General features: G+C 38.2%; 1 long non-coding RNA gene and 1 other non-coding gene across 2 annotated transcripts in view; both read left to right on the top strand.

The window, feature by feature from the left end:
• The first annotated feature begins 36,725 nt into the window (after nt 1-36,725).
• On the top strand, nt 36,726-36,829 carry LOC112699632 (small nucleolar RNA R71). The gene has a single exon (XR_003152575.1). It is a non-coding gene; the product is annotated as a small nucleolar RNA R71 (small nucleolar RNA).
• A 33,452-nt stretch (nt 36,830-70,281) lies between these two features.
• LOC112696552 (uncharacterized) overlaps nt 70,282-72,089 on the top strand; it is a 4,145-nt gene continuing 2,337 nt past the window's right edge. The window contains exons 1-2 of the long non-coding RNA XR_003150758.3: nt 70,282-70,951; nt 71,070-71,248. This is a non-coding gene — a long non-coding RNA (uncharacterized lncRNA). The remainder of the gene's footprint in view (nt 70,952-71,069; nt 71,249-72,089) is intronic.

The raw sequence follows: 72,089 nt of genomic DNA, 5'->3' as shown, positions 1-72,089 counted from the left end.
ACCATGGAATCTGAGGCTCATAATGAGACCATAGAGATTCCATTAGATTTACTTCTGCCATTCATGAGCTCTGATGAGTATTCTTCCTCTAAAGAGGATGAAGATGTTACTGAAGAGCAAGTTGCTAAGTACCTTGGAGCAATCATGAAGCTAAATGACAAGTTATTTGGTAATGAGACTTGGGAGAACGAACCTCCTTTGCTCACCAAAGCACTGGATGACTTGACTAGGCAGAGATTACCTCAAAAGAGACAGGATCCTGGGAAGTTTTTAATACTTTGTACCATAGGCACCATGACCTTTGAGAAGGCCCTGTGTGACCTTGGGTCAAGCATAAATGATGAGCGGATAATTTATACGCTTTTTGGCATTGTTTTTAGTATGTTTTAGTATATTTTAGTTAGTTTTTATTACATTTTCATTAGTTTTTAGTTAAAATTCACTTTTCTGGGCTTTACTATGAGTTTGTGTGTTTTTCTGTGATTTCAGGTATTTTCTGGCTGAAATTGAGGGACCTGAGCAAAAATCTGATTTAGAGGCTGAAAAGGACTGCAGATGCTGTTGGATTCTGACCTCCCTGCACTCGAAGTGGATTTTCTTGAGCTACAGAAGCCCAATTGGCGCGCTCTCAATTGCGTTGGAAAGTAGACATCCTGGGATTTCCAGCAATGTATAATAGTCCATACTTTGTCTGAGATTTGATGGCCCAAACTGGCATTGCAAATCAGCTTTAGAATTCCCGGCGTTTAACGCCGGAACTGGCACAAAAATTGGAGTTAAACGCCCAAACTGGCATAAAAGCTGGCGTTTAACTCCAGAAAAAGTCTCTACACATGAAAGCTTCAATGCTCAGCCCAAGCACACACCAAGTGGACCCCGGAAGTGGATTTTTACGTCATTTACTCATTTCTGTATACCCTAGGTTACTAGTTCACTATTAATAGGACCCTAAGATAGAGCATCTCCAAAACCTCAACCTGTTCTCCATTACTGCAAAACAAGTATTTATTTCATGTTCTTCTACTTTTCACAATTAAACTTGAGAATTATTGATATCCTGACTAAGAGTTACAAGATAACCATAGCTTGCTTCAAGCCGACAATCTCCGTGGGATCGACCCTTACTCACGTAAGGTATTACTTGGACGACCCAGTGCACTTGCTGGTTAGTTGTGCGGGATTGCAAAAGTGTGATTGCAATTTTGTGCACCAAGTTTTTGGCACCGTTGCCGAGGATTGTTGAGTTTGGACAACTGATGGTTTATCTTGTTGCTTAGATTATGACTGTTTTATTTTTGTTGGTTTAGAGTCTTTTATTTGAGTTTAGTTTCATATTTTAAGTTTGGTGTCAATTGCATGCTTTTGTTTTCTTTTATTTTTCGAATTTGCATGTCCTTAGTCCTTTCTTGATCCTTAAAAATTCTAAGTTTGGTGTCTTCTTTGTGTTTTCCTTTAAGTTTTTGAAAATTTGTGTCTGATTTTCTAAAAATTCTAAGTTTGGTGTCATTTTGTTGTTTTTCTCTTTCCTCATTTCAAAAAAATTAAATCTTTTTCAAGATAATTTTCAATTATATCTTTTCAATTGCTAATTCCAAAATCTTTTTTTATTAACTAATTGATTTAGTTTTCAATTTGTTTTGATCTTATTTTTTTAGTTTTCGAAATTTTATTTTATTTTATTTTAAATTTTTCGGTCACCTTTAATCAAAAAAAAAATATTACTTTACTTGTGAATCCATATCATATTCCCTTTCTCCATCATGGACCTAAGTGGAATTGAGCAGTCCAGAAGGACTCTGGGTCATATGCTAACCCCATTACAGTTGCATATGGGAGTAGCATCTGTATACCTCCCATTAAAGCAAGCAGCTTTGAGCTAAATCCTCAACTCATTATCATGGTGCAGCAAAATTGCCAGTATTTCGGTCTTCCACAGGAGGAACCTACTGAGTTTCTGGCACAATTCTTACAAATTGCTGACACAGTACGTGATAAAGAGGTGGATCAGGATGTCTACCGACTATTACTGTTTCCATTTGCTATAAAAGATCAAGCTAAAAGGTGGTTGAATAACCAACCTACAGCAAGCATAAAGACATGGAAACAGTTATCAGACAAATTCCTGAATCAATTTTACCCTCCAAAAAGGATGACACAGCTAAGGCTGGACATCCAAGGCTTTAAACAAGAGGATAATGAATCCCTTTATAATGCCTAGGAGAGGTACAGAGGTATGCTAAGAAAATGCCCCTCTGAAATATTTTCAGAGTGGGTACAGTTAGACATCTTCTACTATGGGCTTACAGAAAAAGCTCAGATATCTCTAGACCACTCAGCTGGTGGATCTATACATATGAGGAAGACGATTGAAGAGGCTCAAGAGCTTATAGATACTGTTGCTAGAAATCAACATTTGTACTCTAGCAATGAGTTCTCTACAAAAGAAGAAGTTATGGTAGTAGCCACTGATCCTAATCCTCAAGAATAGATGGTTGAGCTTAATCAGCAATTACACCTGATGACAAAACAGTTAGCAGAATTTAAAGAGATGCTCCAAGAAACTAAAATTGCTAACAAGAACATAGAATCACAGTTGAATCAGGCAAAACAGCAGTTATCTAAACAGATAACAGAAGAATGCCAAGCAGTTCAACTGAGGAGTGGGAAGACATTGAATAACACTGCTCAAAGTAGCAAAAAGCCAATAAAGGAACAATTGACAGAGGATAACCAAACCACTGTCCAAAATCCCTCTGAGGACAGTAAGAGCCCAGAGAGGAATACTCTTGGCGTTCAAACGCCAAAAAGGGGGGAAAGCTGGCGTTAAACGCCCATTCCCTGCCCAGTTCTGGCGTTCAAACGCCAGAAAAGGGGGAAAAGTTGACGTTAAACGCCCATTCTTCACCCAATCCTGGTGTTCAAACGCCAATGGGGAATCAGACACCTGAGAGTGCTGGTAGTAACCCCTCTAAAAAGGCTTCTCCAACCACCTCTATAAGGAATAAACCTGCAGCAACTAAGGTTGAAGAATATAAAGCCAAGATGCCTTATCCTCAGAAACTCTGCCAAGCGGAACAGGATAAGCAATTTGCCCGCTTTGCAGACTATCTAAGGACTCTTGAAATAAAGATTCCGTTTGCAGAGGCACTTGAGCAAATACCTTCTTATGCTAAGTTCATGAAAGAGATCTTAAGTCATAAGAAGGATTGGAGAGAAACTGAAAAAGTGTTTCTCACTGAAGAATGCAGTGCAGTTGGTGGACGAAATTGTGACCCTCTTTGTATTTGCATGAGATTTATTTAATGGCTATTGGCTATGTGTGGACACAACTCCGTTCAACTTAACCAGCAAGTGTACTGGGTCATCCAAGTAATACCTTATGTGAGTAAGGGTCGATCCCACAGAGATTGTTGATATGAAGCAAGCTATGGTCACCTTGTAAATCTCAGTTAGGCAGATTAAATGGTTTATAATAAGTTCAAAAATTAATAATAAACAGAAAATAAAATAGGATAGAAATACTTATGTAAATCAATAGTGGGAATTTCAGGTAGGCGTATGGAGATGCTATGCTCCTCTTGTATTTCTACTTTCTTATTACATTCATCCAATCCTTCTTACTCCTTTCCATGGCAAGCTGTATGTAGGGCATCACCGTCGTCAATGGCTACTTTTCATCCTCTCGGGAAAATGGTCCTATGCGCTGTCACTGCATGGCTAATCGTCTGGAGGCATCACCCTTGTCGATGGCTACATCCCATCCTCTCAGTGAAAATGGTCCAAATACTCTATCATAACACGGCTAATCATTTGTCGGTTCTCAATCAGGTTGGAATAGAATCCCTTGATTCTTTTGCGTCTGCCACTAACGCCCAGCCTTCAGGAGTTTGAAAGTCGTCACAGTCATTCAATACCGGAATCCTACTCGGAATACCACAGACAAGGTTAGACTTTCCGGATTCCCAGAATCCTACTTGGAATACCACAGACAAGGTTAGACTTTCCGGATCCCCATGAATGCCGCCATCTATCTAGCTTATACCACGAAGATTCTGTTGGGGAATCTAAGAGATATGCGCCCGGCCTAAAGTAGAACGGAAGTGGTTGTCAGTCACGCGCGTTCATAGGTGAGAATGATGATGAATGTCACGGATCATCACATTCATCAAGTTGAAGTGCAACGTATATCTTGGAATAAGAATAAAAGAGAATTGAATAGAAAATAATAGTAATTGTATTGAAACTTGAGGTACAGCAGAGCTCCACACCCTTAATCTATGGTGTGTAGAAACTCGACCGTTGAAAATACATAAGTGAAAGGTCCAGGCATGGCCGAATGGCCAGCCCCCATGATCTAAGAACTAATCATCCCAAGATGTTCCTCAGATCTAAAGTGATCCAAAGATGTCTAATACAATAGTAAATTATCCTATTTATACTAGACTAGCTACTAGGGTTTACATGAGTAAGTAATTGATGCATAAATCCTCTTTCGAGGCCCACTTGGTGTATGTTTGGGCTGAGCTTGATCTATCCACGAGCTGAGACTTTTATTGGAGTTGAACGCCGAGTTATAGCGTGTTTCTGGCGTTCAACTCCGGGTTGTGACGTGTTTCTGGCGTTTGACTCCAGACAGCAGCATGTACTTGGCGTTGAGCGCTACTTTACGTCGTCAATTCCCAAATAAAGTATGGATTATTATATATTTCTGGAAAGCTCTGGATGTCTAATTTCCAACGCCGTTGAGAGCGCGCCATTTGGAGTTCTGTAGCTCCAGAAAATCCATTTTGAGTGCAAGGAGGTCAGATTCCAACAGCATCAGCAGTCCTTTGTCAGCCTCCTTATCAGAAGTTTGCTCAAGTCCCTCAATTTCAGCCAGAAATTACCTGAAATTACACAAAAACACACAAACTCAGTAAAGTCCAGAAATGTGAATTTAACACAAAAACTAATGAAAATATCCCTAAAAGTAGCTTTGAACTTACTAAAAACTACCTAAAAACAATGCCAAAAAGCGTATAAATTATCCGCTCATCACAACACCAAACTTAAATTGTTGCTTGTCTCCAAGCAACTGAAAATCAAATAGGATAAAAAGAAGAGAATATACTATAAATTCAGAATATCAATGAATATTAGTTCTAATTAGATGAGCGGGACTTGTAGCTTTTTGCTTCTGAACAGTTTTGGCATCTCACTTTTTCCTTTGAAGTTTAGAATGATTGGCTTCTCTAGGAGCTTAGAATTTCGGATAGTGTTATTGACTTTCCTAGTTAAGTATGTTGATTCTTGAACACAGCTACTTATGAGTCTTGGCCGTGGCCCTAAGCACTTTGTTTTCCAGTATTACCACCGGATACATAAATGCCACAGACACATGACTGGGTGAACCTTTTCAGATTGTGACTCAGCTTTGCTAGAGTCCCCAGTTAGTGGTGTCCAGAGCTCTTAAGCACACTCTTTTTGCTTTGGATTACGACTTTAACCACTCAGTCTCAAGCTTTTTACTTGGACCTGCATGCCACAAGCACATGGTTAGGGACAGCTTGATTTAGCCGCTTAGGCCTGGATTTTAATTCCTTGGGCCCTCCTATCCATTGATGCTCAAAGCCTTGGATCCTTTTTACCCTTGCCTTTTGGTTTTAAGGGCTATTGGCTTTTTCTGCTTGCTTTTTCTTTTTCTTTCTATATATATATTTTTTTTCGTAAGCTTCTTCTTTTTTTCACTACTTTTTCTTGCTTCAAGAATCAATTTCATGATTTTTCAGATCATCAATAACATTTCTCTTTGTTCATCATTCTTTCAAGAACCAACAGTTTTAACATTCATAAACAACAAGATAAAAAATATGCACTGTTCAAGCATTCATTCAAAAAACAAAAAGTATTGTCACCACATCAATATAATTAAATTAAATTCAAGGATAAATTCGAAATTCATGTACTTCTTGTTCTTTTGAATTAAAACATTTTTCATTTAAGAGAGGTGAAGGATTAATGGAATTATTCATAACTTCAAGACATAGTTACTGAATACTAATGATCATGAAGTAGAGACACAAAACATAGATAAACATACAACATAAAAAAATGAAAAGCAGAAAGAAATAAGAACAAGGAATGAATCCACCTTAGTAGCGTCTTCTTCTTGAAGGACCAACAATGTCCTTAAGCTCTTCTATGTCCCTTCCTTGCCTTTGTTGCTCCTCCCTCATTGCTCTTTGATCTTCTCTTATTTCATGGAGAATGATGGAGTGCTCATGATGTTCTACCCTTAATTGTTCCACATTGTGGCTCAAATCTTCTAAGGAAGTGTTAAGTTGTTCCCAAGAGTTGTTGGGAGGAAAGTGCATCCCTTGAGGCATCTCAGGGATTTCTTGATGATGAGCTTCCTCATGCATCTCTTGCTTGCTCCATCCTCTTCTTGGTGATGGGCTTATCCTCTTCAATGGGGATGTCTCCTTCTATGATAACTCCAGCTGAGTAACATAGATGGCAAATAAGGTGAGGAAAAGCTAGCCCTGCCATGGTGGAGGGCTTTTCGGCTATTTTGTAGATTTCATTGGAGATGACTTCATGAACTTCTACTTCCTCTCCAACCATGATGCTATGAATCATGATGGCCCGATCCATAGTAACTTCAGATCGGTTGCTAGTGGGAATGATGGAGCGTTGAATGAACTCCAACCATCCTCTAGCCACAGGCTTGAGGTCCAGTCTTCTTAGTTGAACTAGCTTGCCTTTGGAGTCTCTTTTCCATTGAGCTCCTTCCACACATATGTCCATAAGGACTTGGTCCAACCTTTGATTAAAGTTGACCCTTCTAGTGTAGGGGCGTACATCTTCTTGCATCATGGGCAAGTGGAACGCCAACCTTACATTTTTCGGACTAAAATCTAAGTATTTCCCCCGAACCATTGTGAGATAATTCTTTGGACTCGGGTTCATACTTTGATCATGGTTCCTAGTGATCCATGCATTGGCATAGAACTCTTGAACCATTAAGATTCCGACTTGTTGCATGGGGTTGGTTAGGACTTCCCAACCTCTTCTTCGGATCTCATGTCGGATCTCTGGATACTCATTTTTCTTGAGCTTGAAAGGGACCTCAGGGATCACCTTCTTCTTTGCCACAACATCATAGAAATGGTCTTGATGGCTTTTGGAAATGAATCTTTCCATCTCCCATGACTCGGAGGTGGAAGTTTTTGTCTTCCCTTTTCCTTTTCTAGAGGATTCTCCAGCCTTAGGTGCCATTTGATGGTAATGGAAAAACAAAAAGCTTATGCTTTTACCACACCAAACTTAGAATATTGCTCGCCCTCGAGCAAGAGAAGAAAGAAGAGAAGAAGAAGAAGAAGAAAATATTGAGGGGAAGGGGAAGTGTGGGTTTCGGCCAAGGTATGGAAGAGGGGGTTGTGTTGTGTGAAAATGAAGTAGAATGGAGGGGTTTATATAGGAAAAGGGGAGAGGGTAGGTTCGGCCATTTTAGGGTGGGAAAGTGTTTTTGAATTTTGAAGGTAGGTGGGGTTTATAGGGAAGAGTGGATGGATGTGAGTGGTGAAGAGGTGATGGGGAAGGGAGATTGAAGTGATTGGTGAAGGGTTTTGGGAAAGAGTGTTTATTGGGAGGAGAGATTCAGAGATTGAAGTTGTTGGGAAGTGTGATATGGGAAGAGTGTTATAGGATTAGGAGGTAAGGTGGGAATATGTTAGGTGGGGATCCTGTGGGGTCCACAGATCCTGAGGTGATCCTGTGGGGTCCACAGATCCTGAGGTGTCAAGAAATTCCATCCCTACACCAAATAGGCATGTAAAATGCCTTTGCATACCATTCTGGTGTTTTAACGCCGAGGTGATGCACGTACTGGGCGTTCAACGCCCATGTGAAGCATGTTCTGGGTGTTCAACGCCCATGTGTAGCATGTTTCTGGCGTTGAATGCCAGTTCCATGCTTGTTACTGGCGTTCAGCGCCAGCTTTTCTCAAGGCACATTCCTGGCGTTCAAACGCCAGAATGTTGCTTGTTTCTGGTGTTCAGCGCCAGATTCATGCTCTGTTCTGGCGTTGAACGCTAGCCAGATGCTCCTTACTGGCGTTGAACGCCAGTCTATCCTTCCTCCAGGGTGTGATTTTTCTTCTGCTGTTTTTGATTCTGTTTTTAATTTTTATATTTTTTTTGTGACTCCACATGATCATGAACCTAATAAAACACAAAATAACAATAAAATAAAATAAAAATTAGATAAATAAAAATTGGGTTGCCTCCCAATAAACGCTTCTTTAATGTCACTAGCTTGACAGTGGGCTCCCACGGAGCCACAAAGGTGATCAGGTCAATGTTGTATAGTCCCAACACCAAACTTAGAGTTTGGATATGGGGTCTTAACACCAAACTTAGAGTTTGGTTGTGGCCTCCCAACACCAAACTTAGAGTTTGACTGTAGGGGCTCTTCTTGACTCTGAACTGAGAGAAGCTCTTTATGCTTACTCTCTTTTGTCACAGAGGGATGGCCATGTGCCTTAAACACAAGGTAGTCCCCATTCAATTGAAAGACTAATTCACCTCTGTTGACGTCTATCACAGCTCCTGCTGTAGCTAGGAAAGGTCTTCCAAGGATGATGCATTCATCCTCTTCCTTCCTAGTGTCTAAGATTATGAAATCAGCAGGGATGTAAAGGCCTTCAACCTTTACTAACACGTCGTCTACTATTCCATAAGCTTGTCTCAATGACTTGTCTGCCAATTGTAATGAGAACAAGGCAAGTTGTACCTCAATGATCCCCAGCTTTTCCATTACAGAGAGTGGCATAAGATTTATTCCTGACCCCAGATCACATAGAGCTCTTTCAAAGGTCATGGTGCCTATGGTACAGGGTATTAAGAATTTGCCAGGATCTTGTCTCTTTTGAGGTAAAATTTGCTGAATCTAGGTATCTAGTTCATTAATGAGCAAGGGAGGTTCACTTTCCCAAGTCTCATTACCAAACAACTTGGCATTCAACTTCATGATAGCTCCTAAATATTGAGCAACTTGCTCTCCAGTCACATCTTCATCCTCTTCAGAGGAAGAATAGTCTTCAAAGCTCATGAATGGCAAAAGGAGATTTAATGGAATCTCTATGGTCTCTATATGAGTCTCAGATTCCTTTGGATCCTTAATAGGAAACTCCCTCTTGCTTGAGAGACGTCCCAGGAGGTCTTCCTCACTAGGATTTTCGTCCTCCTCCTCCCTTGTGCATTCGGCCATATTGATTACATCAATGGCCTTGCACTCTCCTTTTGGATCCTCTTCTGTATTGCTTGGGAGAAAACTGGGAGGAGTTTCAATGACTTTCTTACTCAGCTGGCCTACTTGTGCCTCCAGATTTCTGATGGAGGATCTTGTTTCACTCGTGAAACTGAAAGTGGCTTTTGATAGATCAGAGACTAGATTGGCTAAATTGGAAGTGCTTTGTTCAGAATTCTCTGTCTATTGCTGAGAAGATGATGGAAAAGGCTTGCTATTGCTCAGCCTATTGCGTCCACCATTGTTAAAGCCTTGTTGAGGCTTTTGTTGATCCTTCCATGAGAAATTGGGATGATTTCTCCATGATGAATTATAGGTGTTTCCATAAGGTTCACCCATGTAATTAACCTCTGCCATTGCAGGGTTCTCAGGATCATAAGCTTCTTCAGAAGCTGCCTCTTTAGTACTGTTGGATGCATTTTGCCATCCATTCAGACTTTGAGAAATCATGTTGACTTGCTGAGTCAACACTTTGTTCTGAGCCAATATGGCATTCAGAGCATCAATTTCAAGAACTCCCTTCCTCTGAGGCGTCCCATTATTCACGGAATTCCTCTCAGAAGTGTACATGAACTGGTTATTTGCAACCATGTCAATGAGTTCTTGAGCTTCTGCATGTGTTTTCTTTAGGTGAATAGATCCACCTGCAGAATGTGTAGAACCTATGCACAATTACTCAAGAGGGGGGTGAATTGAGTAATGCAACAACAATGAATCTTTTTGCGAAATTTAAAGACAATATACAAAAGTGTTATTGTACTAGTATTTTTCCAAGAGCTTAACTCAATTGCTAAGCATTTATAAGGAGCTTTTACTTTCCAATAGACACCAACTCAAATAAATTGATCAAGATTTTCACCAATCGGACTTAAGCCACTCCTTAAGTACTTACGAAGCTACTTTTCGATCACAATTTATTTGCTCAAAAGTAAAAGACAATATTATTGAAGAGATGAGTTTGGAGAGAAGCAAACGCTATTTAGAGTGGTTCGGCACAATCCTTGTCCTACGTCCACTTTCTTTCTCAATCGCAATTGAGAAGTTCCACTATTGCCAAGCTTCAAGGTGCTCGCGCAAAACCTTTTACAATCCGAGTCCTTAGTTTCTAACACCTCACGGTATATGATCACCACTCGTATACTAACCCACTCCACTTAGAGATACCTTCTCTAAGATTTGCCTTGAGTACTTAGTATACCTCTTTGGTATCCTCACCGACTATAGTGTTTATAACTCTTGACTCAACCTTGGAGATCACACTCCAATTTACAAGGTGTACAAGAAAACAATTCTCAAAGAATTGTTGAGATGAAATGAGTGCTCTCTAGAAGAGTGTGTGATTACAAGTTTAGCACTATTGAACCAATTGATATTACTCTCTCAAATTGTGTATTATATCACTTAAAAATGTGTAGAATGAAAGAATATGAACAAGATAGTTTTCTAAAATCAAAACTTATGAAATAAGGCTTCAATCCATCCATTTATAGATTCCCCAAACCTTAGAAACGTTGGGAAATTAATGGGATGGAGCATTTATGTCAAAACTAGCCGTTTTTTATGTTTTTGAATTATTTGCATCGATGCATAACACTTTGCATCGATGCAAATGTGTCTTTGATGCTGAAATTTGAATTTTCAGCTAGGTTGCATCGATGCAAACATCTTTGCATCGATGCAACAAGTCGTTGCATGCTTTGCATCGATGCAAGATGAGTGTGCATCGATGCAAACCTCAAAGAATGGCTTAAAATCACTTCAAAATGCTTAGGATTGATCTCAAGCTTGTTGGAGTCAATTCCTATGCTTTTGTACCTTTGAAAGCAAGTTTTTAAACCTTTTGGCTAGCATCGAATTGCAAGATGTGCATCAAAACATTTTGTGAGTGTGTGTTGAGAGATTTAGCAATTGGTTCTTAACAAGAAGTTACCTAAGTCCTAAGACTCTATACTTGTCTTCAAATGTTGTGGACTTGAGTTTCTTGTTGTTGTTGTGTTTGCTTTCAATTCTTCATGCTTGTTTATTCAAGTTGTTTGTTGGTTTGTCTTTTCATGTCGTTTGTTGGTTTGTCATTCATCAAAACCTACGAATACAAACTTCGCATACAAGCAACATGATTTACAATTTACCCCTTTTTGATAATGACAAACCAATTTTGAGGATATGTATTTATAAATGATTTTGAAAGCAACAATAATGCACTTTGTTTTATAGAAAGCTTTGGAGAAGACTTAAAAAAAAACTTTTGCAAGAGTTCCCCCTAAATATGTGCATTTGTTCCTTTAAAAGGGCGTTTATCAAAGAAAACGATTTTGATATCAAAGTTTTTGCTTAGCGGAAGTCTTTTTGAAATCATTGTTTTGCAAACTTATTTCTTCTTTTCAAATCCTCAAACTTTTCTTCCCCCTTTTGACATTATCAAAAAGAAGAGAGTTTGATTTCCTCTTTTTATATATGATAAGCATGCATAATTCCCCCTAAAAAAATATCAAGGCATGCATATTAACTTAAAATAGGGGTACCAAGCCTATTTTGAGTTATTCACCAAATAAGCATACAAGCATTAATCATTAAAAAAATATGAAGGAAATATCAAAGTATTTAAACCATAATAGAAATTCTTAGCTTACTAGGAGTTAGTTTAACAATTCATATAATCAAATAAAGCAATAAAAAGTGACTTGATGAAGAGGAGACAATCAATCTTGGTCTTCATCATTATCAGTATCCTCTTCATATGGTAGGTGGATGCCAAAATGCTCATATAAGTCATCAATACGACGATCCAAGCGACCCGTGCAATGATCTACACTAGACACACGATGATTAATTGCTTCAAGTTGCCTACCATGCTCTACTTCAATCCTTTGGATGTTTTGGTTGATGGATTGTAATTCTCTCATTACATCAACCAAGGAGGGTGGTTCTTGAGCTTGAGGTGCTTGTGGAGGAGCTTGCTCTTGAGGATCTTGCTCATCAACATTTCTTCTTCCCATTTTATTGAGAAGATGAGTGTTGATACAAGATTGGGGTGGTACTTCCTTGGCAATCTCATTTGATACATCAATACCAACATAATCAAAGACTTTAGACCATAGGCAAAGGAATCCTAATCCACCATTCCTATCCTTCATCTTGAGCCTAATCATATGTTGTAATATAAAGTATGGCCAATTAATCTTAATCCCATTTATCATAGCCCACATGACAATCAAATCTTCATCAGTGACATTCGCATGCCCGGATATTCTAGGTTGCAATACATAGGTGACTAGATATAACAAAGTTCTATGTTCCGCACTCATGGAATTGCAACTAATTTTAGAGTGAGCTCCTTGTACAAGGTTGAACAGATGCATGGCATTTTCCTTTGAATAACCCCATTCATCAATTGGGGTTTTACCACCTTGAAACATGTCACCTTGATTTGGTAACTCCCAAATGGTGGCTAACTCATCACCATCTAGCCTATAATCCTTTCTTCCTATCTTGAAGAATAATGTGAAATTTGTTTCATCTTCCTCAACAATCTCAATCATGAGTGTACTGTAGGCTATGGCAACTAAATCCGGATAATATTTACTCTTAATTTGAACAAAATCCATGAGGCCTTGTTGAACTAGAATAGCCTTAAGAGTATCAAATTTATGAATGACAAGAAGGGTCGGATCCAAATACCTCGGAGGAATTTCCTTTCTTCCGGCGAGCCTTGCCTCATAGAATTGAAGATCTTCATTAGAAGCAAAGTACCTTGCCAAAGGATGATTACTTGGAGGTGGAACCACACTTGAAGAGCCTTTTGACTTCTTCATGGTTCTCTTGATTCTAGGCATTGTTGATGATTTTGTTTTATGGGTTTTGTAGAGGAGAATGTGGGGACTTCAAATATGTAGTTTGTTTGTAGTGGGTATCAAAGTTTTGTGAGTTGTATGAAGGTATGTGTGAGCTTGTTTTGGAGGTTATGGAGGTTTGAATGTGGGGATATGAGTTGTGAGGTTGAAGATGATGAAAAAGTGGGGTTTTGTTGCTCAAAAAATGCCAAATTCACGTGTTTTTGTGCAATTTGGTCGAGTTTGCATCGATGCAATAGGCTTTGCATCGATGCACATAGCACGTCGTGTGCTTTGCATCGATGCAGAGCTTGGTTGCATCGATGCAACATGCATCATTTGCCCAAAATCACCAAATTTTCATCCTTTGGGGGTTCTTTCTTCAAACCTTTGAGTTCCATCATGTATATACTCACTTAAACCATTATAAACTTCAATTTGTTGATCCTCCATTGTTTATAATCTTCAAATTCTTCAATCTACTCAAGATTGATCACTCATTCATCAACTCATAAACCTACAAAACAAAGGCTAATTGGATATCTCCAATGCTTAAGTTAGTAAGAGATACAAAAAATAGCAATATGAATACAATGAATTCAAACAAATCATATTAGATTAGAATCCAAGATACCAAGTTCATTTCGGATGTTAAAAAAACTTTCTTTACATAAAGGTTTAGTGAAGATGTCCGCTAGTTGTTTACTAGTTTCGACAAATTCAATAACCACATCACCCTTTTCAACATGGTCTCTTATGAAGTGATGTCTAATCTCAATATGCTTGGTTCTTGAATGTTGAACCGGATTCTTGGTTAAATTTATTGCACTAGTATTATCACATTTGATAGGAATGTGGTCAAGCATGAGTCCATAATCCATAAGTTGTTGTTTCATCCATAAAATTTGGGCGCAACAACTACCGGCGGCTACATACTCGGCTTCGGCGGTAGACAAGGCTACACTTACTTGTTTCTTACTATACCATGAAACAAGAGAGTTTCCTAGCAAGTGACAAGTGCCGCTAGTGCTTTTCCTATCCAATTTGCAACCGGCAAAATCGGAATCGGAGTAACCAATCAAATCACAAGTGGATCCTTTCGGATACCACAATCCAACATTTAATGTTCCTATGAGATACTTCATAATCCTTTTTACCGCACTTAAGTGAGATTCCTTAGGATTAGCTTGGTATCTCGCACACATGCATACACTAAACATGATATCTGGCCTACTTGCCGTTAGATAAAGTAATGATCCTATCATGCCTCTATACTTCTTTACATCTATGCTTTTACCTTGTTCATCTTTGTCAAGGTAGCAAGTAGTGCTCATTGGTGTGTCCATTGCCTTAGCATTGTCCATTCCAAATCTTTTGAGCAATTCCTTGCAATATTTGGTTTGGCTAACGAAAGTTCCTTCTTTTCCTTGTTTGATTTGAAGACCAAGGAAGAAGTTGAGTTCACCCATCATGGACATTTCAAATTCACTTTGCATGAGGTTTGAGAAAAACTTGCAAAGTGATTCGTTAGTTGAACCAAATATTATGTCATCGACGTAAACTTGTATCAAAAGAATATTTTTGTTTTCAATCAAGATAAATAAAGTTGTATCAACCTTCCCTCTTCTAAAACCCTTTTCTATTAGAAATTTGCTCAAACGTTCATACTAAGCTCTTGGAGCTTGTTTAAGACCATAAAGAGCTTTCTTAAGTTTAAAAACATGATTAGGATTTTCATGATCCTCAAAACCGGGAGGTTGTTCAACATATACTTCTTCTTTAATGAAACCATTAAGAAAGGCACTCTTAACATCCATTTGATAAAGTTCGAAGTTATAAGAGGATGCAAAAGCAAGTAACATCCTAATTGCTTCTAATCTAGCTATGGGAGCATAAGTTTCGTCATAATCAATGCCTTCCTCTTGATTATAACCTTTAGCTACTAATCTAGCTTTGTTTCTAACAATTGTACCATTTTCATCGAGTTTATTTCTAAAAACCCATTTTGTTCCTACAATTGTTTGATTACTTGGTCTAGGCACCAATTCCCAAACGTCATTTCGTTTGAATTGGTTAAGCTCCTCTTGCATTGCCATAGCCCAATGTTCATCATCAATTGCGGACTCAATGGTAGATGGTTCAATTTGAGAAACAAAAGCACTATATGCAAATAAATTTCTAAAAGTGGATCGAGTTGTTACCCCTTTCGAAACACCACCAATGACGTTGTCTAGAGGATGATCCTTTGAAGTACGCCAATCCTTTGGAAGTGCATTTATTTGTTCTTGTGATGGTTCAATTTCTTCAACTTGAACACTATCCTTTGTTGAGCTTGTAGAGGCTTCATTTAAATCTTTTTCTTTGTCTTCACCATTCAAATTTAGTGAATCAAGGTTTTCTACATTTTCATTAAAATCTTTTCTAGCACAACAATGGTTAGTTTCATCAAAAGCGACATGAATACTTTCTTCTATAGTCATGATGCGTTTATTATATACTCTAAAAGCATTGCTAGTTAAAGAGTAGCCTAAGAAGATTCCTTCATCAGCCTTAGCATCAAATTTGCCTAAGTTATCTTTTCCATTATTTAGAATAAAGCATTTACAACCAAAGACGTGAAGGTGGAAAATATTTGGCTTTCTTCCTTTGTACAATTCGTACGGTGTTTTCTTAAGAATAGGTCGAATGATAATCCTATTCATAACATAACACGCGGTACTAACCGCATCCGCCCAAAAGTACTTAGGAATATTAGCCTCATTGAGCATAATTCTCGCCATTTCTTCTAAATGACGATTTTTCCTTTCAACCACACCATTTTGTTGTGGTGTTCTAGGAGAGGAAAAATTATGCTCAATGCCATTTTCTTCACAAAAAGTTTCAAAAAGATTGTTTTCAAATTCTCCACCATGATCACTTCTAATAGATGATATATGCAAATTCTTTTCATTTTGAATAACTTTGGCTAATCTTTTGAATGCTCGAAATGCATCACTCTTGTTTGCTAGGAACAAGGTCCATGTAAATCGAGAGTAATCATCAACAATAACTAAAGCATAGTAATTGCCACCAAAGCTCATAGTTCTAGAAGGACCAAATAAATCCATGTGCAAAAGTTGTAATGGCCTTGTTGTTGAAACAATGTTTTTGGATTTAAAAGAGGCCTTTACTTGTTTTCCCTTTTGACATGCGTCGCAAAGGACGTCTTTTTCAAAACGTAGCTTTGGTAAGCCAATTACTAACTCTTTAGAGACCAACTTGTTAAGATGATCCATGTTAGCATGAGCTACTCTACGATGCCATAACCAAGTTTCATCATTTTTACTAACAAGGCATTTCACATCATTTGAGGAAACTTCATTTAGATTAATCATGTATACATTGTCAACACGGTGCCCAATTAGCACAATTTCATTAGTGTCTTGCCTTTTTATCAAACAACATTTTGAATCAAAGGTGACTAAGTTTCCTTTATCACAAAGTTGGCTAACACTAATGAGATTATGTTTGAGACCTTTGACAAGTATAACATTATCTATGGAAGTGGAAGGATTTTTACCAACTTTTCCAACGCCGATTACTTTGCCGGTGTTGTTGTCTCCATAGATCACGTTTTCTCCGTTTGTAGGCTCTATTGCGGTGAACTTTGATTCATCGCCGGTCATGTGTTTGGAGCATCCACTATCAACATACCAATTTGTATCCTTAGCTCCAACACGTACCTACAAAATAATTAAAATTGGGATTTAGGTACCCAAGTGAATTTGGGTCCTTGATGGTTAGTATGAGCGTAATGCCCATATGGTGCCCATCTCATATCTTGACTACGAAAGTTTATATGTTTAATTCTAGTAAAGCATACGGGTGCTATATGACCTACTTTATTACAATAATGACATATGACATTTGGATTATGCATCTTATGCATGTTTCTAAATGGTTGCCTAGGTTGTTCCCTAAATGCAACATCTTTTGATCTATATACATTGTGATTATAATTTCTAAATGAAGCATGTTGAAGAGGATGTTTAAAGGCTTCATTCCTTTTAGGCATGCTTACCTTTTGGGCTTGCGGTTGCCTAATAGGAGTTTTAACATTTTTAAATTTTCCTTTTTCAAAACCCAAACCTTCCTTATTATGAACATGCTTTTGGTTTTTCAACATTTTATCTAAGTTCTTTGAAGATTCATTGAACTTAGCTAAAGTGTTCTTAAGATTTGTAATTTCATTTTCATGCATTTTACAAGATTTGTATGGATCACTACTTGTGCTACACTTATCTTTTCCAAGATTGATATTCTCGTTTTTCAACATCTCATTTTGTTTTAAAAGTTCCATATTCTTTTTCTTTAGGAGAGAATAATCTTGGGTAAGTTTTGTGTACACTTCAAGTAAGGCATCATATTCATCTTGTAAATTAAAAGAAGTGGGGTTGTCATTACTAACCTTTTCTTCGCTTGCCATTAAGCAAAGATTTGCAACCTCGTTGTCATCGGAGTCGGATTCATCCTCGTTCTCCCATGATATGTATGCTTTCTCCTTCTTCTTAAATTTCTTGTTTTTGTCCTCCTTTTGAAGTTTTGGACAATTGGGTTTGATGTGTCCAACTTCTCCACACTCATAGCATTTTGGTACCTTTGTTTTGCTCTTGAAGTTTTTCTTCATTGCAAACTTATTGAATCTTTTTAATAAGAGTGCAAATTCTTCATCTCCTTCTTCTTCATTATCATCACTCTCTTCTTGCAGTGATGTTGTTTTAAGGGCGAGACTTTTCTTCTTGCTTTCTTAACCTTTTTGTCTATTTAGCATAGTCATTTCATAGGTGAGAAGATTTCCTCGCAGTTGATCAAATGTAAGTTGATCATAGAGCCTTCTTTCCACAATGGCGTTCACTTTGGAGTTCCATTTTGGTGTAAGGCTTGTAAGCACCTTGGTCACAATTTGTTTATCATTGTATTTTGTACCAAGCATGCTTAGATTGTTGAAGATCTTGGAGAGTCTTTCAAGAGCTTCTTCAATGCTCTCTTCATCTTTCATTTTAAAATTTTCCCATTCATGAACCAACATAAATACCTTTGATTCTTTAACGTGGTCGGTTCCTTCGTAAGTGATTTGGAGTTTATCCCAAATCTCTTTAGCGGTTTCACATGTAGAGATCTTCATATAATCATGCTCGTTAAGTGCACAATGAATGAAGTTGATGGCTTTATCATTCATTGCCACTTTCTTCCAATCATCGTCACTATATTCATCTTCTCCTTTCGGTACTTGCTTTAAGACGGAGACTCCTTCTTCTTTAGCGCTTGTTGTCTTTGTTGGAATGTGATTTCCATTCTCGATTACTTTCCAAATTCTCACATCTTGAGAACGGATCCAAATTCTCATCTTATTTTTCCAATAAGAGTAATTTGTTCCGCTAAAAAGAGGAGGTCTAGCGGTTGAGTTACCTTCGCTAGTGTTGTTGTGGTTAAAGCCTGTGCTTGCCATGACCTTTTCCCTTAAACGGTTAAGTCTTTCAAAGGGTTAAGCTCTGATGCCACTTGTAGAACCTATGCACAATTACTCAAGAGGGGGGGTGAATTGAGTAATGCAACAACAATGAATCTTTTTGCGAAATTTAAAGACAATATACAAAAGTGTTATTGTACTAGTATTTTTCCAAGAGCTTAACTCAATTGCTAAGCATTTATAAGGAGCTTTTACTTTCCAATAGACACCAACTCAAATAAATTGATCAAGATTTTCACCAATCGGACTTAAGCCATTCCTTAAGTACTTACGAAGCTACTTTTTTATCACAATTTATTTGCTCAAAAGTAAAAGACAATATTATTGAAGAGATGAGTTTGGAGAGAAGCAAACGCTATTTAGAGTGGTTCGGCACAATCCTTGTCCTACGTCCACTTTCTTTCTCAATCGCAATTGAGAAGTTCCACTATTGCCAAGCTTCAAGGTGCTCGCGCAAAACCTTTTACAATCCGAGTCCTTAGTTTCTAACACCTCACGGTATATGATCACCACTCGTATACTAACCCACTCCACTTAGAGATACCTTCTCTAAGATTTGCCTTGAGTACTTAGTATACCTCTTTGGTATCCTCACCGACTATAGTGTTTATAACTCTTGACTCAACCTTGGAGATCACACTCCAATTTACAAGGTGTACAAGAAAACAATTCTCAAAGAATTGTTGAGATGAAATGAGTGCTCTCTAGAAGAGTGTGTGATTACAAGTTTAGCACTATTGAACCAATTGATATTACTCTCTCAAATTGTGTATTATATCACTTAAAAATGTGTAGAATGAAAGAATATGAACAAGATAGTTTTCTAAAATCAAAACTTATGAAATAAGGCTTCAATCCATCCATTTATAGATTCCCCAAACCTTAGAAACGTTGGGAAATTAATGGGATGGAGCATTTATGTCAAAACTAGCCGTTTTTTATGTTTTTGAATTATTTGCATCGATGCATAACACTTTGCATCGATGCAAATGTGTCTTTGATGCTGAAATTTGAATTTTCAGCTAGGTTGCATCGATGCAAACATCTTTGCATCGATGCAACAAGTCGTTGCATGCTTTGCATCGATGCAAGATGAGTGTGCATCGATGCAAACCTCAAAGAATGGCTTAAAATCACTTCAAAATGCTTAGGATTGATCTCAAGCTTGTTGGAGTCAATTCCTATGCTTTTGTACCTTTGAAAGCAAGTTTTTAAACCTTTTGGCTAGCATCGAATTGCAAGATGTGCATCAAAACATTTTGTGAGTGTGTGTTGAGAGATTTAGCAATTGGTTCTTAACAAGAAGTTACCTAAGTCCTAAGACTCTATACTTGTCTTCAAATGTTGTGGACTTGAGTTTCTTGTTGTTGTTGTGTTTGCTTTCAACTCTTCATGCTTGTTTATTCAAGTTGTTTGTTGGTTTGTCTTTTCATGTCGTTTGTTGGTTTGTCATTCATCAAAACCTATGAATACAAACTTCGCATACAAGCAACATGATTTACAGAATGGTCCAATGACATTTTCGAAAATTCAAATAGACCATAATAGAATATATCTAATATGGTCCATTCTGAAAACATGTCAGATGGACACCTTTTGGTCAGCTGGTTGTATCTTTCCCAAGCTTCATAGAGGGATTCACCATCTTTTTGCTTGAAGGTTTGAACATCCACTCTAAGCTTGCTCAGCTTTTGAGGAGGAAAGAATTTATCCAAGAAAGCCGTGACCAGCTTATCCCAGGAGTCCAGGCTATCTTTAGGTTGTGAGTCCAACCATATTCTAGCTCTGTCTCTTACAGCAAAAGGAAAAAGCATGAGCCTGTAGACTTCAGGATCTACTCCATTCGTCTTTACAGTCTCACGAATCTGTAAGAACTCAGTTAAAAACTGGCAAGGATCTTCAGATGGAAGTCCATAAAACTTGCAGTTCTGTTGCATTAAAGCAACTAGTTGAGGCTTAAGCTCAAAATTGTTTGCTCTAATGGCAGGAATAGAGATGCTTCTTCCATCAAATTTGGACGTTGGTTTTGTAAAGTCTCCAAGCATCCTTCTTGCATTATCATTATTGGGTTCGGCTGCCATCTCCTTCTCTTGTTCGAAAATTTCTGAAAGGTTATTTCTGGATTGTTGTAGTTTAGCTTCTCTTAGTTTCCTCTTCAGAGTCCTTTCAGGTTCGGGATCAATTTTAACAAGAGTGTCTTTTTCCTTGTTCCTGTTCATATGAAAGAGAAGAAAACAAGAAAAGAAGAGGAATCCTCTATGTCACAGTATAGAGATTCCTTTATGTTAGTAGAAGAAGAAAGGGGGAAAGAGTGAAGAAGAATGTGTTCGGATTTTCAGATGAAGAGAGGTGAAGAGAAGTGTTAGTAAATAAATAATTAAATAGAATAAGAAAAGAGAGGGAGAATTTCAAAAATAATTTTGAAAAGGGGTTAGTAATTTTCGAAAATTAGAGATAAGATAAAATTAAAATTAAAATTTAAAACAAAAAGGAATTTTTGAAAAAGAGATGAGATATTTTCGAAAATTAGAGAGGGAAAAGTAGTTAGGTGGTTTTGAAAAAGATAAGAAACAAACAAAATGTCAAAGAGTTAGTTGAAAAAGATATTAAAATCAAATTTGAAAAGATAAGAAGATAAGAAGTTAGATAAGATATTTTGAAATCAAATTTTTGAAAAAGATAATAATTTTGAAAAAGATAAAATTTTGAAAAAGATATGATAAAAAGATAAGATAAGATATGGTTGAAAAAGATTTAATTTTTTAAAATTTAAAATTAATTACTTCACTAACAAGAAACTTCAAGATAAGATTCTAGAACTTAAAGATTGAACCTTTCTTAACAAGAAAGTAACAAACTTCAAATTTTTGAATCAATCACATTAATTATTAGTGTAATTTCGAAAATTTGATATAAAGATAAGAAAAAGATTTTGAAAATATTTTGAAAAGGATTTTTGAAATTTTTCGAAAATAATAAAAAATGAAAAAGATATGATTTTTGAAAAAATTTTAAAAAGATAAGATTTTTAAAATTGAAAATTTGACTTGACTTGTAAGAAACAACTAATTTTGAAAATTTTTTGACTAAGTCAACTTCAAATTTTCGAAATTTTGAGAGAAAAAAGGAAAATATATTTTTTTGATTTTTGAATTTTTGATGATAAGAGAGAAAAACATAAAAATGACCCAAAACATGAAAATTTTGGATCAAAACATAAGATGCATGCAAGAACACTATGAATGTCAAGATGAACACCAAGAATACTTTGAAGATCATGATGAACATCAAGAACATATTTTTGAAAAATTTTTGATGCAAAGAAAACATGCAAGACACCAAACTTAGAAATCTTTAATGCATGGACTCTAACAAACGAAAAATGCACATGAAAAACAACAAACAACACAAAACAAGAAAACATCAAGATCAAACAAGAAGACTTACCAAGAACAACTTGAAGATCATAAAGAACACTATGAATGCATGGAATTTTCGAAAAATGCAAGAAAAATTTTTAAATCATGTAATTGACACCAAACTTAAAAATTGACTCAAGACTCAAACAAGAAACACAAAATATTTTTTTTATTTTTATGATTTTATGAATTTTTTTGGATTTTTATTAATTTTTTTCGAAAATATTTTTGGAAAAACGAAAAATAAAAGAAAAATTTTTGAAAAAGATTTTTGAAAAATTTTTGAAAAGAAAATTACCTAATCTGAGCAACAAGATGAACCGTCAGTTGTCCATACTCGAACAATCCCCGGCAACGGCGCCAAAAACTTGGTGGACGAAATTGTGACCCTCTTTGTATTTGCATGAGATTTATTTAATGGCTATTGGCTATGTGTGGACACAACTCCATTCAACTTAACCAGCAAGTGTACTGGGTCATCCAAGTAATACCTTACATGAGTAAGGGTCAATCCCACAGAGATTGTTGATATGAAGCAAGTTATGGTCACCTTGTAAATCTCAGTTAGGTAGATTAAATGTTTTATAATAAGTTCGAAAATTAATAATAAACAGAAAATAAAATAGGATAGAAATACTTATGTAAATCAATAGTGGGAATTTCAGGTAGGCTTATGGAGATGTTGTGCTCCTCTTGTATTTCTACTTTCTTATTACATTCATCCAATCCTTCTTACTCCTTTCCATGGCAAGCTGTATGTAGGGCATCACCGTCGTCAATGGCTACTTTTCATCCTCTCGGGAAAATGGTCCTATGCGCTGTCACTGCATGGCTAATTGTCTGGAGGCATCACCCTTGTCGATGGCTACATCCCATCCTCTCAGTGAAAATGGTCCAAATGCTCTGTCACAGCACGGCTAATCATCTGTCGGTTCTCAATCAGGTTGGAATAGAATCCCTTTATTCTTTTGCGTTTGTCACTAACGCCCAGCCTTCAGGAGTTTGAAGGTCGTCACAGTCATTCAATACCGGAATCCTACTCGGAATACCACAGACAAGGTTAGACTTTCCGGATTCCCGGAATCCTACTTGGAATACCACAGACAAGGTTAGACTTTCCGGATCGCCATGAATGCCGCCATCTATCTAGCTTATACCACGAAGATTATGTTGGGGAATCTAAGAGATATGCGCCCGGCCTAAAGTAGAACGGAAGTGGTTGTCAGTCACGCGCGTTCCTAGGTGAGAATAATGATGAGTGTCACGGATCATCACATTCATCAAGTTGAAGCGCAACGTATATCTTGGAATAAGAATAAAAGAGAATTGAATAGAAAATAATAGTAATTGTATTGAAACTTGAGGTACAGCAGAGCTCCACATCCTTAATCTATGGTGTGTAGAAACTCCACCGTTGAAAATACATAAGTGAAAGGTCCAGGCATGGCCGAATGGCCAGCCCCTATGATCTAAGAACTAATCGTCCCAAGATGTTCCTCAGATCTAAAGTGATCCAAAGATGTCTAATACAATAGTAAATTATCCTATTTATACTAGACTAGCTACTAGGGTTTACATGAGTAAGTAATTGATGCATAAATCTACTTCCGGGGCCCACTTGGTGTATGTTTGGGCTGAGCTTGATCTATCCACGAGTTGAGGCTTTTATTGGAGTTGAACGCCGAGTTATAGCGTGTTTCTGGCGTTCAACTCCGGGTTGTGACGTGTTTCTGGCATTTGACTCCAGACAGCAGCATGTTCTTGGCGTTGAGTGCCACTTTACGTCGTCAATTCCCGAATAAAAATGGACTATTATATATTTCTGGAAAGCTCTGGATGTCTACTTTCCAACGCCGTTGAGAACGCGCCATTTGGAGTTCTGTAGCTCCAGAAAATCCATTTTGAGTGTAGGGAGGTCAGATTCCAACAGCATCAGCAATCCTTTGTCAGCCTCCTTATCAGAGTTTTGCTCAAGTCCCTCAATTTCAGCCAGAAATTACTTGAAATCACAGAAAAACACACAAACTCATAGTAAAGTCCAGAAATGTGAATTTAACATAAAAACTAATGAAAATATCCCTAAAAGTAGCTTTGAACTTACTAAAAACTACCTAAAAACAATGCCAAAAAGCGTATAAATTATCCGCTCATCAGCAGTCACTCTGAAAAGCTTACCAGAAAAGCTTCAAGATCCAGGAAGCTTTGTGATACCATGCACATTAGAAGGTGCTTGCACCAAGACAGTCCTGTGTGACTTTGGAGGAAGTATCAATCTAATACCTGCATCCACTATCAGAAAGCTTGGGTTGACTGAAGAAGTCAAACCAACCCGGATATGTCTCCAACTTGCTGATGGCTCCATTAAATATCCATCAGGCATAATTGAGGACATGATTGTCAAGGTTGGGCCATTCGCCTTTCCAACTGACTTTGTAGTGCTGGAAATGGAGGAGCACAAGAGTGCAACTCTCATTCTAGGAAGACCTTTCCTAGCAACTCGATGAACTCTTATTGACATACAAAAAGGGGAAGTAACCCTGAGAGTCAATGAGGATGAGTTCAAGTTGAATGCTGTAAAAGCTATGCAGCATCCAGACACACCAAATGACTGCATGAGCGCTGACATTATTGACTCTTTGGTGGAAGAGATCAATATGACTGAAAGTCTAGAATCAGAGCTAGAGGACATCTTCAAGGATGTTCAGCTTGATCAGGAAGAACCAGAAGAAACAAAAGAATTTTTGAAAATTCCTCAGGAAGAGGATAAGCCTCCCAAACCTGAGCTCAAACCACTACCACCATCCCTGAAGTATGCATTTCTGGGAGAAGGTGACACTTTTCCAGTGATCATAAGCTCTGCTTTAAATCCATAGGAAGAGGAAGCACTGATTCAAGTGCTAAGGACACACAAGACAACTCTTGGGTGGTCCATAAGTGATCTTAAGGGCATTAGCCTAGCAAGATGCATGCACAAGATCCTATTGGAGGATAATGCCAAACAAGTGGTTCAACCACAAAAGCGGCTAAATCCGGCCATGAAGGAGGTGGTGCAGAAAGAGGTCACTAAATTACTAGAGGCTGGGATTATTTATCCTATTTCTGATAGCCCCTGGGTGAGCCCTGTCCAAGTTGTCCCCAAGAAGGGAGGCATGACAGTGGTTCATAATGAAAAAAATGAACTGGTTCCTACAAGAACAGTTACAGGGTGGCGTATGTGTATTGACTACAGAAGGCTCAATACAGCCACCAGAAAGGATCATTTTCCTTTACCATTCATAGACCAAATGCTAGAAAGACTAGCTGGTCATGATTATTACTGCTTTTTGGATGGCTATTCAGGTTACAACCAAATTGCAGTAGATCCTCAAGACCAAGAGAAAACAGCATTCACTTGCCCTTCTGGCGTGTTTGCCTACAGGAGAATGCCTTTTGGCCTGTGTAATGCTCCTGCAACTTTTCAGAGATGCATGCTATCCATCTTCTCTGATATGGTGGAGAAATTTCTGAAAGTCTTCATGGATGACTTCTCAGTATATGGAGACTCATTCAGCTCCTGTCTTAACCACCTAGCACTTGTCCTGAAAAGGTGCCAAGAGACTAACCTGGTTTTAAACTGGGAGAAATGTCACTTTATGGTGACTGAAGAAATTGTCCTTGGGCATAAAATTTTAAGCAAGGGAATAGAGGTGGATAAGGCAAAGGTAGAGGTAATTGAAAATTACCACCACCTGCCAATGTTAAGGCAATCAGAAGCTTTCTGGGGCATGCAGGATTCTACAAAAGGTTTATAAAGGATTTTTTGAAAATTGCAAAACCTCTGAGCAACCTGCTAGCTGCTGACACACCATTTGTGTTTGACACACAGTGTCTGCAGGCATTTGAGACCCTGAAAGCTAAGCTGGTCATAGCACCAGTCATCTCTGCACCAGACTGGACATTGCCATTCGAACTAATGTGTGATGCCAGTGACCATGCAATTAGTGCAGTGTTGGGACAGAGGCATAACAAGCTTCTGCATGTCATTTATTATGCCAGCCGTGTTCTAAATGATGCACAGAAGAATTACACAACCACAGAAAAAGAGTTACTTGCAGTGGTCTATGCCATTGACAAGTTTAGATCCTATCTAGCAGGATCAGAGGTGATTGTGTACACTGACCATGCTGTTCTTAAGTACTTACTCACAAAGCAGGATTCAAAACCCAGGCTCATAAGATGGGTGTTGCTTCTGCAAGAGTTTGATATAGAAATAAGAGGCAGAAATGGGACAGAGAACCAAGTAGCTGATCATCTGTCCCGAATAGAACCAGTAGTTGGGGCGTCCCTCCCTTCTACTGAGATCTCTGAGACTTTCCCAGATGAGCAACTCTTTGCCATTCAGGAAGCTCCATGGTTTGCAGATATTGCAAATTATAAAGCTGTGAGGTTCATACCCTAGGAGTACAGCAGGGTGCAAAGAAAGAAATTAATTTCAGATGCCAAGTACTACCTATGGGATGAGCCATATCTCTTTAAGAGATGTGCAGACGGAATGATCCACAGATGTGTACCCAGAGAGGAAGCACAAAGGATCCTATGGCACTGCCATGGATCATAGTATGGGGGACATTTTGGAAGTGAGCAAACAGCCACTAAGGTCCTCCAATGTGGCTTCTACTGGCCTACTCTCTATAGAGATGCCCGAGAGTTTGTGCGTAACTGTGACAGTTGCCAAAGAGCTGGTAACTTGCCTCATGGATATGCCATGCCTCAACAAGGGATCTTAGAGATTGAATTGTTTGATGTATGGGGGATTGACTTCATGGGTCCGTTCCCACCATCATACTCAAACACTTACATTCTGGTGGCAGTGGACTATGTATCTAAGTGGGTAGAAGCAATTGATACACCCACTAATGATACTAAGACCGTGCTAAAATTCCTCCAGAAACACATCTTCAGTAGATTTGGTGTTCCCAGAGTCCTAATCAGTGATGGGGGTACTCATTTCTGCAATAAACAGCTGTACTCTGCTATGGTCCGATATGGAATTAGCCACAAAGTGGCAACCCTATATCATCCACAGACAAATGGGCAAGCTGAGGTCTCTAACAGAGAGCTAAAAAGAATCCTAGAACGGACTGTAATTGTCCGTAGAAAGGATTGGGCAAAGAGCTTGGATGATGCTCTGTGGACATACAGAACAGCATTCAAGACTCCAATAGGAACCTCTCCATACCAACTTGTGTATGGCAAGGCCTGTCATCTGCCCGTGGAACTGGAACATAAAGCCTACTGGGCAACCAGATTTCTAAACTTGGATGCTAAGTTAGCTGGTGAAAAAAGATTACTCCAGCTAAATGAGCTAGATGAATTTAGACTCAGTGCCTTTGAAAATGCAAAAATTTATAAGAAAAAAGCAAAGAAATGGCATGACAAGAAGTTGTCATCCAGAGTCTTTGAGCCAGGACAAAAAGTTATGCTCTTCAACTCTAGGCTCAGACTGTTCCCAGGAAAACTTAAATCCCGGTGGAGGGTTCCGTATGTGATTACAGGAGTGTCACCATATGGATATGTTGAGCTTCAGGATACTGATTCTGACAAAAAGTTCATTGTTAATGGATAGAGGATCAAGCATTATCTTGAAAGCAACTTTGAGCAAGAATGCTCAAAACTGAGGCTTGAATGATTCTCAGTGAAGGTCCAGCTAAAGACAATAAAGAAGCGCTTGCTGGGAGGCAACCCAGTCATTAGCAGGTTATCTGTTTTGTTTAATCAAAGTTTGATACATATTCTCAAAGGGCAATCATCCAAGTTGAAGGAATTCACAGTGTTAGAGAAGGATTCAGTGAAAAAAGCAGAGAAAAAGAGCTTGCTGGCGAAAAAACGCCAGTAAGGGGTACTTTGGGCGTTAAACGCCAGAATGGGCACCATTCTGGGCGTTTAACGCCAGGTGTGCAGCATCTTGGGCGTTTAGCAAAACACCCAGTGATAAAGGGGTTTCTGGCATTTAACGCCAGCCAGGGTACCTGGCTGGGCGTTAAACGCCCAAATTGGCCAACATTTGGGCGTTAAACGCCAGAATGGATACCATTCTGGGCGTTTAACGCCAGAAAGGTGGGAGACAGAGATTTTGCTTTCCACTTCAAATTTTTTCAAACTTTCCTGTTTTGATCCATAATTTTCTACATAAACACATTTCAAACTTTCATCATTCACCTTCAAATTTTCAAAATTACAATCATTCTTCAAATCTCTTTCAAATCCTTTCCAAATCTTCTTCAAAAAACTCAAATATCTCTCAATTTCTTTCCATATCTTCTCAAATCTCCTTCAAAATTTTCGAACTCTCTCTCCCTTCCTTATAAATATATGTTCGGCCACACCCCTCTTCCCCACCATTCGAATTTGCTCTCTTCCTCTCTCTCCTCTATCCTTTCTTTTGCTTGAGGACAAGCAAACCTCTAAGTTTGGTGTGTTTTTCCGTGATCACTAAGTTAAGGCTCATCAAGATCATGGCCCCCAAAGGAAAACAAACCAATTCAAGAGGCAAGAAAGAGAATGCTCCAAAAGACCTTTGGAGTCAAGAGAAGTTCTTAACCAAAGAACATGCAGACCATTACCACAAAATAATGGGTCTAAGGTCAGTGATCCCGGAAGTTAAATTTGATCTGAAAGAAGATGAATATCCGGAGATCCAAGAGAAAATTTGAAACAAAGGATGGGAAGTTCTAACCAACCCTGAGACAAAGGTTGGGAGAAATATGGTTCAGGAATTCTACTCAAATCTGTGGCTGACAGATAAGTAGAGAATGACTGGAACCACTTTTCATACCTACAGAACCATGGTCAGAGGGAGAATTATTTACTTCCCTCTGGACAAAATAAGAGAGGTCTTTAAATTACCTCAACTACAGGATGATCCTGAATCCTTTAATAGGAGAATGGTGAGAGTAGATAAGGGGTTGGATCAAGTTCTAGAGGACATATGCCTCCCTGGAACCAAGTGGATGACCAATGGGGAGATCTCAAACCAGTTGCAAGAGGCTGGTTGGACTTCATAGGGCGTTCTATCTTGCCCACTAGTAACCGTTCTGAGGTTACTATCAAGAGAGCAGTGATGATTCATTGTATTATACTGGAAAAAGAAGTGGAGATCCATCATCTGATTGCTTGTGAGATTTACACAATTGCAAACAAGAACTCCACTGAAGCCAAACTGGCTTACCCAAGCTTAATCTCTTTGCTATGTAAAGATGCTGGGGTGAGGATGGGAGTAGATGAATTCATTCCAATTGAGCACCCAATAACCAAGAGGTCAATGGAAGGACAAATGCAAGATAACTCTATCAAAAGGAGGGCGTAGGAGTTCCTCCCTGAACTTCCTGAAATTGACTACTGGACTCGTCTAGAAGCATCTGTTGCCAAGCTGCAAGAAGCTATGGAACAAATTAAGGAAGAACAGCAGAATCAAAACTGCATGCTCTACAAATTGCTGAAGGAACAAGAGAAGCAGGGGCGTGAGCTACAGGAGTTGAAGTGCCAAAAGCTCTCCCTTGAAGGGTCAAATACCCCACAAGTTGAGGGAGCATCCACTTCTCAAAATCAAGGTTGTTGAGTCCTAACTCTGTGATAACCTCTATCATTAGGAGTCTATTTAAATTTTTGTTTTCTATTAATAATAGTCTTATCTTATATCTATTTTTGAGTCTTGTTCTTAATTCATGTTTAATAAAAATTTAAGGTTCATGTCTGAAAGCTATGAATGTCCTATGAATCCATCACCTCTCTTAAATGAAAAATGCTTTAATCACAAAAGAACAAGAAGTACAGGATTTCGAATTCATCTTTGAAACTAGTTGAATTAGTTTGATGTGGTGACAATACTTTTTCTTTTTTGAATGAATGCTTGAACAGTGCATATGTCTTTTGAATTTGTTGTTTTAAGAATGTTAAAATTGTTGGCTCTTGAAAGAATGATGGAAAAGGAGAAATGTTATTGAGGATCTGAAAAATCATCAAATTGATTCTTGAAGCAAGAAAAAGCAATGAATACAAAAAAAAAATGAAAAAAAGAGAGAAGAGAAAAAAAATGAAAATAATAATAATAATAATAATAATAATAATAATAATAATAATAATAATAATAATAATAATAATAATAATAATAAAGTTATGATCCAAGGCAAAAAGAGTGTGCTTAAGAACCCTGGACACCTCTAATTGGGGACTTTAGCAAAGCTGAGTCACAATTTGAAAAGGTTCACCCAAGTATGTGTCTGTGGCATATATGTATCCGGTGGTAATACTGGAAGACAGAGTGCTTTGGGCCACAGCCAAGACTCATAAAGTAGCTATGTTCAAGAATCATCATACTTAACTAGGAGAATCAATAACACTTAATCAAAACCACTCAAAGTTTCATGACTGAAACAAGGTCCTCCATTAGAAACATGGAGGCACAAGTGGGTCAGCTGAGTAAGAAAGTTACTGAACTCCCTCCTAGTACTCTTCCAAGCAATACAGAAGAGAATCCAAAAGGGGAATGCAAGGCCATTAACATGACCCACATGGCCGAACTTGGAGAGGAGGAAGAGGCAGTGCTCGCCACTGAGGAAGACCTCAATGGACGTCCACTGGCCTCCAATGAGTTCCCTAATGAGGAACCATGGGAATCTGAGGCTCATAATGAGACCATAGAGATTACATTAGATTTACTTCTGCCATTCATGAGCTCTGATGAGTATTCTTCCTCTAAAGAGGATGAAGATGTTACTAAAGAGCAAGTTGCTAAGTACCTTGTGATAACTACGATTTTAGGAAATTGCACGATCGGCAAAAATTCCTTCCGGCAAGTGCACCGGTTATCGTCAAGTAAAAACTCACAATAGAGTGAGGTCGAATCCCACAAGGATTGGTTGAATGAGCAATTCGGATTAGAAGTGTGTTCTAGTTGAGCGGAATCAAGATTTAGATGAGAATTGCAGAATGTTAAATTGCATGAATTAAAGAGCGAGAAGCTAAATTGCTGAAACTAAAAAGGGATGGGGGTGATTGCATGAATTTAATTGCAGAATATAAAGAGAAAGTGGTAGATCAGAAATGGGGAATTCATTGGGTTTTAGGAGATATTGAGATCTCCGAATCAAAACATTTTTATCCCTTCCTCAACCAATGCATTCATTGAATTTTGCTTGGCAATCTTATATGATTGGATCCCAATCCCTTGGCTCACCAATTCTCTCTAAAAACAAACAAATTCCCAATCCCTTGGTTTAAATGTTCATAAGAAGAGATGATGCTCGATCACTGATTATACCACACAGTTTCATGAACCACAATTTGGTAGGATTACATGTCACAATATCCATCCAAACCACAATCCAATTCACTGTGAGAAAGCTTCTCTAGCAAGAATCCTCCATTCCTTTCCCAAGGTTCCGAAGGATTCCAATTATGGATAGTTTCTTTCCCAAGACAACTAACCAATGGAATTAGATCGAGAAGCTTTCTAGCAAAATTCAAGAGAAAAGGTTGAAGAAGAAGATAAAAACTATTATTGATTCATTGAATTACAATAGAGCTCCCTAACCCAATGAAAGGGGTTTAGTGAGTCATAGCTCTGAATTCAATTACAAAAAGTATCCAAACTAGCAAAAAAAAATGATCAAAAGTAAAAGTCCTTTCTAACTTAAATTCTATCCTATTTATACACTTTCTAAATTGAGCTTCTGTTGTGTTTCTTGGGCTTTGAGGCCTTTCCTTGATTTCCTTTTGCTTTGGGTTTATGATCCATAATCCTGATGAGGCTGCTGATCCAATTCTGTAACATTCATTGAGCAAACTTAGTGATAAACAAGTAATGACACATGACTCAACAAATTGAAATTCCAGACTCATCAATTCTTCAGGCCCAATCCCATAAACCATGATATTCAATTGGGTTTCATACCAGATTATGTTTAAGTCAATGTTTGTGCTCAAATGCTAACTTAAACTGCAATATCTTTGGCCCAGAAACCCTTTCAAAAAGTGGCGTTTAAGTTGCAGTTTAAGCTTCAGTTTAAGGTTAAACTGAAGCTTAAACGTGGAAATGGAAGAAAGCAAACATGGAGTGTGAAATGTCGAACACGTTTAAGCTTCAGTTTAAGGTTAAACTGAAGCTTAAACGTGGAAATGAAGAAAGCAACCCTGGAGGAGAAATTGGGTCGAACACGTTTAAGCTCCAGTTTAAGGTTAAACTGGAGCTTAAACGTGGAAATGCTTCCTAGAGGGTGAAATGTCGAACACGTTTAAGCTCCAGTTTAACCTTAAACTGGAGCTTAAACGTGGAAATGAGAAAGCAAACCCTGGAGTAGAAAAATAGTCGAACACGTTTAAGCTCCAGTTTAAGGTTAAACTGGAGCTTAAACGTGGGAATGCTCCCTGGTGCATTTCTCATTTCTGGCGTTTAACTTCCAGTTTAAGGTTAAATTGGAGGTTAAACGCCAGTTTCAGCTCTTCTCAGCCTTCATGATTTTGGCGTTTAAGCTCCAGTTTAAGCTTAAACTAGAGCTTAAACGCCACTTCCCAGCATTATATGGCTTGGTAGTTTAAGTTCTAGTTTAAGCTTAAACTGGAACTTAAACTCCACATGTGATATTCAAGCTTCCTTTATTGATTTTGTTGCTTCCTTGCCTAGACTCTTCTTCCCTGAAATCATCCAAACAACTGCATCAAAGTCTTGCAAAATTTCATGAGAATTCTTCCATGCATAGCATTCAAGTAATATAACTAAAAACTCATGGAATTTGCATCAAAATCATACTGTTTGGATGGTTCATTGCTTTGTTGTTTATTTAACCATTCTTGGTTACTTTAAGCTCAAGAAAATGCATAAAACAACTAAAACTAACAGAAAAATGCTAGTGAAACTAGCCTAAGATGCCTTGGCATCACAACACCAAACTTAATACTTGCTTGTCCCTAAGCAAGTCCTGAGTTATTTGAGAAGAAAGTATGAAACAGAAAGCAATTACATTGGCTATATTAGCAAGCATTTGAAGTTCATCAGAAGGGTTTTTATGCAGAAAGTTGCAGCATCACTTTTTCATTCTTATCAGGTAAGATTATCACTTTTTCATTGCATCCATCAAACACTGCTATGGCCTCTTGTTATTCTTATGTCCTTGGCACTTTTCCCTTCTTTGTTTTTCTTTTTCTTAGAGCTCCTTTGCTCCTTGTTTGCTTCAGTGTCATGTGTTGCACAAGCCTTTGGCATTTTCTTTTTCTTATCAGTGCACTACACATATCCACTACAGGCATTTTAGTTCACATTTCTTCTTGAGACATTGGTGCCCAGCACCTCTTTGTGTGACTAAATGTTTTGTATTTAGGTTGCTCTTGATAATGGACTTTTGGTTGATAATCCCGGGTTAGTTAACCCAAGTTACCAAGTGTTGAAACACTCCTCAGAACCTATTCATCCAAGCATATCCTTAATACATAAACACCACAGGCATTTGTCTCAGAAGTTCAAACCATTGGTGCCTAGCTTATTTTCTCAATTTTTTTGCTTTTTGATTGCCCTTTTTCAGTGGCTTTTTCTTCTTCTTTTTCTTTCTTTTTCATGGCCAAAGACATTTATTCATCAAGATCCATAGACAGTATTCAAACTTCTACACAAAAATGATAATTCTACACTCAATTTCCAGTGATCTGACTAAACAATCAAGCATGCATACCACCACTTAATTCTACTTGATTTGTCACTAATTGAGCCAAGTTACTTTTGTTCAAACTTTTCTTTTATTTTTGGAAACAGAACAAGCATGGCAAGCATTTGTTTAAGAAGGTGAAGTTATATCCAAACATCTAGGCATTCACTTTATTCAAAGCAGTAAACCAACACTCATACTAAAAACTTCACATTCCAGAAAGATTCAACAATTACAGTTTAAACTAGAACAAGCATGCTTTTGTTTGCCTTTTAAAGAATGGTCAAGGAACAACACCACCTTGTGAAATTTCTTGTTTTCTCTTTGTTGCCAGGAAACAATTTGATTTCTCCTTCTTCTCCTAGTTGTTGCTTCATGTTCTTTCTAAGATCCTTGTTTCCTTTCCTGCAAAGAGTGATGAAGTTGCTTGCTTCTCAAGCACTTGAGTGGTTAGCTCAACTATGTATGGGCAAGTGTCTGAGTCTCAAATTGGTGTGTGAACACCAAACTTAGTCTCCTACTCACTCCTCTGCTCTTTGAATCCTTGAATTCTCCTTGGAATGAAGTTGCTGCTAAGGATTTTAAGCATTTCTGTGATTACTTAGAATGGTTGTTCCTTTCATATAATTCAAAGGTTATTGTGTTCAGTTGATCTGTATGGTGGAACACCAAACTTAGAGTCACACATTCCCCTTTGAATTATTGATCCACGAATTCATTGTTTGGTGTGAAACACCAAACTTAATTCTTTGCAATGCACAGAAACTACTTCACCTTTTTATTGAAACAAATAAAAGAAATAGCAAAGGAGTATTACCTCAGGTTGGGTTGCCTCCCAACAAGCGCTTCTTTAACGTCATTAGCTTGACGGTTGTCCCTTGTTAGGGTGGATTGTAGTGCTTGATGTCCTCTCCTCTCACTATGAAGACGTCCCCATTTGATTCCTTCATGATTTCCAAATGTTCCATAGAAAGAACTTTCCTGATTGTGAACACTTGAGGGAGCTGGGAAGGAATGGTTTTGAGGCCAGGTGGGATTGGCAGATAATGACTTGATATCACTTTATCTCCCGGAGAGAAACCTTCAGTGGGAATTTTCTTGTTTCTCCACCCTCTTGGCAATTTCTTTACAATTCTTCCCTCTCTCTTGAGGATTTCTTCATTGACCCTTATGCCAGGAGGATCCTTCTGATCTATTTCTATTGATTCTTGTGGCTTTAACTCTTGCAATTCTTGTTTGCCTTCCAAGGACTGTTTCAGAGTTTCAGCTGCTGGATTGCTTTCCTCCAAACACAGATGGCTACTATCATCCTTAGGCTTTTTAGGTTCTGGTTCAGGCTCAGATGCAGGTTTGAAAACATGAAAAATGAGCTGTTCATCATGTATTCTCAAAATTAGCTCTCCTTGTTCTACATCTATGAGCGCTCTAGCAGTGGCTAGAAATGGCCTTCCCAGAATGATAGGGTGTAGGTAGCTTTCCTCCATGTCCAAAATGACAAAGTTTGTGGGGAAGAAATAATTTCCCACTTTCACCAGCACATTCTCAACTACCCCTTCAGCTTGCTTCTGAGTTTTGTCAGCCAGTTGTATGATTATATCAGTGGATCTCACCTCATTCAGTTGTAGCCTCTTCATAAGAGTCAGAGGCATCACATTTATGCTAGCTCCTAGATCACAGAATCCTCTGTCAATTTTTGTTTCCCCTATGATGCAGGGGATATGAAAACTTCCTGGGTCTGTTTTCTTAGAGACTATGTCCTTCTTGATGAGGGCACTACATTCTTTGTTCATTATTACAGTTTGTCCTCCCTTCAAAACTCTTTTCTTGCTCAGCAATTCCTTCAAATACTTAATATGTGTAGGCATCTGCTGGAGAATCTCAAGAAAGGGAATATTGATATGGAGAGACTTAAATGTCTCTAAAAACCTTGAATATGTTTTCCCTTTTTCACCTCCTCCTAACCTCTGAGGAAATGGTGCTTTTGGTTGGTATGTTTCCAGCATGCCTTTATTTTGCAGTTCCTTGGCTTGCTCAGTTTCACTTTCCTGCTTAGCTTCTTCCACACCTTCCTTCAAGATTTTTGGCTCCTGTTCTGAGGGTCTGATTCCTTCTTCTTCTGAGACTTCCTTCAATATGGTGATGGCCTTGCATTCTTCCCATCTCACTCCCTTTTGTTCCCCTTTAGGATTCTTTTCTGTGTCACTAGGGAACACTGCAGTTGACTTAGGGGCCTGTTGAGATAGCTCTCCTACTCGAGACTCCATCCTCTTGAGTTTTTCACCATGGTTCCTTAAGGTAGATCTCACATCATCCCTAAAGCTTTTCAACTCACTTATGTCCTGACCCATGTTTGCAAGCATTCCTTCTATCCTGTTTAATTGATCTTGAAATTGTTGGTTCGGATTAGGTTGGGCAGGTTGATTATTTTGGCCATGATATGGTGGTTGGGAGTAAGTGTTTTGTGTGGCTTGGTATGATCTTTGGTTGGAGTTTTGGTATGTGGAATTGTTATGTTGGTTGAGGTTGTAAGGTTTGTGGTTTTGTGGTTGGGTTTGCTGGTTTCCCCACCCAAAGTTTGGGTGGTTTTTCCAGCCTGGGTTGTAAGTATTGGAATGTGGATCATATGGTTGCCTTTGTTGATTTCTCACATAGTTGGCCTCTTCCCAATCACCTCCTTCAGTGCTTACTTCCTCTTGATCTTGTGTGTGTATTGCAGCCACTTGATTTGTTTTTTAAGTTCCTGGTGAGCTCTGCTAGTTGCTTGGCAAACACCTTGTTTTGGGCTAAAATTGTATCAACATGGTTCAGCTCCATGACTCCCTTAGTGTTGTGTCTCTCTGAAGCATAGTAGTACTCATTCTCAGCCACTGTCTCAATCACTTCAATGGCTTCTTCCACAGTCTTTTTCCTGTTCAATGAACCTCCTGATGAATGGTCTACAGCCTTCCTTGATTCATAAGAAAGTCCATCATAGAAAATATGCAATTGCACCCAGTCATGGAACATGTCTGGTGGGCATTTCCTTGTCAAATCCTTGAATCTCTCCCATGCCTCGTAGAGAGTTTCACCCTCTTGTTGTCTAAAAGTCTGAACCTCAGATCGAAGCCTATTGACCTTTTGTGGGGGGTAGAAACGTGCCAAAAACTTGCTTTCCACCTCATCCCAGGTTGTTAGGCTCCCCCTTGGAAATGATTCCAGCCACTTAGCTGCCTTGTCCCTAAGTGAAAATGGGAACAAGAGCAGTTTGTAGGCATCTTCCTGAACTCCATTGGACTTCACAGTGTCGCAAATTCTCAGGAATTTTGTGAGATGTTAGTTTGGATCTTCATTAGCACTCCCACCAAATGAACAATGATCCTCCACCAGTGATATTAGCTGTGGTTTGAGTTCAAAATTGTTGGCCTGAATGGGTGGTTTCTGAATGCTGCTACCACAATTCCCAGAGGTTGGGTTTATGTATGAACCAAGAACCCTCCTCTCGGGAATGGCATTGTTTCCCTCAGCTCTCTCATGGTTGTGAACTTCTCTATCCATGTTGAGATCTAGAGCTTCCTCAAAATTGTCCTCAGATTCTCCTTCAGATTCTTCTTCTCCCAGTACTCTCTTCTTTCTTGCTTCCCTTCTAAGTTTATGAAGGGTCCTCTCTGGTTCGGTATATGGAGGAGTTGATGTCTCTCCTCTCCTACCTGTCATACAAGAATACAGCACAGGCAACAAACAAGTGAAATACTCTTGGTTAATGGAAGAGTATGGTTAGAGCAGTTGAGGAATTAATTCAAATAGTTAGTGGGTCAGTGAGTTAGTTGCTTGAATTTAAAGGCATAAAGAAAGAAAGCAAGTAACAGAGTGCAGAAATTAAAATTCAACAAGTAACTTGAACTGAATTAACAAAACAAGAAAAATGCTCAATCTAGTTAACTTCCAATTTGAGAATTGTCAATCGAAAACCAATCCCCGGCAACGGCGCCATAAACTTGATAACTACGATTTTAGGAAATTGCACGATCGGCGAAAATTCCTTCCGGCAAGTGCACCGGTTATCGTCAAGTAAAAACTCACAATAGAGTGAGGTCGAATCCCACAAGGATTGGTTGAATGAGCAATTCGGATTAGAAGTGTGTTCTAGTTGAGCGGAATCAAGATTTAGATGAGAATTGCGGAATGTTAAATTGCATGAATTAAAGAGCGAGAAGCTAAATTGCTGAAACTAAAAAGGGATGGGGGTGATTGCATGAATTTAATTGCAGAATATAAAGAGAAAGTGGTAGATCAGAAATGGGGAATTCATTGGGTTTTAGGAGATATTGAGATCTCCGAATCAAAACATTTTTATCCCTTCCTCAACCAATGCATTCATTGAATTTTGCTTGGCAATCTTATATGATTGGATCCCAATCCCTTGGCTCACCAATTCTCTCTAAAAACAAACAAATTCCCAATCCCTTGGTTTAAATGTTCATAAGAAGAGATGATGCTCGATCACTGATTATACCACACAGTTTCATGAACCACAATTTGGTAGGATTACATGTCACAATATCCATCCAAACCCCAATCCAATTCACTGTGAGAAAGCTTCTCTAGCATGAATCCTCCATTCCTTTCCCAAGGTTTCGAAGGATTCCAATTATGGATAGTTTCTTTCCCAAGACAACTAACCAATGGAATTAGATCGAGAAGCTTTCTAACAAAATTCAAGAGAAAAGGTTGAAGAAGAAGATAAAAACTAGTATTGATTCATTGAATTACAATAGAGCTCCCTAACCCAATGAAAGGGGTTTAGTGAGTCATAGCTCTGAATTCAATTACAAAAAGTATCCAAACTAGCAAAAAAAATGATCAAAAGTAAAAGTCCTTTCTAACTTAAATTCTATCCTATTTATACACTTTCTAAATTGAGCTTCTGTTGTGTTTCTTGGGCTTTGAGGCCTTTCCTTGATTTCCTTTTGCTTTGGGTTTATGATCCATAATCCTGATGAGGCTGCTGATCCAATTCTGTAACATTCATTGAGCAAACTTAGTGATAAACAAGTAATGACACATGACTCAACAAATTGAAATTCCAGACTCATCAATTCTTCAGGCCCAATCCCATAAACCATGATATTCAATTGGGTTTCATACCAGATTATGTTTAAGTCAATGTTTGTGCTCAAATGCTAACTTAAACTGCGATATCTTTGGCCCAGAAACCCTTTCAAAAAGTGGCGTTTAAGTTGCAGTTTAAGCTTCAGTTTAAGGTTAAACTGAAGCTTAAACGTGGAAATGGAAGAAAGCAAACACGGAGTGTGGAATGTCAAACACGTTTAAGCTTCAGTTTAAGGTTAAACTGAAGCTTAAACGTGGAAATGAAGAAAGCAACCCTGGAGGAGAAATTGGGTTGAACACGTTTAAGCTCCAGTTTAAGGTTAAACTGGAGCTTAAACGTGGAAATGCTTCCTGGAGGGTGAAATGTCGAACACGTTTAAGCTCCAGTTTAACCTTAAACTGGAGCTTAAACGTGGAAATGAGAAAGCAAACCCTGGAGTAGAAAAATAGTCGAACACGTTTAAGCTCCAGTTTAAGGTTAAACTGGAGCTTAAACGTGGGAATGCTCCCTGGTGCATTTCTCATTTCTGGCGTTTAACTTCCAGTTTAAGGTTAAACTGGAGGTTAAACGCCAGTTTCAGCTCTTCTCAGCCTTCATGATTTTGGCGTTTAAGCTCCAGTTTAAGCTTAAACTGGAGCTTAAACGCCACTTCCCAGCATTATATGGCTTGGTAGTTTAAGTTCTAGTTTAAGCTTAAACTGGAACTTAAACTCCACATGTGATATTCAAGCTTCCTTTATTGATTTTGTTGCTTCCTTGCCTAGCCTCTTCTTCCCTGAAATCATCCAAACAACTGCATCAAAGTCTTGCAAAATTTCATGAGAATTCTTCCATGCATAGCATTCAAGTAATATAACTAAAAACTCATCGAATTTGCATCAAAATCATACTGTTTGGATGGTTCATTGCTTTGTTGTTTATTTAACCATTCTTGGTTACTTTAAGCTCAAGAAAATGCATAAAACAACTAAAACTAACAGAAAAATGCTAGTGAAACTAGCCTAAGATGCCTTGGCATCACCTTGGAGCAATCATGAAGCTAAATGACAAGTTATTTGGTAATGAGACTTGGGAGAACGAACCTCCTTTGCCAGTGAAGACAGCAAATGGGCATTTAACGCCCAGTCTGGCACCATTCTGGGCGTTTAACGCCATAAAGGAGCACCAGACTGGCGTTTAACGCCAGGAATGGGCAAGAAGCTGGCGTTAAACGCCAGAAATGGGCACCAGCCCGGCGTTTAATGCCAGGATTGGTAGAAGGAGCATTTTTGCTCGTCACTTGGTGCAGGGATGAATTATCCTTGACACCTCAAGATCTGTGGACCCCACAGGATCCCCGCCTACCCCACCACTCTCTCTCTTCTTCACCCATTCACCAATCACCTCAACACCTCTTCCCCAAAAACCCATCACCTATCAAATCCTACCATCCTCTTCACCACTCACATCCATCCTTCATAAAACCCCACCTACCTCACCATTCAAATTCAAACCACTTTCCCTCCCAAACCCACCCATAATGGCCGAAACCTACCTCTCTCTCCACCCCTATATAAACCCTTCTTCACTCCTTCATTTTCACACAACCTAAACACTACTTCTCCCCCTTGGCCGAACTACAAAGCCCCCTCCATCTCCTCTGTTTCTTCTTCTTCTACTCTCTTCTTTCTTCTTTTGCTCGAGGATGAGCAAAACTTCTAAGTTTGGTTTGGTAAAAGCATTGCTTTTTGTTTTTCCATAACCATTTATGGCACCTAAGGCCGGAGAAACCTCTAGAAAGAGGAAAGGGAACGCAAAAGCTTCCACCTCCGAGTCATGGGAGATGGAGAGATTCATCTCAAGGGTGCATCAAGACCACTTCTATGAAGTTGTGGCCATGAAGAAGGTGATCCCCGAGGTCCCTTTCAAACTCAAAAAGAGTGAATATCCAGAGATCCGACATGAGATCCAAAGAAGAGGTTGGGAAGTTCTTACCAACCCCATTCAACAAGTCGGAATCTTAATGGTTCAAGAGTTTTATGCCAATGCATGGATCACCAAGAACCATGATCAAAGTGTGAACCCGGACCCAAAGAATTGGCTTACAATGGTTCGGGGGAAATGCTTAGATTTTAGTCCGGAAAATGTAAGGTTGGCATTCAACTTGCCCATGATGCAAGGAGATGAACACCCTTACACTAGAAGGGTCAACTTTGATCAAAGGTTGGACCAAGTCCTCATAGACATTTGTGAAGAGGGCGCTCAATGGAAGAGAGATTCAAGAGGAAAGCCGGTTCAACTGAGAAGGCATGACCTCAAACCCATGGCTAGGGGATGGTTGGAGTTTATCCAACGCTCAATCATTCCCACTAGCAACCGGTCCGAAGTTACTATGGACCGGGCTATCATGATTCATAGCATCATGATTGGAGAGGAAGTAGAAGTTCATGAGGTTATAGCCCAAGAACTTTATAAGGTGGCGGACAAGTCCTCTACCTTGGCAAGGTTAACCTTCCCTCATCTCATTTGTCACCTCTGTTATTCAGTTGGAATTAACATAGAGGGAATCATCCTCATTGATGAGGACAAGCCCATCACTAAGAAGAGGATGGAACAAATAAGAGATCCCACTCATCATGAAATCCCTGAGATGCCTCAAGGGATGCAGTTTCCTCCACAAAACTACTGGGATCAAATCAACACCTCCCTAGGAGAATTGAATTCCAACATAGGACAACTAAGGGTGGAGCACCAAGAACATTCCATCCTCCTCCATGAAATTAGAGAAGATCAAAGAATCATGAGAGAGGAGCAACAAAGGCAAGGAAGAGACATTGAGGAGCTCAAGCACTCCATAAGATCTTCAAGAGGAAGAACAAGCCGCCATCACTAAGGTGGACCCGTTCTTTAACTTCCTTGTTCTTTATTTTTCTGTTTTTCGAATTTTCATGCTTATGTTTATCTATGTTTGTGTCTTATGATCATTAGTGTCTTAGTGTCTATGCCTTAAAGTTATGAATTTCCTATGAATCCATCACCTTTCTTAAATGAAAAATGTTCTTAATTAAAAAAGAGAAGAATTACATGAATTTTGAAATTTATAACAGATTAATTATTTTTATGTGGTAGCAACACTTTGACTTCTGAATGTATGCTTGAACAGTGCATATGTCTTTTGAATTTGTTGTTCATAAATGTTGGCTCTTGAAAGAATGATGAAAAAAGGAGACATGTTACTGAGGATCTGAAAAATCACAAAAATGATTCTTGAAGCAAGAAAAAGCAGTGAATACAAAAAAAAAGAGAGAGAAAAAGGCAAGGGTAAAAATAAAGTCGTGATCCAAAGCAAAAGAGTGTGCTTAAGAAACCTTGGACACCTCTAATTGGGGACTCTAGCAAAGCTGAGTCACAATCTGAAAAGGCTCACCCAGTTATGTGTCTGTGGCATGTATGTATCCGGTGGTAATACTGGAAGACAGAGTGCTTTGGGCCACGGCCAAGACTCATAAAGTAGCTGTATTCAAGAATCATCATACTTAACTAGGAGAATCAATAACACTATCTGGATTCTGAGTTCCTATAGAAGCCAATCATTCTGAATTTCAAAGGATAGAGTGAGATGCCAAAACTGTTCAGAGGCAAAAAGCTAAAAGCCCCGCTCATCTAATTAATACTGATCTTCATAGATGTTTTTGGAATTCATTGTATATTCTCTTCTCTTTATCTTATTTGATTTTCACTTGCTTGGGGACAAGCAACAATTTAAGTTTGGTGTTGTGATGAGCGGATAATTTATACGCTTTTTGACATTATTTTTAGTATGTTTTAGTTAGTTTTTATTATATTTTTATTATTTTTTAGTTAAAATTCACTTTTCTAGACTTTACTATGAGCTTGTGTGTTTTTCTGTGATTTCAGGTATTTTCTGGCTGAAATTGAGGGACCTGAGCAAAAATTTGATTCAAAGGCTGAAAAGGACTGCAGATGCTGTTGGATTCTGACCTCCCTGCACTCGAACTGGATATTCTCGAGCTATAGAAGCCCAATTGGCACGCTCTCAATTGCGTTGGAAAGTAGACATCCTGGGCTTTCCAGAAATATATAATAGCCCATACTTTACCCGAGATTTGATGGCCCAAACAGGCGTTCCAATTCAGCTCAAGAATTCTGGCGTTTAACGCCAGAACTGGCACAAGAATGGGAGTTAAACGCCCAAACTGGCACAAAAGCTGGCGTTTAACTCCAAGAAAAGTGTCTACACATGAAAGTCTCCATGCTCAGCCCAAGCACACACCAAGTGGGCCCGGAAGTGGATTTTTATGTAATTTACTCATCTTTGTAAACCCTAAGCTACTAGTTATCTACAAATAGGACCTTTTACTATTGTATTTTCATCTTTTGATCACTTGAAATCTTAGGATCATCTTTGGACGACTAGTTCTTAGATCATTGGGGGCTGGCCTCTCGGCCATGCCTAGACCTTGTTCTTATGTATTTTCGACGGTGGAGTTTCTACACACCATAGATTAAGGTGTGGAGCTCTGCTGTACCTCGAGTATTAATGCAATTACTACTGTTCTTCTATTCAATTCAGCTTATTCTTATTCCAAGATATTCATTCGCACTCAAGAACATGATGAATTTGATGATTATGTGACGCTCATCATCATTCTCACTTATGAACGCGTGCCTGACAACTACTTCCGCTCTACAAGCAAACAAGGCTTGACTGTTTATCTATTGGATTCCTTAATCAGAATCTTCGTGGTATAAGCTAGAATTGATGGCGGCATTCAAGAGAATCCGGAAGGTCTAAACCTTGTCTGTGGTATTCTGAGTAGGATTCAATGATTGAATGACTGTGACGAGCTTCAAACTCGCGATTGTGGGGCGTTAGTGACAGACGCAAAAGAATCACTGGATTTTATTCCGACATGATCGAGAACCGACAGATGAATAGCCGTGCTGTGACAGAGTGCGTTGAACATTTTCACTGAGAGGACGGGACTGTAGCCATTGACAACGGTGATGCCCAACATATAGCTTGCCATGGAAAGGAGTAAGAAGGATTGGATGAAGACAGTAGGAAAGCAGAGAGACGGAAGGGACAAAGCATCTCCATACGCTTATCTGAAGTTCTCACTAATGAATTACATAAGTATCTCTATCTTTATTTTAGGTTTTATTCATCTTTTAATTATCAATCCTCCATAACCATTTGAATACGCATGACTGAGATTTACAAGATGACTATAGCTTGCTTCATACCAACAATCTCCGTGGGATCGACCCTTACTCGCGTAAGGTTTATTACTTGGACGACCCAGTGCACTTGCTGGTTAGTTGTGCGAAGTTGTGATAAAGAGTTGAGATTGCAATTGAGCGTATGATGTTGATGGCGCCATTGATGATCACAATTTCATGCACCAATAACGGAGGTTTAGGTTTCTGGTGTACCGAGGATGAGTTGGGTGTAGTGCGAAAGAAGAATGGTGGATGAAATTGAGAAAGTAACAAACTAGCAAGTCTTGGAATAGGAAGTCATGAATAAGTGATGGTTGTGATGAGTTAAAGATTTGGAAATGGATGAGTATGGTTGATAAAATGAGAGTGAGTGGAAGTGTGCTATGAGGAGTAGCCTCTGAGTTTGATTTCGTAATTATAATATGCGTTGCGATCCGTCGTAGGGGCTGTGGCAGTATCCAGCTTATGTTCGGATTGAGGCTTGACGTTGAGCTTCTCACTCATTTTGATTGCTCTAGAGGAAGGTGGTAGGGCACGCATCCCTCGGAATATTTTTCTCTGAAAGGAGAAGGTGGTAGGGCACTCTCCCTTGGAATTTTTCTTCCTGAGCATGGGTTTCTCTCTGATTGCAAGCTGGTAGGGTACTAACCCACAGAATCATGTGACAACCAGAGGAAGGTGGTAGGGCACGCTCCCCCGGAATATTCCCCTTTGAAAGGAGAAGGTAGTAGGGTACTCTCCCTCAGAATTTTCCTCCTTATACGCAACAGAGAGGCTAGTCCGGGAGTTGTCGACCGGATTTGCTGTCGGGTTTGGCCCAATAACCGACATGTGATATCACAGCCAATAGGACGGACATTCATCATATTCATCTTATATATGTTTGCCTGCTTTGACTACTTGAGTTTGCCTACTTGTATAATATGCCTTCTTGCTTCTTGAATTACTTGCTACATACTTGAATATTACCTGTGTTTTCCTTGCTTGTATTACCTGTGTTTGTCTGGTTTTGAAGAAGTTAGGTAGGCGATGGCGAGGGGTTCACATGGAGGATAGGTTGGTGAAGGTTGTAGGATAGCAGTGTTTGGTTAGAGTAGAAAATCCCTTAAGAATAGATTACCCTTTTGATATACTAAGGTTTTAAGTTTTGTTAAGGTTTTACATATTATGCTTATTATCTAGAATGCTTTAAGCTTGAATTCTTGTGATAGATATGGAGTCTAGGATTGTCTTTGGCATCCCGTGGTCTTATATCCTACATCACTGGGCACTGTTACGATATTGAGAACCTCCGGTTCTCATACCATATCTCTGTTGTGTTTTTCAGATGTAGGTCGAAACCCACCTCGGTGAGTTGTCTGGTTGGTGACAGAAGTAGAGGATCCGGATATGTCTTTTGAGTCTTTTGATTTATTTTATATATGTCTCCCACTTTTGTATTTTGCTTTTCCAAAAGGCTTGACTTAGAGAGAAAAAAACTTGTATAAGCTAATTTTTTTACTGTTTGGATTCATATATGGGTTGTATATGACTAGCCGGCTTAAACTCCGTCAGTCGTGGCTAGTTTCTTATGATATTATATATTTATCTTTTATTATCTTAAATCTATTTCTTGTGCCTTAAGCTAGTAGCTTCGTTAGTATGTTTTGCGCTTTTCAAATCTTGTTTTGAGCTATATCCTTCATCGGGCTTCTAGATTATACTATCCTTTCTCTCTCTCTCTCTCTATATATATATATATATATATATATATATATATATATATATATATATATATATATATTATGTATGAGCTTAGAACTATCATTGAGTACTAAGCAGCGATAAACAGTAAAAAATATCAATAATCCAATACTTGTAATGAAAAACAAAAATTAACCAAAAATCAAACTAACTAAATGACTAGCTAATTAACTAACTAAAAGGAATGGTTATATATGGTGTTTGGAAGTGTTTGATGAGGGGTAGGAGAAGGGAAGAAGAAAGAAGAAGGAAAAAAATGGAGAAAAGAGAGGAAAAGAAGTGTGATGAAGAAAGGCTATCCACGCGTATGCGTGCAGGGACGTTTGCGCGTGGTGAGCCGAAATGGAAGCGACGCGTACGCGTTGGTCACGCGTACACGTGCATGGTAAATCAGAGAGCGACGCGTACGCATGAGGTTGACTTGTGCCTCAGGCACAAGTCTGGCACACTTTAGGCACAACTCTTTGGTTTTTGGCTGGGAGGTGAAACTTCTGGATCCACGAGTATGCGTGGGCCACGTGTGCACGTGGATGGTCAAAAAACTTGGATCCACGCATACGTGTGGATGACGCATACGTGTGGGTTGGTGCTCTATTTTTCAAAATTTTTCCATGTTTTTGCACCAAACCAAGCATTTCAAACCTCCAAACAGCTACTAAAACACCATAAAACCTTATTCAACATACTAAACTACCAATTAAACTCAACAAACCAACCAAAATATGAAATTAACTAATTACCAATATTTACAAAAGAGAAAATGAAAAGATGTTACCATGATAGGGTGTCTCCCACCTAGCACTTTTGTTTATTGTCCTTAAGTTGGACTTTTGGGGAGCTCCTCTCAAGGTGGCTTTTGCTTGAATTCATCTTGGAACATTCACCAATGCTTGAGTCTCCAATAAGCTCCATTCTTCAAAATCAATGTCTCCAAGCTTTCATGGAGTTCTTCACAAGCTAAGGGCTCCCAAAATTGATCCACATGTATTTCCGGATCCCAAATCTTATTTCTACACCTGTCTTCAAGTTGATCACCATTAATCCATCCAGGTGGCATAATCTTGGAATTCTCATTTAAGAGGCCAAACATCTTCCTAGACCCATGCACTCTAGTTCTACACCAACCTTTGCTTTTAAGTCTTAAGCATGTGACTATCAATGTGACTATCATAGACTTTGACTTACAATGCTAACCACTAACCTTCTCCTTTTTGCTCTAAAAGCCACAAAGATGTCTAAGTTGACCATCCATTTCAAGAAAACCATATTCAAGGGGAATAATGAAGCTTAAGTATAAGGAATTTACCCACTTGAATGAAAGAATGGATGGTGATGGCTTGGGGAGAGGTATTTCCAATGTCCTTGCAAGCTCTACTCCCTTATGTTTTCTTCCTTGACCACGTCCACCTCCTCACAAACTTCTTCACTTTCAATCCTTTGTTTATCAATTTCATCTAACTCTTCTCCATCACTCAAATCATAAATGGGAGGATGAGAGAAATCTACCTCCATATTGCTTTCTAATTCACCGGGAGAAGGTTCTTCAAGTTCAAAGGATTCACCACCAAGAAGGTTTGATGCATGATCTGCATTGCCATGGGAACTCACCTCTTGCTTCATTCCTTCCAAGTCTTCATTCAACAATTACTTTGGAGGTTGTGCACTCTCCTCCTCAACATCAAATTCAATCTTCTTGGACGAATTTTCTATGATACTAGGTTCCCATGGAGATTCTGCATCTCCTAGATCTTCCACCACTTCTTTCTTTTCTTCAATAATCATAGGTTCCTCCAATTGTTCTAACACAAAATCAAACTCCTCATTCTTCATCGGATTCTCTAATCTCTCCTTCATGCTATGCTCTTCAATTGTTTCTCCACATGTAGCCATGGGAGTTCCTTGAGTGCTCAAACAATGGGAAGTTAATCGGTTTACTACCTCGGTTAAGGTAGCCACAAATTCTAGTGTCTCCTTTTGCATTTTTTTTTCCCTTGAAGTAGCAAGGTGAGAGAGTCATCCATTGCGGCTTAGGGTGAATAGGAGGGTAAATTATTTTGGAAAAAGGGTTCATAATGGGAAGGTGGTTTTTCTTGGTCAAAATATGGAGGTGTTGTATATGAATTGTGTGGTTCTTGGGAGTATTGATGTTGTGGTGGTTCCATATATGGTTCATATGGCTCAAAAGGTGGTGGGTGTGATGGATATGGATTAGGATCATATGGAGGTGTTTGGTAAAAAAGGGCTTGTGAGTATGGTTGATGGCTATGTTGAGGATATGGCTCATAGGCATATGGTGGTGGTTCTTGATAGTCACAAGAAGATTCACCATAGCCATTTGATTGATATGCATCATAGAATGGCTCTTGTTCATAGTTCATTGGTGGAGGTTGTTTCCAAGAGGATCGATCATATGTATATGGCTCATCCCACCTTTGATTGTCCCATCCTTGATGCATATTCTCATTGTAATCTCCGTTTCCTACAACATAATTGTAACCAAACTCATAGCCAAAGTGAGAATTCATAATAGCAAGAGAAAATGAAAACAAAATCAAATAAGAAACAAAGAAAACCAAACCCTAAGAAAAGCAAAAACCAACAAAGAAACAAAAGGCAAACATATTCACAATATTCACATATATACAATAACCAATAACAAGCGCACATTTGCAATTCCCCAGCGACGGCGCCATTTTGATGAACGGATTTTTGGTTGGTAAAGAATTCAAAAATAAATTCTCATTGCAAGTATAGTTTCTAAACTAACTAAAATCCTTTCATACAAAAATTTGGTTGTCACAATTAACAAACCCCTAAAAATATAAACCGAAGTATTCAAACCTCGGGTCGTCTCTCAAAGGAATTGCAGGGAAATGTTCTTGCTATTGGTTAGGAGATGTATATTTTGGGGTTTTAAGTGAGAAACATGAATAGTAAATGACAAGAAAGTAAACGAACTCAAATGTAAAAAAGACTCTTCACAAGGTATGAGAACTAGAAGTCCTATCCTTATTATCCTCCACAATTGTGACATGAATTGTCCATTGCTCTCACTTAGTCAACCTCTAACTATGAAGAAAAATCAAGTGGATGAATTAATTTAATTCCTCAAGTCCTAGTCAACTCCTAAGAAAAGACTAGAGTTAGTGGAATTCAAATCAATTAGCAACTTTCAATTATCAATCAACAAAAGCATTAGATAACTCAAGAGTCACTAATTACTCTACCAAAGCCAAGAGGAGAAAAACCTAACTTATAACTAGGAAAAGCATTTCAACAAACACATAGAAGGCAATAAAAGTAAATATCACAAATTGCAAGAATTAAAAGGACTATAACTAATCAAGACAAGAGATCAACAATAGAAAACTAAAGCAAGGATTAAAAGGACATTGAAAGGAAATGTAGATCTACAAAAGAATTCATAAACTACAACTAACAATACAAAGAAATTACAAGAGAAGTAGAATGTTACAACTACAAGAGAACAATTAAAGAAGAAAAAGGAAAATCAACGCAAAAGAGAAGAAGTAGAAGAAGTAGATCTAGATCAAAACTTAATCCTAATTCTAGAGAAAAGAGAGAGCTTCTCTCTCTAGAAACTAACTAAAGCATTATCTAAACTAAACTATGACTAAATATGTTGATTCCTCTTGAATCTTTGGTTTAATTAGCATCAAAAGTGAGTTGGAATTGGGCCTGGGAAGCCGAAAAATCGCCCCCAGCGTATTCACTTTAATGAGGTCACGTGCGAACACCGACGCGTACGCATGGGTCATGCGTACACGTCGTTTGGCATTTCTCATCCATGCGTACGCGTATGTCACGCGTACGCATCGCCTTGCGACGTCACCTTCCACACGTGCGCGTCAACCTCAGCATCCCAAATCCTTGTTTTTCCATGTGTTCTCCACTCCCCTTGATCCATTCCTAGTATTTCCAATCTGAATTCACTAACAAACACATCAAGGCATCTAGTGGAATCAAAAGGTGAATCAAAATTAGCAATTAAGGGCCAAAAAAGCATGTTTTCACACTTTAGCACGAATTAGGAGATAATCATGAAACCATGCTATTTCATTGAATAAATGTGGGAAAAGTAGATAAAAACCACCCAAATTAAGCACAAGATGTTCCACAAAATAGTAGTGCATCAAGGAGATTAATGACCACTAACCTGGCGTTAGTCACTTACAGCCTGCCATGGAATGAATCATCAGAAGTTGAAGTAGACAATGAGAAGAGTTAATCCAGAAAGGGGAAGCATCTCTGAAGCCTCAACCGTTCTATTATTATTGATTTCACACCAATTAAATAATTCTATCTTTATCCTGTTATTATGCGTTTTTCACAACAACTATATTTTCTATCCGCCTGACTAAGATCTACAAGATATCCATTGCTTGTTCAAACCAGCAATCTCCGTGGAATCGACCCTCACTAACCTAAGGTATTACTTGGATGACCCAGTGCACTTGTCGGTCTATCTGTGCGAATATTACGGAGTCAATTTCATGCACCGAACTCCCCTAAAAATGGACTTAACAACCCATTAAGGGTTCCCTCAATTTCATCAATTCATCAACCTTTTCTCAATAATTATCAAACAAAAGGTTCTCAATTAATCATTTAAATTTTCTTAATCTCCTTAGTTATTATAAAATTACTTGTAAACCCTCAAAATTACTACTTTAGTCAAGAAACCAATTTTTTTAAGAAACTAATTTAATAATCAAACCCCAATCTCATCAATTCATAAATTATTTTTAACCAAAAGACTAATAGATTTTTATTTCCAAATACCTAAATATATTACCATCCAGGTTAACCAAACTTTTAGCAGCATTGACATCAAAACACACTTACAAAAATATGTTATTCATAAAATCCTAGTTCTCCTAAAGTCAACTCTTATGTTCACCCAAAATTTGGTTCCATATAACTTTTTATTATTACAAAATTATCTTTATACTCTTAAAGTTACTGCATTAGTTTACAAATTAGATTTCATGAAATTAGTTTAACAGTCGATCTATGATCTTTTTTCAATTTACAAGTTCAAACTTAGCTTATCAGAAATCAATTCAACAATCAATATACTGCGAACAAACAAGATTAATGTTCACTAAGCAATTCTCAATTCATACATCATTTTAACCAAAGCATAAACATAACGTATTCACAACCAGTCCAATTCATCCAGATCTAATAAAATAATCAAACCATTGATCATTATCATAATGACCTCAAAAGTAGTCACAATTCACAGCCACAGTCATAATCAATAAATCACTGTTGACAAGTCATCATATACCTTTTTTTCTATGCTTTTTCATACAATAAATTGATGATTAGTGCTTAAATATTGCATTCTTTTGTGCTTAAATGATATATTTTCTTTATCTTTTAATTTTATAAATCTTGTAGGAAATAAGAAGAAAAAGAAGCAAAGAAGCACAAAATAAGCTAAAAAGGAGAAAAAAAAGAGCTTTGGGGTACACTTTGAAGTTGGGGTACACTTTGGAGCCTTAGGCCACGCTTTTAAAAGCGTGGCCCATGACCAAATTAAAGGAGGAAGCAACCAGCACGCACATTGCCCTGCTCTTGCCAAGGGCAGGGCAATATCGTGATGCAAAGTGAGGTTGGAAGCAAATTTTCGCTAAGTTAAAATCTGGGCTTTTATAGCATGACCATGCCTACTTCAAAGGGCTATAACTTGAGCTACAGACATCCAATTGATGTACTTTTAGTTGCGTTGGAAAGCTGACATTCAGAGCTTTCCAACGATATATAGAAATCCATATTTAGCATACAATTGAGGCATGAGTGAAAGGCATCTTTAAGGGTCAAAAATAAGCGAAAATAAACCAAAGTGCTTCCACCAAGGTTCGAAGCTGGAGCCTCACTCCAAAGCAAAGTAGCGCTCATTATTCTGCTCTGCCCTCTTGGAGAGCAGGGCAATGTCGTGTTTCTCTTCATGAAGAATCAAGGAAAATTGCTCCCCCAAATGCTTTCACCAAGGTTCGAACACAAGACCTACAAGGAAGTAAAGGCTTAGGCGCTACTCCTTGGCGCACACAAGTGCATCATGACACGGTTCAAGGAATTGAGCGCGCAAGACACACATGCAAGGCAACATTCCCCTGCCCTCCCCAAGGGCAGGGCAGCATCTTGATGCTTCCAAGCCTTGGCACGCAAATTGGATACCCACACAAAGTTTCCCTGCTCTGCCCTCCACAAGAGCAGGGCGGCCTCCTGGGAGCATCATGGGCCAAAATTCAACCAAAATCTCATTTAAATTCAATTCCTCTCCAAATTGAATCAAGGCCATGCAAACCCATTTCTCCTCAAATCCAAAGCAAGCTAAGCCCACATCATCACTCAAAGGCACAAGAACAAGCTAGAATTAGGATTTTCATTTAATTTGTTTTTCATTTCAATTTCATTTTATTTTGTAAAGCCTATATAAGGCATCATTTCCATCTTTGTAAAAAGGGGAGGGGAGCTCGATTAGAAAGAAAGGCTTGCTCCATTAGGGAGTAGTAGTAGTAGAGAGCTCACTTTTACATCTTAACTTGAATTGGAGATTTGAAGGAATTCTGTTTCAATTCTCACCTTGAATTCTCTCTTGTTCTTTTACTGCATAATTCAAAATTCATTTGCTGTTTTAAATCTTCTTCTTCTGCAACTTTAGCTTTTCTATTTTGGATCTTGAATTGAGGTTGAAGAGCTCCATTGATTCAAATTCTGAGAATCATCTTCCACTCTTCCTCTCAATTGATCTAAGGATTGGGTTTTAATCTTCTCTGCAATTTTTAAACCTCATTTTCTTCTGCAATATATTTTCTGACTGAGCAAAGGAGAATTGAGATCCAGATTTGCTTCCTGAGTTCATTGCTCTTCTTGGATCCTCAAATTCTCTTTTAGATTTTACAATTGAGCTAAGTTTCTTTCTGTCTTGTTCTTCAAGCAATTTTTCATTTTTGTTTGAATCTGCTGCACTTACTTCATCTTTTACTTCTTTGCTTGATTGCACTTTACATTTTCTTGTTGAAGTTTTAATTCCCAGCACCCAATCCCTTTTACTTTTCATGCAATTTAATTATTCTGCAATTATTCTAAGTGCTGCTTATTGCTTTCCTTTAAATTTCCTGCACCCAATCCCCTTTACATTTGATGCAATTTACATTTCTTGTCATTTAAGAATCTGCCAATTTACTTTTCTTGCAATTTAAGTTTCAGCTCTTTTATTTTCTTGTTCTTTAAGTTTCAGTTACTTTACTTTCTGCACTTTAAATTTTCCTTGCTATTTACTTTCTGTTGGCTACATTTCACTCAATTCCACTTCAATGTTAGCTTGACTAAACTAATCACCTACTAAAGTTGCTTGATCCATCAATCCCTGTGGGATCGACCTCACTCTTGTGAGTTATTACTACCTGATGCGACCCGGTATACTTGCCGGTTGGATTTGTGTGTTGGAAATTCGTTTTTCCACAAAAACACCATCAATCACAACTCAGAAAATTAGCCCAGCCATTAAACTATCCTCATAGTTATAACAAGCTATATCACAAAAATCATCCAATCAACTACCATACATAACTACATTCAAATCAATCACTATTTTAGTCACAATCCAAATCAAACTCATCAATTAATCATTCTAAATTATTATAATATATTTGCAATTATTTAATAAGATTTATATGCATTCTTAAATCAAAACTTTTGATTTTAAAATGAAGCCCCCTACCTCAAACTGTCAAAATCAGAAGAAATCTGGGATAGGATTGTGATAATAATGGCTGGATGGACTGTACCATTAACACAGTAGCTTCACCCTCCATTATCATCCAGCATTAGCCCATGGAAAAGCAAGGTAGAAGGTAGTGATGGATAGTAGTAGCTCCAACAAACAGGGGGTAGAGGATTTCGCTACGGTGAGGTAGAACAGGAGAAAGATAGCAACTTTTTGGCGAGCCCTCCTCCTCCCGCGGTGACACAGCAGCCTGGTGCACGAATCCCCACATTTTCGTACAGCTATACCAGGAAGTACACTCGGTCGTCAAGTAATACCTGAGCGACTCAGGGTCGATAAAACTTGCAATTCTGTTGCATTAGAGAAACTAATTGAGACTTTAGCTCAAAGTTGTTTGCTCCAATAGCAGGAATTGAGATGCTTCTTCCATGTAAGTTGGAATTTGGTGCAGTAAAGTCACCAAGCATTTTCCTTGCATTGTTGTTGGGTTCGACTGCCATATCTTTTTCCTGTTCGAAAATTTCAGTTGGGTCCTCTTCAGAGTGTTGTGCTTTAGCTGCTCTTAGCTTCCTCTTCAAGGTCCTTTCAGGTTCAGGATCAGCTTCAACAAGAATGCCTTTTTTTCCTTGTTCCTGCTCATATGAGAGAGAAGAAAACAAAGAAAGTATGGAATCTTCTATGTCATAGTATAGAGATTCCTTTATGTGAGTAGAAGAAGATAAGAATAGGAGAAGGAGAAGAGGAGGATTCGAACACTGAGAGGAAGAGGGGGTTCGAATTTTAAGATGAATAGAAGTGTTAGCAAATGAATAAATAAATAGAAAAAGATGAGAGAGAGAGAGAGGGGGAATTCGAATATTAACTAAAAGAGAAGAAAAATATTTTTGTTTTTATTTTAATTATTAGTTAAAATTCGAAAATTAAGAGAAGAAATTAAATTAAAATTAAAATTTGAAACAATTAGTTAATTAAAAAGAATTTTGAAAAAGGGGTGAGGGATTTTCGAAAATTAGAGAGAGAAAAGTAGTTAGGTGGTTTTGAAAAAGATAAAAAACAAACCAAAAGTCAATTAGTTAGTTGAAAAAGATTTGAAAATCAATTTTAGAAAGATAAAAAGTTATAAAAGATTTTGAAATTAACTTTGAAAAAGATTTGATTTTTAAAATTAAAATCGATTACTTGACTAACAGGAAACTAAAAGATATGATTCTAGAATTTAAAGATTGAACCTTTCTTAACAAGAAAGTAACAAACATCAAATTTTTTAATCAATCACATTAATTGTTACTAAAGTTTTTGAAAATTATGAAATAAAATTAAGAAAAAGATTTTGAAAATTGATAGAGGCAATTTCTCAAACAGTTAGTATGTTAGTAAAAATTAGAATAACAGAAAAGAAAAAGTGCTTAATCTAGACCTCCACTTCACTTAATCATTGTCAATCTATTTCAATCCCCGGCAACAGCGCCAAAAACTTGATGTGTGGAAAACGATCCAACACAAAACTCACCGGCAAGTGTACCGGGTCGCATCAAGTAATAATAACTCACATGAGTGAGGTCGATCCCACAGGGATTGAAGGATTGAGCAATTTTAGTTTAGTGGGTGATTTAGTCAAGCGAATCAAGTTTTGATTGAGTGGGTTGTATTTAACAGAAAATAAATTGCTTGAAATGTAAAGGGAGAGGGGAAATTGCAGGAAATTAAAGAACAGGAAAGTAAAATAGACTGAATCTTAAAGAACAAGAAATTAAATGACTGAAACTTAAAGTGCAAGAAATGTAAATTGCAGAAACTTAAAGTGCAAGAAATGTAAATTGCTTGAATGTAAAAGGGGTTTGAGGACTGGGATTGCAGAATCTAAACAAAGAGAAAGTAAATTGCAACAGTTAATAAAGGAGAAGATGAATTGGAATAAACTGAAATTCAATAGAAAATGAAATTAAAGTGCAATAGGTTCACAGAAGAACCAAAAGTAAATTGTGGTCTCAGGTCTCAAGAGACTAGGTAGCAGAGCCTAGATCTCTATTTGCCTTCCCAGATCCAAGTTCACAAAGCAATTGACAGAAAATTAAAGAAGAAGCAATAGAAGAACAGAAATCAAATTCAATTATGCAGAAAAGGATTTAAAGAGATTTTAGATGGGAATTGAGACAGAATTTCCTCAATTTCACACACCCAAAACTCAGAAACAGAAGAGTAGAATTGCCCGAGTAGGAATGAGGAAGGAGATCAGTCAATTCTCCCTTAATCCTCTGAGCTCTCGGTCAAGTCTCTCAAGAACAATTACAAGAAATTCAAAGCTCAAAGAAAGTGCAAAATTCAAAAGCTCAGCCAAAGGTAAGTCAAAAGTGTTTTCCAAAGGTCCCTAATTACATCAAACTAGCTTCTATTTATACACTTTCTATTCTTGGATTTTGGGATTTGGATGGGCTTTTGATTTGGTGAAGAAATGAATTAAAATGGGGTTTTAATTTGAATTTTCGGCCCATGAGAAGTTGCTCCCAGGAGGCTGCCCTGCCCTTGTGGAGGGCAGGGCAGGATTTGGTGCATGTTGGTGCGGCCTTGGTGCGGTCTGGTGTGTGTTTGGTGCGCAGAATGCTGCCCTGCCCGTGCTAAGGGCAGGGCAGGAAAAGTTGGTGCGCCAGAAAATTGATGCCCAGCATCTCTTTGGATAACTAAATGTTCTGTATCTAAGTTGCTCTTTATTGTGGATTTTCAATTGGCCATCCCAAATCAGTTGATCTAAGTGACCGGGTTTTAAAATACCCCTTAGAATTTACTCATCCAAGCAGATCTTAGTACAAGAACACCACAGGCATATGTCCTAAGGTTCAAGCTATTGGTGTCCAACCTTTATTCTTTGTTTTTCTTGCCATTTTGGCTTTTTCTTTCCCTTTTCTTTCTGTTTTTGTTACCAAGGGCTTTTTCATTATTGATAAGAGTCTTTGTAACAGCAAGCTAACTCACAATTGAATGAGAATGATATTATGCAACAATTATTTCATGAGTTATGCATTTAATCAAACACATATACCACCACCAACTTCCATTCATACTTATGCAACATTGGATATTTCACTTTTCAATTCAAACCAAACTCTTTTATTTAAGCATATGGGAAACAAAACAATTTTCAAGCTAAGTGATGGATAACAAGCATTATGCAGGTTTAGCATTCTTAACAAACAATTTCACTTGCAACTAGATAAACACTTTAGCAAGACAAACAAGGGTTTCCAGATTCAAAACATTTCACAGCAGCAAGGATTAAGTTCAGATACAACCTTTGAAGTTGCAGCCCTTTGATTCTTCCTTCTGTTGTGTTCTCTTTGAGTTAAGATGCATAATGTCTTCAATTGTTGACTCATGTCCTGCATAATCCTCAAAGTTGCTTGCTTCTCAAGCCCTTAATTATATGGTTAGTATGCATAAACTGAGTGTGGTTCCAGGATTGATTTTTGGTGTAGGGACACTGGTGGACGGAATTGTGATCCTTAATTAAAGGCTCCTTGGCATGTGCCAAGGAGAACTAATTTAACTAACTGATTAGAGAAGCTCACAACTCCGTTCAACTGACCAGCAAGTGTACTGGGTCGTCCAAGTAATACCTTACGTGAGTAAGGGTCGAATCCACAGAGATTATTGGTTTGAAGCAATCAATATTTATTTTATTTATCTTAGTTAGGATGTCAATAGGATTATTTGGATTAAAAGTGAAATTACTGGAATTGATAAAAGAGGGAACAATGTTACTTTGATTTGCAGTACTGGGGAATATGTTGGAGTTTTGGAGATGCTTTGTCCTTTGACTTCAACTCTTCCTTGAGATCCTCTTCTCACACGCAGGTTCCTTCCATGGCAAGCTCTATGTAGGGTGTCACCATTGTCAGTGGCTACTTCCCATCCTCGCAGTGAAAACTATGCTCACGCACTCTGTCACAGTACGGCTAATCACCGGTTGGTTCCCGCTCCTACTGGAATAGAATCACTCTTTTGCGTCTGTCACTAACGCCCAGCAGGTTAAAGTTTGAAGCACGTCACAGTCATTCAATCCCGGAATCCTACTCGGAATACCACAGACAAGGTTTAGACTTTCCGGATTCTCATGAATGCCGCCATCTATCCGACTTATACCACGAAGATTCTGTTGGGGAATCTAAGAGATGTTCATTCAGTCTGATGTAGAACGGAGGTGGTTGTCAGGCACACGTTCATGGGTTGAGGAAGGTGATGAGTGTCACGGATCATCACCTTCTCCACAGTTAAGCGCGAATAAACATCTTAGATAAGAACAAGCGTGTTTGAATGGAAAACAAAGGAATTGTATTAAATCATCGAGACGCTAGGGAGTTTAGAGACTCATGCCGTCACAAAGTATGTAATTCAGATCTGAAAGTGTCATGAGGTACAAGAGATGTCTGTAAAAGTTGTTTAAATAGTAAACTAGTAACCTAGGGTTACAGAAAATGAATAAACTAGGATAGTTGGTGCAGAAATCCACTTCTGGGGCCCACTTGGTGTGTGCTGGGGCTGAGACTAAATCTTTCCACGTGCAAAGTCCTTTCTTGGCGTCAAACTTCAGGTTATGACGTGTTTTGGGCGTTCAACTCCGGATAATGACGTTTTTCTGGCGTTTAACTCCAGACAGCAGCATGAACTTGGCGTTTAACGCCATGTTACGTCGTCTATCCTCGCTCAAAGTATGGACTATTATATATTGCTGGAAAGCCCTGGATGTCTACTTTCCAACGCCGTTGAGAGCGCGCCAATTGGACTCCTGTAGCTCCAGAAAATCCATTTCGAGTGCAGGGAGATCAGGATCCAACAGCATCAGCAGTCCTTTTTCAGCCTAAGTCAGATTTTTGCTCAGCTCCCTCAATTTCAGTCAGAAAATACCTGAAATCACAGAAAAACACACAAACTCATAGTAAAGTCCAGAAATATGATTTTTGCCTAAAAACTAATATTATTTTACTAAAAACTAACTGAAACATGCTAAAATCTACATGAAATTACCCCCAAAAAGCGTATAAAATATCCGCTCATCACAACACCAAACTTAAACTGTTGCTTGTCCTCAAGCAACTAGATGAATAAAATAGGTTCTAACAGAAATAAAGAAATAATAATATTCTCGAGTTTTAAATGAGGCTCAGATTCTTATTAGATGAGCGGGGCTTGTAGCTTTTTGTCTCTGAATAGTTTTGGCATCTCCCTGTATCTTTAAATTTTCAGAATGATTGGCTTCCTTAGGAACTCAGAATTCAGATAGTATTGTTGACTCTCCTAGTGTAGTATGTTGATTCTTGAACACAGTTATTTTATGAGTCTTGGCTGTGGCCCTAAGCACTTTGTCTTCCAGTATTACCACCGGATACATAAATGCCACAGACACATAACTGGGTGAACCTTTTCAGATTATGACTCAGCTTTGCTAGAGTCCCCAGTCAGTGGTGTCCAGAGCTCTTAAGCACACTCTTTTGCTTTGGATCACGACTTTAACCACTCAGTCTCAAGTTTTTCACTTGGACCTTCATGACACAAGCACATGGTTAGGGACAGCTTGGTTTAGCCGCTTAGGCCTGGATTTTTATTTCCTTGGGCCCTCCTATCCATTGATGCTCAAAGCCTTGGATCCTTTTTATTCTTAGCTAGTGCCCATGGCTTGTGAATATTGTGTTTTTTTTTTTTTTGACTGCTTTTTCTTGCTTCAAGAATCAATTTCATGATTTTTCAGATCATCAACAATATTTTTCGTGTTCCTCATTCTTTCAGGAGCCAATATTCATCAAATTCAAAGTACATATTATGCACTGTTCAAGCATTCATTCAGAGAACAAAAAGTATTGCCACCACATATAATTAATTATAAATTTTATTATTAAAAACTCGAAAAATATAAATTACTTCTTTATTCTAAAAGAAAATCTACTACTTTATTCATGCCTAATGATGATGAGAAAAATAAATTATAGCTTAATTGGAAATAAAATCAAAATAGACATCCTAATTACTACTAAATATCTTCTAAGGTCAATTTCTAAAATAATACTATCACAGAGTTAAAGCTGGAATTAGAACTTAACAACCTGTATTTTGGGAAGTGGATGTTCCTCTAGTCTGTGGGGTGCCTTCAAGAATTAATTTCTGACGCTTCAGCTCCCTTAAGTTCACATCCTTGCTCTTCCTGTTCTCTTAGGTGCCATGGTCTTAATGAGTTTTAGCTCAGTGATCATGGCAAATCACACCAAACTTAGAGGTTTGCTTGTCCTCAAGCAAAAGAAAGGAAAGGAGAGGAGTAGAAGGAAAGGCATTGTCAAATAAAGATAAGATGAGTTGAAAAAGATTTTAAAAAGATAATTGAGTTTTTAAAACAAACTTAAAAGAGTTTGATTGGATTAAAAATTAATTTGTTTTTATGGATTAAGATACATGTGATAATTTTTGAAAAAGGGATTTTAGAAATTAGGATTTTTAGAACACTAATTTGATTTGAGGGATGATAATTTGAAACATGTTTATGCAAGAAAACATGAATTGAGACATAAAAAATTAGAAAATTTGTAAAGAGAGACGAATTTTACCTCCTCCCCACCATCCTGGCGTTAAACGCCCAAACGATGCATGTTTTGGGCGTTTAACGCCCAAATGCTGCTTCTCCAACGCCCAGCTGATGCTTCTTTCTGGCGTTGAACGCCCAGATGGCTACCCTTACTGGCGTTGAACGCCCAGTGGGTGCTTCTTTTGGGCGTTCAACGCCCAAAATGTTTCTTACTGGCTTTTTCACGCCAGTGAGCTTCCAAATTTCCCTGTAACTCTGTGACTTCAACCAATTGCTATTTCACCTTTTGAAGATACTGTAGCATCTACCTGTAAAAAAATCAATACGAATAAAATTAAATTTTGTGATTGGCTGGGTTGCCTCCCAGCAAGCGCTTCTTTAATGTCATTAGCTGGACTGAGTTTTAATTAAGTCTCAGTTTTGAGCATTCTTGCTCAAAATTGCCTTCAAGATAATGTTTGACTCTTTGTCCATGAACAATGAACTTTTTGTTAGAGTCATTATCCTGAAGCTCTATGTATCCATATGGTGATACGTTTGTAATGACATATGGACTTCTCCACCGGGATTTTAATTTCCCAGGGAATAATTTGAGCCTAGAATTGAATAGCAGAACTTTCTGCCCCGGCTCAAAGACTCTGGATGACAATTTCTTATCATGCCATCTTTTTGCTTTCTCTTTGTAAATCTTTGCATTTTCGAAAGCATTGAGTCTAAATTCCTCTAGCTCTGATTCGAGACTCTCAGCCATATTGACCTCTCTTACCAGAGAGTCAATTATATCAACACTCATGCAGTCATTTGGGGTGTCTGGATGTTGCATGGCTTTAACAACATTCAGCTTGAACTCTTCCTCATTGACTCTCAATGTTACTTCCCCTTTTTGGACATCAATGAGGGTTCGGCCAGTTGCTAGGAAAGGTCTTCCTAGAATGAGAGTTGCACTCTTGTGCTCCTCCATTTCCAGCACCACAAAGTCAGTGGGAAAGGCAAATGGCCCAACCTTGACTATCATGTCCTCAATCACGCCTGATGGGTATTTAATGGAGCCATCAGCAAGTTGAAGACATATCCTGGTTGGTTTGATTTCTTCAGTTAAACCAAGCTTTCTGATAGTAGATGCAGGCATTATGTTGATACTTGCTCCAAGATCACATAAAGCTTGCTTGGTGCAAGTGCCCTCTAATGTGCATGGTATCATAAAGCTCCCAGGATCTTTAAGCTTCTCAGGTAAGCTTTTCAGAATGACTGCACTGCATTCTTCAGTGAGGTAAACTTTTTCAGTTTCCCTCCAATCCTTCTTATGACTTAAGATCTCTTTCATGAACTTAGCATAAGAGGGTATTTGCTCAAGTGCTTCTGCAAACGGAATCTTTATTTCAAGAGTCCTGAGGTAGTCTGCAAAGCGGGCAAATTGCTTATCCTGTTCCGCTTGGCGGAGTTTTTGAGGATAAGGCATTTTGGCTTTGTATTCCTCAACCTTAGTTGCTGTAGGTTTATTACCTACAGAAGTGGGTTGGGAAGCCTTTTTAGAAGGGTTGTTATCAGCACTTGTATGTGACTGATTCCCCACTGGTATTTTAATGCCAGTGGTGGGAGCTGGAGTGGCGTTAGACGCCCCTTCCTTGTTTGTTACTGGCGTTTGAACGCCAGAACCATGTTCCCCTTGGGCGTTCAACGCCGGATTCATGCTTGTTTCTGGCGTTGAACGCCAGGAATGAGCATGGTCTGGGCGTTCAGCGCCAGCTTTGTCCCTTTCTGGGCTCGGACTGTCTTCCGGAGGATTTTGAGTATCCACTTGTTTATTTCTTGGTTTCCTGCTGCTTTGAAGTGAGGTATTTAATGTTTTCCCACTTCTTAATTGAACTGCTTGGCATTCTTCTGTTATTTGTTTTGACAGTTGCTTTTCTGTCTGCTTTAATTGTACTTCCATGTTCCTGTTAGCCATTCTTGTTTCCTGTAATATTTCTTTGAATTCGGCTAGCTGCTGAGTTAGAAAATCCAATTGCTGATTGAATTCATTAGCCTGATCCACTGGACTGAGTTCTGCAGTTACTGTTTTAGCTTCTTCTTTCATGAAAGATTCATTGCTTAAGTACAGATGTTGATTTCTGGCAACTGTATCAATAAGCTCTTGAGCCTCTTCAATTGTTTTTCTCATATGTATAGATCCACCAGCTGAGTGGTCTAGAGAAATCTGAGCTTTTTCTGTAAGCCCATAATAGAAGATGTCTAATTGCACCCATTCCGAAAACATTTCAGAGGGGCATTTTCTTAGCAACTCTCTGTATCTCTCCCAGGCATCATAAAGAGATTCAGTATCTCCTTGTTTGAAGCCTTGGATGCTTAGCCTTAGCTGTGTCATCCTTTTTGGAGGGAAATAGTGATTCAGGAATTTTTCTGACAGCTGTTTCCATGTTTTTATGCTGTTCTTAGGCTGGTTATTTAACCACCTCTTAGCTTGATCTTTTACAGCAAATGGAAACAGTAGTAATCTGTAGACATCCTGATCCACTTCCTTATCATGTACTGTATCAGCAATTTGCAGAAATTGTGCCAGAAACTCTGTAGGTTCTTCATGTGGTAGACCAGAATACTGACAGTTTTGCTGCACCATGATAATGAGCTGAGGATTCAGCTCAAAGCTACTAACTCCAATGGAAGGTATACAGATACTACTCCCATATGAAGCAGTAGTGGGGTTAGCATATGACCCCAAAGTCCTCTTGGACTGATCATTCCCATTTAATTCCATACTGGAATAAAAGAGATGGTATGTATGTTGCTATTGTTTGTTTTATAATAATGGAATAAATAAAAATGGAATTTGTAAAAATATTTTGAAAATATTTTGTGAAAGAAAATTATTATTATTATTATTATTATTTTTTTTTAATAAAATAAAAACGAAATAAATAAAAGAAAGTGGAAATATTTTGAAATTGAAAATTGAATTTTTAATGTAAAATTTTCGAAAAAGTAGTTTTAAAAAAAAGTTAGAAAATAAAAATTTTTTGAATTTTGAATTTTATGATGAAAGAGAAAAACACACAAAAGACACAAGACTTAAAATTTTTAGATCTAATGCTCCTTATTTTCGAAAATTTTTGGAGGGAAAACACCAAGGAACACCAAACTTAAAAATTTTAAGATCAAGACACAAGAAAAACTCAAGAACACTTTGAAGATTCACAAGAACACCAAGAACACAAGAAAGAACACCAAACTTAAAATTTTTAGAAAACTTTTAAGAAAATTTTCGAAAATTATAAAAAAGATTAACAAGAAAAACACCAAACTTAAAGTTTGGCACAAGATTCAATCCAAGAAAAATTATTTTTGAAAAAGGTTCCAAAGGGTATAACCAATTATCAAGAACAACTTAAAGATCAAGGAAGAACACAGAACACTCACACGAAAATTTCCAAGAAAAATATAAAAGATGCAATTGACACCAAACTAGAACAAGACACTAAACTCACGAAAATTAACAATAAATTAAGAAAAATAATTTTTGAAAAGAAAAAAATTTTTTTTTTTTGAAAAGAAACTATCCTATCAAAATTTAATGACTCTATAAAAACAAATTATTCCTAATCTAAGAAATAAAATAAACCTTCAATTGTCCAAACTCAATAATCCCCGGCAACGGCGCCAAAAACTTGGTGGACGGAATTGTGATCCTTAATTAAAGGCTCCTTGGCATGTGCCAAGGAGAACTAATTTAACTAACTGATTAGAGAAGCTCACAACTCCGTTCAACTGACCAGCAAGTGTACTGGGTCGTCCAAGTAATACCTTACGTGAGTAAGGGTCGAATCCACAGAGATTATTGGTTTGAAGCAATCAATATTTATTTTATTAATCTTAGTTAGGATGTCAATAGGATTATTTGGATTAAAAGTGAAATTACTGGAATTGATAAAAGAGGGAACAATGTTACTTTGATTTGCAGTACTGGGGAATATGTTGGAGTTTTGGAGATGCTTTGTCCTTTGACTTCAACTCTTCCTTGAGATCCTCTTCTCACACGCAGGTTCCTTCCATGGCAAGCTCTATGTAGGGTGTCACCGTTGTCAGTGGCTACTTCCCATCCTCGCAGTGAAAACTATGCTCACGCACTCTGTCACAGTACGGCTAATCACCGGTTGGTTCCCGCTCCTACTGGAATAGAATCACTCTTTTGCGTCTGTCACTAACGCCCAGCAGGTTAAAGTTTGAAGCACGTCACAGTCATTCAATCCCGGAATCCTACTCGGAATACCACAGACAAGGTTTAGACTTTCCGGATTCTCATGAATGCCGCCATCTATCCGACTTATACCACGAAGATTCTGTTGGGGAATCTAAGAGATGTTCATTCAGTCTGATGTAGAACGGAGGTGGTTGTCAGGCACACGTTCATGGGTTGAGGAAGGTGATGAGTGTCACGGATCATCACTTCTCCACAGTTAAGCGCGAATAAACATCTTAGATAAGAACAAGCGTGTTTGAATGGAAAACAAAGGAATTGTATTAAATCATCGAGACGCTGCAGAGCTCCTCACCCCCAACAATGGAGTTTAGAGACTCATGCCGTCACAAAGTATGTAATTCAGATCTGAAAGTGTCATGAGGTACAAGAGATGTCTGTAAAAGTTGTTTAAATAGTAAACTAGTAACCTAGGGTTACAGAAAATGAATAAACTAGGATAGTTGGTGCAGAAATCCACTTCTGGGGCCCACTTGGTGTGTGCTGGGGCTGAGACTAAAGCTTTCCACGTGCAAAGGCCTTTCTTGGCGTCAAACTTCAGGTTATGACGTGTTTTGGGCGTTCAACTCCGGATAATGACGTTTTTCTGGCGTTTAACTCTAGACAGCAGCATGAACTTGGAGTTTAACGCCAAGTTACGTCATCTATCCTCGCTCAAAGTATGGACTATTATATATTGCTGGAAAGCCCTGGATGTCTACTTTCCAACGCCGTTGAGAGCGCGCCAATTGGACTCCTGTAGCTCCAGAAAATCCATTTCGAGTGCAGGGAGGTCAGGATCCAACAGCATCAGCAGTCCTTTTTCAGCCTAAGTCAGATTTTTGCTCAGCTCCCTCAATTTCAGTCAGAAAATACCTGAAATCACAGAAAAACACACAAACTCATAGTAAAGTCCAGAAATATGATTTTTGCCTAAAAACTAATATTATTTTACTAAAAACTAACTGAAACATGCTAAAATCTACATGAAATTACCCCCAAAAAGCGTATAAAATATCCGCTCATCAGACACCAAACTTAATTGTTTGCCACTGCCTCAGATGCAACAAGTCAACCATATTTGAAACCATGTATCCTTGCTAAAGGTTAATGAAATTAAAGCTAGAAAACAATTCAACAGTTGAATAATGTTTGATTGCTTGGAGCTAGAATCCTGCAAGAGGTGAGAATGTGTTTTTAAATGATATTTTGGTGGAACACCAAACTTAGAAGTTTTCATTCTCCTTCAAATTATTTTGGTGTGCAACACCAAACTTAGCTCCTTGCAATGCATACCAATTATTCAACATTTTTATTGAAAAAGCTATGAAAAAGAAAACTACCTCAGGTTGGGTTGCCTCCCAACAAGCGCTCTTTTATTGTCACTAGCTTGACATCTTCTATTTTGCTGATCATGGAGGTTGAAAATCATAGTGCTTTAGCTTGTCTTTCTTTACTGTGAACTTCCTTCCGGTTTCCTCTTTGATGACCTCTATAGATTCTTGTGGAAGGATCTTAGTCACAATGTAATGCTCAGACAACTGTGGGAACACCTTCATGGTTTGAATATTGATCATCACTCGATCCCCTGGTGAAAATTTTCCAGTGGGGGCTTTCTGTTTTTCTTTAGTTCTATCCTCTGTTTCTCCTTGAAAAAATTCCTTGTTGTGTTCTTCTTGGCTGGTACATCCTTTATCCAGTATTTTCTCATTGTCCTCCATGATCCTTTTCCATCCTTCCTTCTTTGTAGCATCTTCGTTGTTAGCCAGTTTGTCTTCAATGGCTCTGGTGAAAGTATTTGCCTTCTTCTCACCCATTTCTGCAAAATACTTCGCCAGTTGAGCTATCTGCTCTTCAATTCCTTTGATTAACATCTCTTGGTTCCTTGTTGTTTCTTCTTGGTGTTTCATCATTCTCTCTATTAGGATCTCCAAGTTTGTGATTCTTCGAGAGTCTTGTGAGATTGGTTGGTTATGAGATGTTAAAGGTTGGAAGGGTGGGTGTAATGGTGGCATGTGATGGTTGTTATTGATGTAATGGTGTTTTTGTTGGGTTGTGAAGTTGGGGTCGTTATAATTGAAGTCCCTTGGTTTGTGATTTTGGTACTCGTTTCTTCTCCAGTTGAGATGAGTCTGGGAGTGTCTGTGTTGTGAGTATTGGCTTTGGGTGGTATTAGTGGGTGGGGATGTTCATTGGTTGTGGTCATGGAATTGCCCTGGTGGAAACTTCCTTGTTCTTGATGTTAAGGCTCCCTCATTCTCAGATAAGAATGAGGTCTCCATGGTGGAAATTTGGCACTCACTGCAGCAGACAACTCCATGTTTTGCTGTGGTTGATGGTGCATTTGTCTGTTTTGGTCTTTGAACGCATTCACCCCTTCAATATTTGCCACTTCTTTTTCTGAGATTGCATTTTGTGGTTTCTCAGATGGATGTTGGTCGTTGACTCCTTTGTCATTGAAGTCTGCAATTCCTTGGGCAGTTGTTGTTGCTTTGAGTAGGCCATCTGAGAAGTAGTCCACTGCTTTTCTTGTTTCTGGGGTAAATCCTTCATAGAAAGCTCGGAAGCCCACTTTATCAGTTGCTTTCTTGTATCTTTCCCAGGCCTTAAAGAGTGGTTCTTCGTCTCCTTGTGTGAATAGATGTTCCTCCTCTTTTAGCTGGATGATCTGTCTGGATGAGGTGAATTTGGCCAGAAATTTGGTGACCAAATCATCCCAACTAGTGATACTTCCTTGGGGAAAAGTTTCAAACCATTGTGCAGCCTCACCCTTTAATGAGAAAGGGAATAACAGGATCTTGTAAGTGTCATGATCTGGACCATCGGTTTTGACCGCATTACAAGTTCTCAGGAAAGTAGATATGTGCTGTTGAGGATCCTCCTCCGATGGATTTCTATCATAAGAACAATTGTTCTTGATGAGTGTAATGAGTGGTGGCTTCATGTCATGATACTCCTTGTTTGTAGAAACTTGATTTCCTGTGGCATGCGATCAAACAGGAGGAATAAACGGCAGCACACTTGAGGATTAAATGAAGTTAGTTAAAATAAACTGTTAGCAAATTGATAGAGGCAATTTCTCAAACAGTTAGTATGTTAGTAAAAATTAGAATAACAGAAAAGAAAAAGTGCTTAATCTAGACCTCCACTTCACTTAATCATTGTCAATCTATTTCAATCCCCGGCAACAGCGCCAAAAACTTGATGTGTGGAAAACGATCCAACACAAAACTCACCGGCAAGTGTACCGGGTCGCATCAAGTAATAATAACTCACATGAGTGAGGTCGATCCCACAGGGATTGAAGGATTGAGCAATTTTAGTTTAGTGGGTGATTTAGTCAAGCGAATCAAGTTTTGATTGAGTGGGTTGTATTTAACAGAAAATAAATTGCTTGAAATGTAAAGGGAGAGGGGAAATTGCAGGAAATTAAAGAACAGGAAAGTAAAATAGACTGAATCTTAAAGAACAAGAAATTAAATGACTGAAACTTAAAGTGCAAGAAATGTAAATTGCAGAAACTTAAAGTGCAAGAAATGTAAATTGCTTGAATGTAAAAGGGGTTTGAGGACTGGGATTGCAGAATCTAAACAAAGAGAAAGTAAATTGCAACAGTTAATAAAGGAGAAGATGAATTGGAATAAACTGAAATTCAACAGAAAATGAAATTAAAGTGCAATAGGTTCACAGAAGAACCAAAAGTAAATTGTGGTCTCAGGTCTCAAGAGACTAGGTAGCAGAGCCTAGATCTCTATTTGCCTTCCCAGATCCAAGTTCACAAAGCAATTGACAGAAAATTAAAGAAGAAGCAATAGAAAAACAGAAATCAAATTCAATTATGCAGAAAAGGATTTAAAGAGATTTTAGATGGGAATTGAGACAGAATTTCCTCAATTTCACACACCCAAAACTCAGAAACAGAAGAGTAGAATTGCCCGAGTAGGAATGAGGAAGGAGATCAGTCAATTCTCCCTTAATCCTCTGAGCTCTCGGTCAAGTCTCTCAAGAACAATTACAAGAAATTCAAAGCTCAAAGAAAGTGCAAAATTCAAAAGCTCAGCCAAAGGTAAGTCAAAAGTGTTTTCCAAAGGTCCCTAATTACATCAAACTAGCTTCTATTTATACACTTTCTATTCTTGGATTTTGGGATTTGGATGGGCTTTTGATTTGGTGAAGAAATGAATTAAAATGGGGTTTTAATTTGAATTTTCGGCCCATGAGAAGTTGCTCCTAGGAGGCTGCCCTGCCCTTGTGGAGGGCAGGGCAGGATTTGGTGCATGTTGGTGCGGCCTTGGTGCGGTCTGGTGTGTGTTTGGTGCGCAGAATGCTGCCCTGCCCGCGCCAAGGGCAGGGCAGGAAAAGTTGGTGCGCCAGAAATTGCCTTGGTGCTGCCAGAATCAAGAATTGGTGCGCCAGAATCAAAAATTGGTGCGCCAGAAATTGCCTTGGTGCATAGGACGCTGCCCTGCCCTCGCGGAGGGCAGGGCAGGAAAATTTGGTGCTGCCAGGATCGAACTTGGTGCGTGCTGGTGCTGCCAGGAATGAGCCTTGGTGCGCTAGATTTGAGTTTTGGTGCGCCAGCTCCATGCATCAACAAAATGCTGCCCTGCCCTCGCGGAGGGCAGGGCAGTGTTTCCACTTTGATGTCCCGTGCTCGAAACACGGCTGGGACACACTCTCAATTAATTTCTTTGGTTTCTTGGCACGGCACTCAACCTTAGTTCCTTGCTTCTTCCTTGGTCCGTGTTTGATTCTTGTAGCATGCATGGGTGACATTTTTCCTTTGATTTTCTTCCTTGGTGAGCCCGATACTGCCCTTGTGGAGGGCAGGGCAAGGTTCTCTAATGTCAATAGCTTCTTTAATGTCAATAGCTTGCAGTAGGCTCTCATGGAGCCTCACAGGTATTCAGAGTATTGTAGGGACCTCCCAACACCAAACTTAGAGTTTGAATGTGGGGGTTCAACACCAAACTTAGAGTTTGGTTGTGGCCTCCCAACACCAAACTTAGAGGTTGACTGTGGGGGCTCTATTTGACTCTACATTGAGAGAAGCTGTTTGTAACATTCCGCATTTTTGAAAATCTAATTATGAATAAATTGTGATTTTATTTTATTAAGTTTAAACTTTATAATTTTAGAAATTATTTTGTTAGAAATAATTAAATAGATTCGGAGATAGTTTTATTTTGAAATCAATTAATATTTTTAAGTAATCTTACTATAACAGAATATTTTGTAGAATTTTAGTAATTGAAAATTAAGAAAGAATTGTACAATTTAATTTAAGTAATTTTTATTATAAATAAGTTATGACTTATCATTAATTTGAACTCTTTATTTTATAAACTGAACAATTAAGAATAATTAAATTAGTTTTATTAATATTCGGAGTTAAGTTAATTAATGTTTTTGTGTAAATTCTTATAATTGGTTATTTTATATAATTAAATTTAAGAAATTTCTACTATAAATAAATATGGTTTATTCTATTAATTTGAGCCCTTAAAGATTAATTTATTAGAAATGATTAAATTGATTTTGATAAATACTTTAATTTTAAGTCAATTAGTATTTATGCACAATTTTGATTATAACTAGTAATTTTATATAAATTAAAATTAAAGTTATGATAGAAAAATAATGAAAAGTCATGTAATTTAATATAGGTAATTGATATTTTGAGTTTAATTGTGTATTTTATAAGTTGTGATTAGTAAGTTTATTTTATAATTTAAATTAAAAATAATTATTTGACTTATTGGTATGTTGGTAAATAAAATTATATATGTTTCTAGAGTAATTTTATAGTAATATATTTAAATCTAAATTTTCTCTTTTATTTTAAATATTATGTAAAATTCGTATGTTAATCGTATATGTTTTATTGTAATTTTAATCTATGTTTCTTATTTTTACGTATCATTATCGTGTAACACATATACTCCTCACCCAATTAGTCACACACACATATATGGTACACTAACCCCTCCCTTATTCCTCCACGCTTCTTTTCTCCCCACCATTCATTCACGGATGAACACCCTCCACACAAATAAACTTATCAACACAGAGAAGAAAGAAATCAGTGAAAACAAGGAAAGGAGAGACCAAGAGAGAGCGAGACGCATAGGGAAGAGGGGAAGGGGGAAGCAGCGTCCGTGGGTAACACAGGAAGCGTCGCTGCTGTTGCTATCATATAGGAGAGTGTGGGAGAAGTAGAGAGTAAGAGGGAGAAGGATGGTGCGCTGTTGGAGTCACTGTCACCGCCGTTCCTCACTGTCACCGCCGTGTTTCACTGTCATCGTTAAACTTCCATCGCCGTCGCCACTGTTCAACCCGCCGTCAGGGAGAGGCACTTCCATCGAACCCTAGCCATCACTATCGCCTCTGCACGCAAAGAAGGGGCTGGTGCCACTGTTGCCACTATTGCCGTCGATTTGGAGTTGCCAGAGACACAGTTGTTTCTACTTCTAGTGCTCATTCTTCTAACTGTTGGAGTTGCTGTGGAATGGAGCCACTGGCGGGGTGTTGCTGCTGTCAGAACCACCGGGAAGGATTGCTGGGAATCACTGCTGCCCTGTTTTCGTTTTAATTAGGTTCAACATCCATTGGCCTGGGTTAGCCTTTTCCCCTTATTTCTGCTCCAATTGCACGCTCTATTCTGCCGATTTCTTATTAAACTGCTTGTTCTTGTTTTAATTCAAATTTGGCTTGTGCTCTGTTTTAAATTTCCAGAGCCGTTTCTGCTTCCGATTCTATTGAATTTGAAATCTTCGCTTCGTTGCAACCATGATCACTGTTGTGAGAGCTAACGCCGCTGCTATCTTGATTGAGACTGTTGCATAGCTAGTATTGGTCCAGCCAACTGCCTCGCTATAATCCAGCCTCCGGGTTCTTTTAATCGCGACATCGAGGTAGGGGGTTTAAAATGATTTTAATTTTAGAATGCCCGCAAGGTTTATTGAGTAATCTGCAAATAGTCTTAATTGTTGTGAGTGATTAATTGATGATATGAATGCTAAATTGTGTTTGTGAAGTGTAATTGGAATTATTGATAGCGAAATTGATTGGTTGTGTGGATGTTGAATTGTGGCTGTGAATTTATTGAAATTGAGGATTTTGTGGAATTGATTGATCATGGGTGGAATATGAAATGTTGAAGAGTGATTGATGAAAATTCTGAATTTTGATGGATTATGTTGGAATTGTTGCTGTTGGGATGGTTTTATAATTATTCTATCGGTGATGGATCTAGTTGATGATTGACTGGAATTGGGTTTAGAGAATGTTTAAAGGATTGAATTTGAGATGTTGAATTGCTTGCTGAACAAGCTGAGCTTTGAAATTAAACGGCAACTTTGAAAGTGAGTTAGTAACTCTATAGTGACTGAAATTATAAGAATTGAAATGTTAAGTAAATTATATTAAGTGTAATTGTGGAAATTCAATTTTTAAGGTTTCGTATCAGTTAGAGAACTAGTTATGATTTTCCAAAGTTGAATTCCAAAATCTGATTTTCTGCATAACTTCTAAACTGAGTCAGCAGTTTTGAAAAAACTATAACTATTTCTGCGAATATCGGAATTGCGTGGGACCAAGTCCGGATTGAGCTTGGGAATATAGGGAACTGGACTGCTGAATTTGAGACTTTTTCACTAAGTTTATGATTTATGGTGAATTTTTGAATCGGGGATGTCAAATCTGGTTTTTCTGCAGAACATTTAACACAGCAGCAACTTGATTCCTTTATTAGAA

The sequence above is a fragment of the Arachis hypogaea genome, chromosome 6 (assembly GCF_003086295.3).
Source record: "Arachis hypogaea cultivar Tifrunner chromosome 6, arahy.Tifrunner.gnm2.J5K5, whole genome shotgun sequence".
NCBI lineage: Eukaryota > Viridiplantae > Streptophyta > Magnoliopsida > Fabales > Fabaceae > Arachis > Arachis hypogaea.
The sequence above is the reverse complement of the archived record's forward strand: the minus strand, read 5'-3'. Positions and strand labels throughout refer to the sequence as shown.